The sequence below is a fragment of the Dromiciops gliroides genome, chromosome 3, assembly GCF_019393635.1.
Source record: "Dromiciops gliroides isolate mDroGli1 chromosome 3, mDroGli1.pri, whole genome shotgun sequence".
Taxonomy (NCBI): Eukaryota; Metazoa; Chordata; class Mammalia; order Microbiotheria; family Microbiotheriidae; genus Dromiciops; species Dromiciops gliroides.
This window is the reverse complement of record NC_057863.1, coordinates 574045834-574117922: the sequence shown is the minus strand read 5'-3', so window position 1 is coordinate 574117922 and position 72089 is coordinate 574045834. Positions and strand designations below refer to the sequence as shown.

Genomic DNA, 72089 nt, shown 5'->3' with positions numbered 1-72089 from the left:
CAGAGTTCTGAGGGTAACCCTGAAGGTGAATTTCCTCCTAAACACTAGCTCATGAGCCTCTTCTGAGAGGCTCCTCCTTAACCGACCAAGCAGACATTGTTCTTTAGCAAAGGCATATGTTCAAATGTCATAACAAGGGAAATAAAGCATTTTTTCCGGGCACCAGGGCCAAGCTCTCCCACAAATACACCCACAGTCCATGACAGGGGGAAGAACAAGTACAAACTTAAAAATATAACGGTAGTGAGGCACATGTGTAAGGACCCCATGCGGCCAAAGAAATTCACAACACTGGAACCCCAGGGTGTTCTAGAGAAGGGGAGTTCTCTATGATCTGCTCTGCTTTTCAGCAGGACTACTTTACAGGGCACAGTGTCTGTACTGAATGGGAAGTTTGGTCAGTTCTTTGGCCTCCTGAAATTCAATCTTCTGACCTGTTGAAATTTCAAAAAGCTGAAAAAAAATAGAGGGAGAAAACAATTATGACATGCTCCCAAGAGGTGTGTCTGCTTGGGAATTGGGGGAGGGGAAGAAGGTTTATAATAATAGTAGCTGACATATATAGAGCACCTACTATGTGTCAGGCACTGGGCTAAGCCCTTTTCAAACACAATCTCATCTGATCCTCACAACAACCCTGAGAGGTAGGTGATATTTTATCCCATTTTACCAATGAGGAAGCTGAGGCAAATGGAGGTTGAGTGACTGGCCAAGGGTCACACAGCCAAATCTGAACTCAGGTCTTCCTGACTCCAGGTCTAGCACTGTCTCTCTCACTCTCCAGAGGCTTGCAGTGGTTTTTGCTTCAGTGACTCAAGAGGTCAATATGATTGATTAATGCCTTTTGTATGCACACTCAATTCTGTCTCATGCCCCAACCAAAAGGCCTTTTCTTTACCATGTAGTAAGTGGATAAGAAACAGCCAGAAGGGGGCTAAGTGTCACAGTGGATAAAGCACCGGCCCTGGAGTCAGGAGGACCTGAGTTCAGATCCAGCCTCAGACACTTGACACTTACTAGCTGTGTGACTCTGGGCAAGTCACTTAACCTTCACTGCCCTGCAAAATAAATAAATAAGTTAATTAATTAATTAAAAAAAGAAAAGAAAAGAAAGTCAGAAAATACAGGCACACTCTCAGAAGTGGAGAGGTGGACTCCTCTATTCCACATCCTCACAAACTTCCAGAGGCCAGCTAGTTACATGCACAAGCCCGTAGGATCAGGTCCTCACTGGCCAGTCCCTTGTCATGCCTACATAAAGCACAAGTGCAATACTCTTCATCTGACAATCTAAGTCTGAAAAGGAAACAATACACTGGAATAGGAACTGCATTCATTACAAAAGGTGAAGAAGATCCTTGGAGGAGAATGATAAATAGCAGATAATGTCTTTTAGAGTTACAACCTTAGTAACTGAGGACTCAGGAAAGACTGGGCCTCACTAAGCCATGGACCCACAGACAGGACTCAAACGAGATGTCCTGTAGATACCTTAAACTCAAAATGTCCCAAACTGAAATTATTATCTTTCCCCTTCATCATGTCATGCTTAGACAATTGCAATAGCCTGTTGGTGGGTTTGCCTGCCCTAAGTCTCTCCCTACCCTAATTCATCCTCCAGCTCTCAGTAGTCTCCCTCAAGAACAGATCAGACCATGTCACCCCTCTATTCAAAAAACTCCTCTTCAATAGAGAATTCTTGGTCTTCAAAGCTATTCACAACCTGCTGACCCTACCTGTCTAGTCTTCTTCCAACTTACGACCACCCCACATCTCCCAAAGACTCTTTGGCCTCCTTGCTGTTCATCAAACAAGGCCTTTTCACCATCTCTCAGCCATATGCCTGGGATTCTCTCCTTCCTCATTCTCATCATCACCCCCTAGCTTCCTTCAAATCCCAACTAAAAGACCACCTTGTACAAAAGTCTTTCCTGATCCCTTTGAATTCTAATACCTTGCAATTTACCTGTATGGAATGCTGTTGGACACTGCAGGTTGCTTTCCCATTAGACCGTGAGCTCCTTAAGACCACGGACTGTCTTTTGCCTTTCTTTGTATCCCCAGCACTTAATGTGGCATCTGGTACCTAGCAGGTGCTTAATAAATGTGGGAGTTTTGGGGGGGGGGTGAGGCAATTGGGGTTAAGTGACTTGCCCAGGGTCACACAGCTAGTAAGTGTTAAGTGTCTGAGGCTGAATTTGAACTCAGGTCCTCATGAATCCAGAGCCGGTGCTCTATCCACTGTGCCACTTAGCTGCCCTTTAATAAATGTTTATTGCCTGAATGACAGAGTCCCCTTCTGCTACCTAGGCAAGTGACTTCCCCTGAGTGTCAGTTTTCTCATCAGTAAAATAGTTACAACATTTGCATTGCCAAGCTCACAATGTTGCTATGACAAAAGCGCTTTGTAAATCACCTAGAAAGGTGAGCCCTTGTTACATTGTTATTAGACAGAAATCACTCATCAAGCAATTTAACTCAGTTTCAAGAAATAAGAGAAAAGGGCTGCCCAAGTAGATGCATGACATTTGTAAGTTAGATTCAAGAAAAAGCAACTAGACAGCTCATGAGACTCTCTAGCCCTCCATGTGCAGCCTAGGGCTAGGCTCTATGGAGCCCATTACCAGGAGGGTCACTCAAGCTGGATCAGGCAAGGAGTGATAAATAAAGGTCAAGAGTACAGGTCTGACTCAGATGTTGGGTGTAGCTGGTAGAGGTAGGGATCATAACAAAGGCGGCAGATCAAAAAGCAAGAGATGAGCTCCCTGCCCTGGGCAGGGTCCAGGGCACCACCACCAGCTTTCTCTGGCAAAAATGGCAGAATGTCTAGGTTAGAGGGAAGCATCAAAGATAAATCCAAGATAAATAGGTTGCCTCTTTGGCAAATGTGTCATGGCTAATTCTGCCCCAAAGTTACTGCACTTCTTGGTCCTGAAATGCTAGAGATATCTAGCACTGACTCAGTGAGATATGTTCTCCCAGGATAAGGGTATTAGGGCAAAGTGGGGGTGAGGGGATGGCTGTCTCCACCCTTAGACCTTTATTTCTCACTTATCTTCCTTCATGTGCTTTTGGGTTTTTGTTGTTGCTGCTGTTTGTTTGTTTATTTGTTTTTCAGGGCAGTGAGGGTTAAGTGACTTGCCCAAGGTCACAAAGCTAGTACCTGTCAAGTGTCTGAGGTAGGATTTGAACTTAGGTCTTCCTGAATCCAGGGCCGGTGTTTTATCCACTGTGCCACCTAGCTGCACCCCCTAGCTACACCCCCCCCCCTTCGTGTGCTTTTGTAGCTTTGCCTTCTTTTAGCTTAGTTTTTAAAAAATAAATAAATACTACTTTTAAACCTACAAACAACCTGTGTATTTGCAAAGGGAAGGATTTCCCCCCCTATGGTTAAAGATAAAAAAGGGGGTTAATATATCTCTAATGGCCAGGGATTGGTGGTGACAAAAAAATATATTAAAATAAGAGATTGGCCATCTTGTACCCAAGAGTGAAAATATACGCAACTGCCTCTAAACATGGGGATCCACATTGGTTCCCATCCTTTTGTGTTCTATCACACCAAGATCAAGATTGTATATTCCGCTCTACCTACTGTCACCCCATCCCCCAATCTTGAGGCAGTTCTAACTACTACTATCTAGTCACATATGCCTCAGGTCAAAGCAATTTATTTAATGTCTCTATGCCTTTTTTAACTTTCCTGTCAAATGGATATCAGAGAGCTTCACTCTTACCCTAGAAACTCCCTCAGAGACTGGAATATCCATTCACTGGCTTCCTTCTCCCATTGGGGAGTTCCTCCTGGGGCCATCATTTCGGAAAGCCCAGGGTTGCTAACCTTCACTCCCCTTCTGTCTGTACTTCTGACTTTTTCAACACCACGAGTCATCTTCCTTCACTATTTTTCAGCTCACTTTTATGTATTGTGTTCATTAGAATGTGAGCTCTTTGAGACCTTGAGAGTAAAGACACACTCTCTTCCTCCCTCCCTCCCTCCCCCCCTCCCTCTCTCCTATTTGTATCCCCAGGTTTTGGGTCAGTGCTGGGCACATAGTAAATCTTTCATAAATTCTTCTTACCATGTCTTATCTAACCCATATATCTCATATTTGCTGTGAAAAAACAAGAGAGATGATGTTTGCAAACACTGAAAAATTATGTAATGTACAAAATAAACCCAAGGAAACTAACGTTAACATGGCATCACCTAAACTAATCTGTAAAAATTCCCCAATGATGGTTTTACTGTTTGCTTTGCTAAATATTTGCCTGCTATCCATGTGTCATAAGCATGTTGTAGGAAAGGAACTAAAATGGCTGAGACTAAGCTGTTACCCTCCAGATTTGGGATGGGACTATTTCCCACTCACCAAAAAGTATGCTATTCCCCAAAAGAGAACTGTATCCCTAGGCTGAAAATATCTATGATGTCATAGATAGATACAATTCTAGTCTACTATCCCTTTTGAAGATAGATAGTGGAGTGAAGAAATGATAACCCAATCATAGCTAGGCTCCCACCCTCCGCAAAGTTGGACTATACATCTCCCAGAGACATGGGATGGGGCATTCCAGATCTCCCCATAAATTCTTGTTACTTGTAGGCCTCCTGAGACTTTATTATTCAGTCCCTGTGTTATACAGATTACTGCTATGTAGGAAATATCAGAATGTACTACTTAATTGCCTCAGAATTTAGAATGAAAATTAGTAAGTTAATGAGTGAAGTTGAGGGTTATGGTAAGGGGTATGGATGTGCACACATCTTCCAGCAGAACTTACCTAAGTGACACATGGGGTCTCCATCCTAAACCTTATTTCACATGCCTGTTGTAAACCCATAGGAAAATGGAGGCTTTTCAAAGGAGGGTCCCTTTGAATATCCCCAGTGCCTCACACAAAGTTAGCCCTTTATATATGCATGTATGCACGCATGTATATTTATATGAATACATATATACACACATATTTTTATATGTATATCCTTTATATTTATCATTTGAATGCACTGACAACCAGGAGGGGATAAAAGGCTAACTAACCACAAAGCTGAAAATGTATTGACTAGACCTGAGGCATGTTGACTTAGGTGCTCTCACACTAAAGGAGATATAACACATTGCAGAGGAAGCGGTGTTGGCAGGAAGTGAATGACAAGCTTCAGAATTGGCCCTGGAGTATAATAGCAAGAAAGTGACAGACTGGGTGATGCTAAGCCAGATGAAGATGAAAGAAAGACCAACACCGTGCAGAACTGGAAGACTAAGAAGGCCTCTATGCAGTGACAGCAGAACCGAGAACACAAAGAGTGGAATCAAAAAACAATCAAGCAGGCCCAGACCAGGACAAGGAGGGACAAAGCCAGCACTGGCTTCTCACTGGTACTAGGAGTCGGTAATCTGAAAAGCGTAGGTCTAGAAGATCTACACAGAATTTATTTTCTTATTAATTTTTACTAGAATCCAAGGTTCCATTCAATCTTTCTGCATTCCTACCATCCAAAAAATTCTTTGCTTAGCCCCAGAGCTGAAGGCCAATCTGAATCCATTGCAACCATGAGTTATTTTGCCTTCTAAGGGGGAGCCCTTTGTCTCAAGCTCCCAACTGAAAGTCAGCTGGACAGAGGGACGTGGTACAATGGCCTAACTCCTCAAAATTCCTTCTTCTGACAATGAAAAAGACAGGGATCCAGGACACAAACACTTTCCCCAACTTTTCCCCACCTCTGCCTCTGCAAAGTTAAAACCTCTGGATTTAGACAACAGAAACATTAGGAAGAGAGGCTTTTATTAAAAGATGCATAGGGGGCATCTAGATGGTGCAGTAGTAAAGCACCGGCCCTGGATTCAGGAGTACCTGAGTTCGAATGCGGCCTCAGACACTTGATACTTACTAGCTGTGTGACCCTGGGCAAGTCACTTAACCCTCACTGCCCTGCAAAAAAAAAAAAAAGATGCATAGCAAGGTTGTTTCCTCCTCTGCACCTTAATGGGGCAGCTAGATGGCGCAGTGGATAAAGCACCAACCCTGGATTCAGGAGGACCTGAGTTCAAATCCAGCCTCAGACACTTAATACTTACTAGCTGTATGACCCTGGAACTGCTTCTTTCAGTGTATTTGCATTTTGAGGAAAACATCTTTGAGAGGTGGGGGTGAAGATAAGGGGAAGCTACCTCTCTTCCCCATAAGGCATGGGAATTCCTTCAGTGTGAGGGAAGACAAAGATAGAAGCTGGTTCACAGATGCCATGTGACTGGCATTTCTTGCCCACTGGAAAATTAGTTCTACAACCTTTCCTCCAGCATTGGTACCTTTGTCCCCCAAAAGAGTCAATTCTTCAAGACCTCTATATACACATACATATACCACAACATATTACTATGATTTTTTTTCAGTTAGAAGCCAATAAACAACCCCTGAGGATTAAAAATTTCCTTCCAAGAGATTTCCAACAAGGAAGAGAAGAGTGGTGGACAAGGAGGCAGCAGTGCCAGGCTTCAGAATCAGTCAGATCCCTATTTGAAGTTCAGTCTTTGACACGCACGAGCTGAATGACCCTAATCAAGTCATTCGCTGCTCAGGGCCCCTGGTAACTCTCTAAGACCTTAAGTTGCAGAACAGTTGTCCAAATGCAATGGTAAAGGAAATTTTCTTCCCAAGAGATCCACACACCAATGAAGTAATAAGGCAGAAAAAAAATGGATTTCCAAGTTTCACTGACCCCAACTCTTATCCTTAAAGACTGGGATTATCACTGCTTTCTAACTGTGAATCATCCATTTGCTGAAGGACCTAGCTAAGAGAGATCTGTGGACTATGGCACTTTGAAAAGGATGAGAGTGTGGGTAGGAGTAGGCTCGGGGTGGAGGAGCCAGGAAGAAAACCCCAGGCTGGAACATTATGTTCATGTCTGATTCTTGAGCCCAAATGTTCAAAGCCAAGGCTGACTAAACTCCTGAACTTCGAACTTTCCTGAACTTGTGACATTTCCTAAGTTGTCATACCTTCCACTGATGTGCCAGCCTGTGGCAAACCATGTCGATTTTTCAAGGGAGAGGGCAAAATAAAGCTGAGAGGCAGCCTGGAGGTCTTTGAGCATAAGAGAGATGATTGTTTAGGAGAGTGAGCTGCCTGCCTGCTGTCCAGCACAGGGGTGAATTTCTGCTTCCTCCAACTCCCCCTCCTTCAGTTAAGCGGCTTCTCCCCCCAATGAGTCCTCACCTTCCCCCATCTAATCTGCCTTTTTCATATTCCATTCCACAATTAAACTCAAGGTACCCTGGTCACTCTCACATAAGTGACAGATAAAACATTTATTAAACACTTATGTGTGTCAAGCACTGGGGTACAAATTCAAGTGAGCAAGGTAGTCTCTATCCTCAAAAAGCTGGGAATCTGGGGCTGAGGGGGGAAGAAAGCAGTGCTTGAGATGACCTCATGTAACAACGGTCAGGAAATGGCTTGGATCGGGACAAGATGAGTCAAAATCTCACCTATCAGAGCCCACTTTCCCAGAGGACAGAGTCCAGGGGGTTGGTAAGATGGGGATAGTGGCTGGTGCTTTCCTTTGAGTTAGGAGTATCAAGCTGACCAGTTTAGGAGTTCTGAGTGTCTTGGGGCCTCAAGAGTCTGCTACAGGTAGTATTTCCTACAGATAGTATTTGGATTCCTGGCATCCCTCACCTCCACCCTCTACTACCAACCTGGTCATTCAATAAGTCTCCATCCAAGGGAAGCATCGGTGAAATGACAGCTCCTCCCCTACCCTCTGCTCCTATCCAGCAACAGAAAGTATTACAAAGAAAGTGTTTTAATGAGGCATCTGAGGGCACCGTGGGTTAGAATGCTGGACTTGGAGTCAAGAGAACTAAGTTCAAATCCTGCCTCAAACGTTAATTAGCTGAGTGACCCTAGACAAATGACTTAATTTCTCACAGCCTTTTTCCTTAGGTATAAAATGGGGATGAGAATAACAGCAGTTTCCCCCACAGGGTTATTGTGACAGTCAAATAAAATAGCATATGTAAAGTGCTTTGCAAACTTTGAAGTACCATACAAATGCTAGCTATTATTATGACTGCAAGCTGCTCCTTGGTGAAAAACAACAACAACAACAACTTTCCAGCACAAATGCTCTCCCAGGGATGCTGTAAGTTTTCAAATCTTGGAACCCCACAATCTCAGAGGAATTAAGTTGTAGATGATCCAAAGAACAATGGAAAGTTGGCTGTAGCCAACTAAGCTACAGCATTTTTCCAGTGATGTGACCTGCACTGATGAAATGGCATAAGGGACACCACTGAGGAAATAAACATACATCCAGTTGTGTAGTAAGACTAAAAGATCAGTGGAGGAAAGGGATGCCGCCACAGGCCTGCAATGCTGGCTACCAGAGAGGCTGGGATTGCTGGGTCTCTGGCACTCAGGACTCCCAAACTTCAGTGGGTTATGCACACCAAACACCTGCACTGCTTGGCACCAGTATGATCTTCTCCCCAGGGGCAGGAGCCACCAGGTTACCAAGGGTGGGGAACCAGCCCAGTTCAATAACAGAGAAGGTTGAAGTTGCCACTCTGATTAGTAGAGAATATCTGGTTGTGAGTAATCTGTGCTTTCAGCCAAGGAGAGGTGGGGAGATCCAGTCTTTAAAAAAAAAAAAAAAAGAGGAAAAGATCATACAGGTAGAGGTGGAAGGGACTTTTGAGCTCATGGATCCAACCCCCTCATTTTACAGTTAAACTTGAGATTCATAGAGAATAAATTACTCGCCCAAGGTCACAAAAAGTGGCAGGGTCATAATTTGAACCCAAGTTCTCTGACTTCAAACCCAGCCTTCTTTTCATTGGGCCACAAGGCCTCTTCAGAACAGCTGGAATGGTGGGGTGCTCTATTGCTATGGTGTCAAACTCAAACAGAAATGGGACTATACCTAAAGATCTTTGCTACTGCATATTGACTTAGAAAATCGGATGTTAACATTATCTATGTTCCATTGTATTTTTAAGTAATTAGGTGGCACAGTGGATAGCACACCTGGCCTGCAGTAAGGAAGACCTGAATTCAAATCTGTCTTCAGACACTTACTAGATGGGTGATCCTCAACAAGTCACTTAATCCAGCTTGCCTCAGTTTCCTCATCTGTCAAATGAGCTGGAGAAGGAAATGGCAAACCACTCCAATATCTTTGCCAAGAAAACCACAAATGGGGTCATGAAGAGTCGACTGAGCAACAAATTGTATTTTTATTTATTTTGTTAAATATTTCCCAGTTACATGTTAATCTGATTCTGGAAGCACACTGAAGTGTTGTGGGCTGCAGTGTAACAAGTGGGTGTGTGTGTTTGACACATCTGCTGGTTCCAACAAAATATAAAAAGACAAAAAAGTGGGCCTCCAACATATTCAGTGGATTCTCTGTGGCAGAGCCATGAAAGAACATGAATAAGAATGACAAAAAATGAAAAGCCCTGAGGGAGCCGAGATCTTCATTCACGGAGGGAAAAGACTAATTAATAAAAATCACAAACCATTGAATTACTAAAGTGTTGAACCATAAGAAATGGTGATAGAACCAATGTCTTTACCTGTGTTCTTTTCCTATTCTTTGAAGTTGGCAGAGATTTTATATTTTTTTTATTTATTTATTTTTTTTTTTGCGGGGCAATGGGGGTTAAGTGACTTGCCCAGGGTCACACAGCTAGTAAGTGTTAAGTGTCTGAGGCTGGATTTGAACTCAGGTACTCCTGAATCCAGGGCCAGCGCTTTAACCACTGCGCCATCTAGCTGCCCGGTTGGCAGAGATTTTAAACAGGTCAAGCTAAGGTTACTGAAATTGCAGGCAAAGGGTCCTCATCTTGATATATATATTTCAAATTGAGTGTTGATTTCTGTTGTTCAGTTGTTTTCTGTCATGTCCATGTCTTCATGACCCCATTTGGGGTTTTCTTTTCTTTTTTTAATAAAAGTATTTTAGGGGCAGCTAGATGGCGCAGTGGATAAAGCACTAGTCTTGGATTCAGGAGGACCTGAGTTCAAATCCAGCCTCAGACACTTGACACTTAACTAGCTGTGTGACCCTCGGCAAGTCATTTAACCCTCATTGCCCTGCAAAAAAAAAAAAAAAGTATTTTATTATTTTCCGGTTACATATAAGGATAGTTTTCAACATTTGTTTTCATAGGATTTTTAATTCCATATTTTTCTCTCACTCTTCCTTCCCTCCCTCCTCCCCAAGACAGAAAGCAATCTGATATAGGTTATATATGTGCAATCACATTAAACATATTTCTGCATTAGTGAAAGAAGAATCAGAGCACAAGGGAAAAAACTCGAAAAAGAAGGGGAAAAAAACAGCCTCAAAGTAGAAACAGTATGGTTCAATCTGCATTCATAATCAACAGTTCTTTTTTCTGGATGTTGAGAACATTTTCTATCATGAGTTCTTTGAAATTATTTTAGATCGTTGCACTGCTGAGAGAAGCCAAGTCTATCACCATTGTTCATCACACAGTGTTGCTGTTACTGTGTCCAATGTTGCTGTTACTGTGTACAATGTTCTCCTGGTTCTGCTCCTCTCAGTCAGCATCAGTTCATGTAAGTCCTTCAGGTTTCGCTGAACTCCTCCTGCTCATAATTTCTTACAGCACAATAATATTCCATTACATTCATATACCATAACTTGTTTAGCCATTTGGGGTTTTCTTGACAAAGATACTGGAGTGGTTTGCCATCTCCTTCTCTAGCTCATTTTACAGAGGAGGAACTGAGGCAAACATGGTTAAGTGACTGGCCCAGGGTCACATAAATAAGTGTCTGAGGCTGGATGAAGATGAGTCTTCCTGATGTTATTCCATCATCCACTGTGCCACTTAGTTGCTTTTTACCTTTGCTATAACCAGATGATGATCTAAGCTGAAATGACTGCCTCATACAGAGAGAAGTAGCATAACTAGAACAAAACTTTACAAATTTCACCTCACTTTGATCCTCACAACAGCCTAGTGAGGTAGGTACAATTATGATTTCCATTTTTACAGTAGAGGAAACTGTGGCAAACAGGTTAAGTGACTTGAGCAGGATCACAAAGCTAGTAATTGTCTTAGACCAGATTTGAAGTCAGTTCCTCCTTACTCCAAGCCTAGCACTATATCCACTGTGCCACCAACTGAGATAATATACAACTTTAAAGAACTATGTAAATATCAACAATGTTAATTATGTCTACCATGCATCTATCTGTCCACTGCCCATTATATTATTTATCATTTTAATGATTTTGAGGTCATATGTACAATGACTGACAGGCATATTACATTACTGCTCTATGGATGTAAAAAATTTGTGCTTTTAGACCAATGAACAGAACAGCTGGGAATCATTGAAAGCAATGTACAATTTCCCAAACTGCCTCCAGCACAATCATTTTCTCCTGCTCCATTCTCAGTCCAGTTCATTATCCATCAGTAGAACTTGTCTCAGATGTGATATTAACCAACTATTTCAATGTACTTCTCCTTTTCAGGTCTATATCATAATATAAGCGTTTTCATCTACTTTGTTTTTCCATTCTGAATAGTTAGACTGGTGTCTTTTACTATGAATTTCAGAGATGGGGGCTTTGCAGTGCCCTGGATTCAGTCAGGTAATTTGTGAACAAAGAGGGGGAAAAAAACCATGTCACAAAGATTATACACCAGTTTTCATCTAAACCAAGGACTGGCTTAATATTGGGAAACCATAAACATAATCATATTTATAATAAAAATCACATTGATTGATATCAATGGAGAAAATACTTCATAAAATCATATCCATTTCTATTAAAAACACTAGAAAACATAAGAATACATGAACCTTTATTCAAAATGATAAATAGCATCTATATTAAACCAAGGATGATCACTAAATATAATTTTATTTATAAATTTATTATGTTATATATTTATATATTAGTATATGTTTGATATTATATAAACATATAAGTATACTATATATTGAATACATAATATATTTATCTATGCATTTTTCATTATGTATAATGGAAACAAACTAGAATTCTTTCCAAAAAATCAGGGGTGAAAGTAGAATGTCCATTGTTCCTAATTCCATTTGACACAGTATTAGAAATACTGGCTATGACAATCAGACAAGAAAAAGAAATTAAGGACATAACCATACATAAAGAAGAAACAAATGATTACTTTTCACAGATGATATGTATAATGTTTTATACACACAAACACACACATTTATTTATTTAGTTAGTTGGGTGGGGGCAGGGCAATGAGGGTTAAGTGACTTGCCCAGCGTCACACAGCTAGTAAGTGTCAAGTGTCTGAAGTCGTATTTGAACTCAGGTCCTCCTGAATCCAGGGCTGGTACTTTAACTACTACGCCACCGAGCTGCCCCTGTATGATGTTATATTTAAGAAACCTTTAAGAGTTCACTAAAAATTAATTAAAACAATAACTTCAGCAAACTTGTAAGATGTAAAATAAATCCACACAAATCATTAACATTTCCATATGATACAGTAGGAAGAACAAAATGTAAATTCCATTAAAAAGAACTGCAGAATGTAATTAATATTTTTCTAATTATTTAGGTCTGTTTTATTTCTGTAGACAGCTATTTATAGTTGCATTTGTAGAGTTCTTGTTCATATCTTAGAAAGTGAATTCCCAAGTACTTGTAATTAGAAAAATATTAATTGCTCATGGATAGGACAAGTCAATGTAACAAAATGGCACTACTACCTAAATGAATTTATTTATTTAATGCCATGCCAATCAAACCACAAAAGGATTACATCATAGAAGTAGAAAAAATAATAATGAAATTCACATGGAAGAAAATAAGGTTAAAAAAACTCAAAGGAAATAACCAAAAGAAATGGGGGAAAAGGAAGCCCAAATCTCAAACTACACTATAAAGCAGTAATTATAAAACAAATATGGTACTGATTAAAAATAAAGAGATCAATCAGTGGAACTGATTAGGTTCATAACACAGAGAAGCAAATGTATCTAGTACCCAATTATTCAAGAAATAGAAAGACCTTAGCTACTGTTTTAAAGACTCACTATTTGACAAAAATTGCTTAGAACATCGGACAGCAATGTGGAAAAAATTAAATTTAAACTAACACCTCACACTTTACAAAAATAAGTTCCAAATGGGTTCATGATCTAGACATAAAAGGTCACATCATAAACAAATTAGAGAAACAAGGGAAAAAATATCTATTAGATCTATGGATAGGAGAAAGTTCATTATTAAGCAAAAGATTTTACAAAAAATAAATCCAATAAAGCAAAGATTTAAAAGATAACAATTAGCTGGGGGAAAATCTCTGTAATATGTTTCTCTGATAAAGGTCTCATTCCTGGCCTCAGATACTTACTAGCCATGCAACCCTAGGCAAGTTACTTAACCCTCTTTTTGCTTCAATTTCCCATCTGTAAAATGGGGATAATAATATCACCTACCTCCCGAGGCTGTCATGAAGGTCAAATGAGATAATAATTGTAAAGCACTTAGCACAGAGCCAGGCACATAAAAGTGCTATATAAATGTTAGCTATTATTATTGTCACTATTATTTCTAAGACACATAAGGAATAAGACTATTTATAAGAGCCATTTCCCGATTGATAAATCATCTTAAGTTATGAATATGAATGAAGAGGCAGGTCTTAGGGGAAGAAATTTAGGCTATCTACAGTCACATGAACTAATGTTCCAAATCTAATTCTAATAAGATTAAATGTCTCTAATCTTAATTAGAGAAATAAAAATTAAAGCAATTCTGAGATTCTACCTCACACTTAAAGAAGCATTATGAATTAATTTTAACAAAAGGGTAAACTGAGACATATCGCTAGGCAAGATAACATTTTTTTTTTTTTTTTTGGTGAGGCAATTGGGGTTAAGTGACTTGCCCAGGGTCACACAGCTAGTAAGTGTTAAGTGTCTGAGGCTGGATTTGAACTCAGGTACTCCTGAATCCAGGGCCGGTGCTCTATCCACTGCGCCATGCTACCTGTCGCTAAATGGGTCAGTGGCTTGCCTCTATTACTGCCAAAGACCCCAAGCAAAAGGACAATCTCCCATTTATAGGAGTTTGAGGAGTATGGAGCAAAGAACATAGCACAGTGGATGACATCATGGGATTAAGGGCAACATTAGTGGTTACAGAGCTGAGGCACAGGGAACAATATGAGTGGTTGGATGTTTGATAATTGGGGCTAGCAATGACCCTCCCCACTTCTCTTATGAGACTAAAAAGTACTCATTGTCTAAGTTCAGGTGTGAGATAGTGGCCTCGTCTTTTAGATAGCAAACCAGACATCCTTGAAGGATAGTTTGGTAGTGTAAAGATATTGGGATCGAGCTCTCTTTCTGTTCACATACATTCTCCAAGGTCAGCTAAATTCCTTAAGACAGGAGAGCTGGATTTTTAGAATTAACCCATTATAGTCTAAGAACCATGACTTATACAGTTACAGGACAAAAGCAGTTACAGGATAAAATCAATTACCTGTAAGTAGGATCAATAAGAAAATGATTCAGGATTAATCTTAACGTTCTCAGAAGCAAGGATGTCAAAAAAAAAATTAAAATGGTAAATGTTGGAGGGGATGTGGGAAATAGGGACATTGATGAACTATTGATGAACCTGCAAATGGGTACAACCATTCTGAAGAGTAATTAGGAATTATACATAAAATCTTACTAAATAGTGCATACACTTTTACTTAGCTATACCACTGGTAGGCCTAACCTCAAGAGAGATCAAAGAAAGAGGAAAAGGTCATTTATGTACAAATATTTATAGCATCTCTCTTTGTGACAGTAAAAACCTGGAAGTTAAGGGGATGTCTATCAACTGAAGAATGGCCAAATAAGCTATGACATGTGGTGATTTAAAATTTTGTGGGGGTGCCTTTCTATGTCCCAAGTTTTAGGGAACTTAGCTGGGGTTTCTAATTTATTGCTACTTGTAAATTAGAGGCTATAGCACCATTTGGGGGCATTAAGCATTTATTAAAGCATATTAAATATTAGTAAAGAGATAGCACATGGCTCAGAAGGTTCAGAAAGGAGCAAGAGCCCAGCATGGCCACCTCCTCCTAGTTCCAGGACAAGAAAGTGGGCCATGTGGCTGCTTCTTCTGTGTCCCAGGGCCAAGAGAGAGAGAGACTGTGCAAGGGTAAGCTCTCTGATGTCAGGAGGAGCGCCAGCCCTTCCACACTGTTCAAAGCTAATTGGCTACAATCCTTCAAATCTATTCTATTGGTTTACTGGATTTGAGGGTGGTCCAGCACAGTAGGTGCTGATGTCAGAGTATGGAGGGCAGACCTTCTGAGGGGTAAAAGCTTTCAGGTAGGTGTGGTTTTGAATAAGGTAACTTCCCGTAGGTAGTCAGCAAGGTCATTCTATATTTCCCTAGGAATTCTCCTGACTCTGGGCTGGCCTTAAGAAAGGTCAGGTGGGCAGCTAGGTGGTACAGTGGATAGAGCACTGGCCCTGGATTCAGGAGGACCTGAGTTCAAATCCAGCCATAGACACTTGATACTTACTAGCTGTTTGACCCTTGGCAAGTCACTTAACCCCAATTGCCTCACCAAAAAAGAAAGGAAAAGAGAGGAAAAGAGAAGAAAAAAGAAGGAAAGAAAGAAAGAAAGAAAGGTAGGTCAGGCAAGGCTCTCTGGTTTAGGCCTTCGAGCAGGGGCATCTGGGAGTCCCAAAACCCCATTATTTTCTCACAGACATATGGTTGTGATGAAGTACTGTGATGCAAGCACTATTACTTTTTCATTTCTTACAGCAATACTGTGCTATAAGAAAACAGGAAATTGATGCTATCCAAAAGACAAGGAAAGACTTATATGAACGGATGCAGGGTGGACCAACTAGAACCATAAGAAGGATGCATACTATAACATTATAATTATAGTATAACATAATATTATAAAAGTTAACAATTTAAAGAGTTTTCATAAACTGAGGAAGAATGAAATGAGTAGAACCAGGAGAACAATTTAGGCAACAATATTGTTAAAAAAAACCTTGAGAGCTATAAGAACTATGATCAGTACAATGATCATGTGAGTCCAGTGGACCAATGATGAAATATGCTATCCATGAGAGAAGTGATAGATTTAAGGTGCAGAATAAGACATATTTTTATATACCGACAATTAGGGACTTTGTTTTGCTTGACTATGTATATGTGTTCCAGGAATTTGCTTTTCACTTCTTTTTTTTTCCCCAATGGAACAGGGGTGGGAGGGAGAAAAAATAGGTTTCTGTTAATTTTATTTTTTAAGTAGAGAGATAGAAGTGGGTGTTACAAATGTGGAATGTTGCTTGTACTTTCAGATAAAATCACTGTACTGTTAGTTTTATTTAAGTGTTTTTACTTTGTCATGAAATCTCACAGAATGTGGACAATCTGTAATGTTTGTAATATAAAAACAAAACACATTAATAAAACTTTTTTTTTAAAGCAACATTATCAGCTGAGTATAAAGGCATTGTGGGAGCCTCATCATCATGAGGGAATCCTTCCAGCTGAATGTAAGAAGGCTCTCTTCCATGACACAGGTGATCTCCTTGGCTGAACATATCTTTGTTTTCTCATTTTGCATCTTGATGTCAATACACAGAAAATAACTGAACAAATCTATCTTCATGTCCCATTTGTCAATCTTATGTGATTTTAAAGTAGAAATGGGACATATCTTGCTTTAGGCGAGATTTTAAAGCTGCATTTTTTTTCTTTGCACCAACCAATAAGCAATAGATACAATAGGGTTTCATATTATTCATACTCCTTAAGAGCCAAGCCAGCTGTGTAAATTTAGATTTACAGAAATCTTTTATGAATCCCTAACTTCCCCATTATTTTCATCAAACCCTACATACATGGATTATATTGTTATTATGGGTAATGATATATTATTCTCGTCAAGACTTTATAGAAATGAGACTGCATATATCTAGGTTAACACTCTTTTCAGCTTTCTCCCCCCACACCACTTTTTTTTTATGAGATATTTTATTTTTTCTGTTACATGTAAAGATAGTTCTCAACTTTTGTTTATACATGCCCCACACCACTTTTTAAAAAGCATCATCTATACTTTTTTCTATTCTCCTCCATGACATACCTTGAAAATGTATATCTAAATACTTTAAAAATTGAGCTGCCTTCAGCATGAGTTTCTCCTGTATTGATTTGGTATGGTCCACATCCTCATCCTGATTTTATCTTCCTAATTGTCATTAACATTTTTTTTTTCAGAATGTATTAGGTACTGAGGTAACAGGGCACAGATGTAGTAACTACACCATTACTGCTGACAAAAATGTATTACTTTGAAAGATCTGTTCCATTTTATGTCTTTTTGTTGTCCTCCTGTTTTCATCTACATATCCTTCACAAGATGATCTGGCATAGCTTTATCTCACTCTAAGCTCCTTTTTGGTTTGTGGGGTTTCCCTCCCAGTTGCATTTCTTCATTTTGTAAGGCAATGCTTCTTCTAAACATATGTCATTCTCTTCCATAATGTACTGTGAATTAGTTTTCATTTTAAAACTGCCTTGCCATTGGTTGCTTTGTCTTTCTGCTTGGCAAGGAAATTGCGTCACTAAATAACAGTAGGAAAAGCAAATATTTATTTTAAAACCTACTAGTTTCAAAACACTATACCAGATGCTAAGGAAAATATAAAAGTAATGATATATATCTCTGTCCTCAAACTAACAGAGGAAATAGTCTATCTGCTTAATTCAGTATCTCAAGTATATATAATTTAGATTTAATGATTACAAGTACTTTATAGACAAAGACTAAAACTTTGATATTTCTTAATATAGTAGGTGACTAATGTTATACTTATATACTTATACAGTTATACATGGAAGGTGATTAATGTCCAGTGAATCAAATTGAATTAGCAGAAAATTAGAACTGATGACCAGCCCACTGGTGATGCGTCTCTCTTTACTTAGGTTGTTTCTCAGGCAACAGATCTACAGTTCATTGCTAGGCACATCCTCAGCATCCTTCTGGTGCTGTACAATGTGTCAAGGTTGGTGCTCTGTTGTTCTAAGTGTTTGAGAACCTATAACTACCATGATATCAGATGCATGCAAATAGATGTAATATGAATTTGACCATAAGTGCATAGGAGAGAGTCAGTATAGATTGGCCTTGGATCATGAAGACCTGGGCTCAAGTATTACCTCTGACACATACTAGTTGTGTGACACTGGGCAAGTGTAACCTGCTCAGGTCTCAATGCTCAATGCTTAGGTATAGCTTAAGGCTGTTAAGTTACAGACAAGTAGTTCATCCGCAAAAATAGAAAGGGGTATCTATAATGGGAGAACCCCATGCCAATGAAATCATAGATCTAGATGGAAAGAAAGGATGAAAAGAGAGAGAGAGAAAGAAAGAAGGAAGGAAGGAAGGAAGGAAGGAAGGAAGGAAGGAAGGAAGGAAGGAAGGAAGGAAGGGAGGAAGGAAGGAAGGAAGGAAGGGAGGAAGGGAGGAAGGAAGGAAGGAAGGAAACAGCTCTTAGAAAGATATAAACAAAGTGATATTTTTGTGTATGTGTAGTGGGGGTTAAGAGAGAGGGGTAAATTGGATCCAGAATTAAACAAGAAAAGGAGAATGGATGGAATTGCATTTGCAAAACTGCATAGTTCCCTGTGAATGGAGTCTCTTTCACATCAAGACTTTCCCCATCATAATTTTGATATATCATGGGTCAACATAAGAAATTAAATGGGAATTGAGGGCAGGGGGAGTTTTGTGAAAGCCACAAATGACAAGTAAAGGCCAGAAGACAACACAGAAAAAGTTTAAAAACTCAGAAATTTGTAAAATATATGAATCATATTGTCTAATATTAACATATTTTATCTTTTCATACAATAATAATTCAGACTTCTCTGGTACAAAGGGAGAGTCAAAAAATTTTATGCAGATCACAGGGTGTCATACCCCAACACACACACACACACACACACACACACACACACACACACACACACACACACACCTGCCATGTGGAAGGGATAACTGTAATAGCATTATTATAAGCATCTAATTTCTAAAAGTTAAACAAATTTTCAAAAAATTGATGGTAACACATAATTTGAGAAGAGAGAAGAATAATAGCCCTCTTTTAAAGACAGGCAAATCTAATATAAATAAATAGGAAAAAAAGAGAAGTGAAAGAACTGCTAGAAAAATAATTTATTGAAAATAAATGATAAAGGGAAAAGGACTCACATGTACAAAAATATTTATAGCTGCTCTTTTTATGGTGGCAAAGAATTGGAAATTGAGGGGATGCCCATCAATTGGGGAATGGCTGAACAAGTTGTGGTATATGAATGCAATGGAATTCTATTGTGCTGTAAGAAACAATGAGCAGGAGTTCAGGGAAACCTGGAAGGACTTGCATGAACTAATAATGATGAGTGAGATGAGCAGAACCAGAAGAACATTGTACATAGTAACACCAAAACTGTGTGTTGCTCAACTGCAATAGACTAGATTCTTCTCACCAGTCCAATGGTACAAGAGAATTCCAAGGGACTCATGATGGAAAGGGCTCTCCAAATCCAGAAAAAAAAAAAAAGAAGGAGCTGTGGAATATGGATGCTCATTGGACCATACTATTTCTTTTGTTTTTGGTGCTGTTGTTTTTCTTTTTTGAGGTTTTTCCTTTTTGCTCTGATTCTTCTCTTATAACATGACTAATGCAGAAATATGTTTGATGTTATTGTATATATATATATATATATATATATATATATATATATATATATAAAACACTATATCAGATTGCCTGCTATCTAGGGGAGGGGGGAGGGAGGGGAGGGAAGGAGAAAAATTTGAAATTTGAAATATTATGTAAACAAATGTAAACTAAAATAAAGCAATTGTGTTAGCACATAATTATATAAGGCAGTTAGGTGGTATAATGGTTAGAGCACTGATCCTGGAGTCAGAAAGAAAAAAATTGAATAAGTCATAAATGAACTAGCTAAGAAAAGCACATTTGGCTAAAAAAATTTATGAGTGAACTCTCTTTAATCATATTATCATGGACCTTATATGTCATATTATCTAACCCTCTCATTTTTCATATAATAAAATTGAAGATCAGAGAGGTTGAGTGGCTTGCACAAGGATATACAGGTAATAAGTGAAAGTCCCAGAATTCAAATTCAGGTCTTCTGACACTAGATCTAGAATTCTTACAACAATTCCATACCGATGGTCATGATTAAAGAGGAATAATCCCTCTATTACATAAAAATGCTCTTAGTAACTGAGAAATATGGTCCTATACCCAATTTTTATGAAATAAATATAGATCTAATACATTTAAAACAAGAAGGAATAAAGCAGAGAAAGACAACTATTGACCAATTTCCAAAAGTAATACTGATATAAAATTTTGGTAAAAAGAATATAGCAACAAATTTTAAAATACTCATTATAACCAAGGTAGGAGGATATAAGAATGACTCAATATTAGCAAAATAATGAACATAACCATATAACAAAATCCACCAAAAACCACATAAGTATATAAATAGGGAGGCAAAAGTCTTAACGTATAACATTCTTTTATGTTAAAAACCCTAAAAAGCATAGGCATGAAAAGTTTCTTCTTTGTTATGCTAAAAGGAATATATCTATAATAAATTTAGCATTATTTTTAACAAAAGAACCCTAGAAGTATTCCCAGTAAGTGTGGGATTTTTATTAAATTAAACTTAAAAGTTTTTGCACTGTACCTGAGTTCAAATCCGGCCTCAGTCACTTAACCCCAATTGCCTCACTAAAAAAAAAAAAAAAAGTTTTTGCACTAACAAAACCAATGAATGCACCCAAAATTAGAAAGAAAGAAGAATACTGGGGGAAATTTTTTTTACAGCAAATGTCTCTGATAAAGACCCCATTTCTCAAATACATAGAGAACTGAGTCAGATTTATAAGAATACAAATCATTCCACAATTGCTAAATGTTCAAAGGCTATAAACAAGCAGTTTTTAATTAAAGATGTCCATAGTTCTAAATAACTATCAATTAAAGAAATGCAAATTAAAACAACTCTGAAGTACCACCTTACACCTATCAGATTGGCTATTATGACAGAAAAGGAAAATGACAAATGTTGGAGGGAATGTGGAAAAATTGAGACACTAATGCACTGTTGGTGCAGTTGGGAACTGATGCAACCATTCAGGAGAGCAATTTGGAACTATGCCCAAAATACTATAAGGGTACATACCCTTATATATACCCAGCAATGTTACTACTAGGTCTGTAAACCAGAGTTCAAAGAAAAGGGAAAAGGACTAATTTGTATAAAAATATTTATAGCAGTTCCATTTGTTATATCAAAGAATCAAAAACTGAGGGGATACCTAATAAGTTGTGGTATTATGATTTTGATGGAATAATATTGTGGCATAAGAAACAATGAGCAGGATGCTTTCAGAAAAATCTGGAAAGTTTATATGAAGTGATGCAAAGTGAAGTGAGTAGAACCAAGAGAACATTGTACATAGTAACAACAACATTGTATAATGTTCAACTGTGAATGACTTAGCTGTTCTCTGTTATACAATGATGCAAGACAATTCCAAATGACTCATGATGAAAAATGCCATCCACCTCCAGAGAAAGAACCAATGGGGTCTAAATGCAGATTAAAGTATAATTTTCTAAAATTTCGTTTTCTAGGGGGTTTCGTGGAGGGGAGTAGAAGGTCTGGGTTTTCTTTCTCAACATGGCTAATATGGATATTTGTTCTTCATGACTACACATGTATATTTTATATCTAATTGTTTGCCTTCTCAAGGAAGAATGAGGGGAAGGATAGAGGGAAAGATTTTAAATTCAAAATTTTTAAATATGAAAGTTTAAAATTGTTTTACATATAATTTTTTAAAATAAAATATAAAAATTTTCACATAAAAACCACATTATTTCTTTTTAAATATAGGAGAATGAAAGAGGTCAGCCTTTTATAACTATGGTTATTGGGAGAATTCAATTACTTCAATTCAAAAAGCATTTATTAAATGTCTACTATATTTGAGATATTGTCCTATGCAGTGGGGATGCAAAGATAAAAAGAATAAGTTTCTATTCTAAAAGATCCCATTCAAGGCGAACCTTGATGGAAGCTAAGGATTATAAGAAATAGAAGAATAGTCCATGCCAAGTACATGGGAAAATATTAAATCGAAGCCAGACTGAAGGGTTTACTTGCTAAGGTGAAGACTTTGTATTTTGTCCCACAGGCAATTGAAAGCCAGAAGATATTCTGGGGGCAGTAGAGTGACCTGGCCAGAGCTAAACTTGAAGAAGATGGTTTTGGCAGTTGTATGGAGGATGATTGAAATATTTCTCAATAGATAAGCAAATAATAACGTGAGCAAACAATTTTTTAAAAGATGCAAACTGCTGACAGCCTATGAAAAAGCCTCTAAATCACTAATTAAATGAAATGCAAATTAAAGCAGCTCTATGGATTTACTTCCCAGCCATTAAATTGTCAAAGATGATATGAGACAAAAAGAGTAAATATGAGAGGTTCTATGGGAAGATAGGCATGCAAATACAATTTTGTTGGAATTTTGCACTGGTTCAGCCACTCTGGAAAACATTTTGGAATTGTGTGAAAAAAAATTACTAAACTGTTCAAGCCCTTTGATCCTATAATCCCACTCTGGGTCATGAACCTGGAGTGAGGGAAAGTTCTCAATTAAACAAAAATATTAATAGAAGTTTTTTGTGGAAGGAAAAAATTAGAAACAAACTGAATGTCCATTGATTGTGGAATGGCAGAACAGATAGCAATATATAAATGTAATGTTATATTGTTGTGCCACAAAAAAATGACAAGTATGAAAAATTTATAGGAAAACTTTTATATACACACAAAGGAAAGAAAGCAAAAGCAAAAGAACATTATATTGATTGCAATAATATAAATGTTATAAAAACCACTAAAAGGCATCTGAATTCAGATTGAATTCACCGACCAAGCTAAGTTCAAAACACTAGAAAATGAAACTTCCCTCTTTTTCATAGGAAGGCGAGGTATGTACAACTACTGAATATTACACATATTACACATCAACACTCAGTTATTGGGTTGGTTTTCAAAGATATTTTACTTTGTTAAAAAGAAGAGCTACTTTCCTCATTTCCCAATATATGCCTCCTTTGTCTCCCTCCCCAAAAGTCATCTCATATAATAAAGATTGAAAAAAGATAATGAAAAAATTGTTCATCAAAACAAATCAACACATCTACCAAAATGGGCATTATATCCGGTGTTCCACATCCATAGTCTCCCACCTTTGCAAATAAAGAAAAGAGGTTTGGGGCAACTAGGTGGCACAGTGGATAAAGCACTGGCCCTGGATTCAGGAGGACCTGAGTTCAAGTCCGGCCTCAGACACTTGACACCTACTAGCTGTGTAACCCTGGACAAGTCGAAGAAGAAGAAAGAAGAAAGAAGAAAGAAGAAAGAAGAAAGAAGAAAGAAGAAAGAAGAAAGAAGAAAGAAGAAGGAGAAGGAGAAGGAGAAGGAGAAGGAGAAGGAGAAGGAGAAGGAGAAGGAGGAGAAGGAGAAGGAGAAGGAGAAGGAGAAGGAGAAGGAGAAGGAGAAGGAGAAGGAGAAGGAGAAGGAGAAGGAGAAGGAGAAGGAGAAGGAGAAGGAGAAGGAGAAGGAGAAGGAGAAGGAGAAGGAGAAGGAGAAGGAGAAGGAGAAGGAGGAGAAGGAGGAGAAGGAGGAGAAGGAGAAGAAGGAGAAGAAGGAGAAGAAGGAGAAGAAGGAGAAGAAGGAGAAGAAGGAGAAGAAGGAGAAGAAGAGTTCATTTTTATTACTCTTGAGATTTATTTCATAGTATTCATTTTCAATTACAAGGGACGGTTCTTGAGGGTTGGGTTTATGAGGAAATAACTGTTTCAAAAAACAAAATATCAATAGATATTTTTAATCTTTAAATTAAATTGAGGTATCAGGCTTATAAAATGTCTCCTTCTTGTAATAAATTATTTCTATTATACTTCATTTCAGGAGTACTTCAGGAAAACTCAACTTCATAAAAAAGAAAGTGCTGATTTTATCAATCTGCTCAAGTTTTTGAAATTTTCAACTAAAAGGCCTTCTAAAAATATAATTTATCCATAATTAATTATCATTGTGTGCACGTCACCTTGGTCTACAAGAAAAAAGAAAGAAGAGTCGAAAGAATTGACTTAGATGTCTGCCATTCAGCAAGTCCCTGGCTTGATGTGTAGCTTGAGACCAGTCATTTACCTTGCCCATGCCTCTTCTTCCCTTCCCTTAATAAAATGCATAGGATATTATCTACTCCCATACCTGTGGAAAGATTCTGTAAGAGGACTGATAACATAACTCCCATAAATTTGAACTATTCAGAGAAAGGTGTTCCATACAGTCAGCTCTATTATTATGTTAATTTTTTAAAAACATAATTATATAAGGATGATTTTCAACTCAGGGCATCCTAACTCTAGGCCCAGTGCTCTATCTATTGTGTCATTTGGCTTATGTGTTTATATAGGGCAGCTAGGTGGTACAGTGGATAAAGCACCAGCCCTGGATTCAGGAGGACCTGAGTTCAAATCTGGCCTTATACACTTGACACTTACTAGCTGTGTGACCTTGGGCAAGTCACTTAACCCTCATTGCCCTGCCCAAAAAACAAAACAAAAAAACATAATTATATAACAAAGAGTCCTCCCTTTAGCCAAAAGGAAAAATTTTCAACATCAAAATTCATTGTCTATATTAAGATCTAGAACAGGGGCTCTTAAAATATATATATTTTTAATGGCATAGACTCTTTTGGAAGTCTGGTGAAACCTAAGAACTTCTCAGAATAATATTTTAAATGTATAAAATAAAATACATAGGATTACAAAGTAAACCAATTATACTGAAAGTTATTCCAATTTTTTTTTTAGTTCACATACTCCAGATTAAGAATCCCTAGCCTGGAATTCATTATTTGTAGAAAAGAGTTGGGGGGCAGCTACATGGCACAGTGGATAAAGCACTGAACTTGGATTCAGGAGGACCTGAGTTCAAATCCAGCCTCAGACACTTGACACTTAACTAGCTGTGTGACCCTGGGCAAGTCACTTAACCCTCATTGCCCTGCAAAAAAAAAAAAAAAAAGAGTTTCATCTTATTCCCAAATGGTACTCTAACTTCACCTTCCTATCTCTACCAGACTAGCACATACTCTGCTGTGGGTAGACAGTTAAGGGGGAGAGAGAGTGGCAATGAAAGCCAGAAAACAGGTGGAGAGGGGTAGTATGAGTGACCGTGAGTTAGGAGACAGTGGCAGCAATAATGGGTAACATCAAGGTTGACAGGGACGATCCCAATTGTCTTCAGTAACTCCTTTCAAACTAAATCTGTCCAAAAGATGCTTTCTGTGGATTGACTATGGTAACTACCAGAGAGATGCATATACCCTTTGCCTCAGCACACATTACAAGGCCTCTTGCAAACAACTGGAAGGTCACTAAGGAAGCCAAAAGCTAGCTACTGAAAGCTGAGTTTGCTCACAGTAAGAGATGTGCACCAGCTTCAGCCTTGGGTAAACAGATGTTACCAAAAAGAGGACTGTTGGGGGGTGGGGGCATGTCCCAAGAGGGAAAGGAACAGAATGGAGAAAGGTCTCTTGTTTCCAATTTCTCCCCATTCAGAGAAACAGGAGGATAAAACGCCTTTGCCACAGATGAGATCACAGGAAGCAGGAAGCAGCCAAATGACACAATAGATAGAGCACTGGGCCTAGAGTTAGGATACCCTGAGTTGAAATCCATCCTTAGCCGCTTACTAGATGTGTTGTTGTTGGTGGTGGTGAGTCACTTCAGTCATGTCTAACTCTTTGTGACCCCATTTGGTATTTTCTTGGCAAAGATACAGGAATGATTTGCCATTTCCTTCTCTAGTTCATTTTACAGATGAGGAATTGAGGCAAACAGGGTTAAGTGACATACCTAGGATCACATAGCTAGTAAGTGTCGGAGACTAGATTTGAGCTCAGGTCCTCCTGACTCCAGAGCCAGCACTTGATTCACTGAGCTACCTAGCTGTTCAGGAGTACCAAGTATGTATGCCTGAGCAAGTCACTTAACTGCTGTCTGTCTCAGTTTCCTCAACTGTAAAATAAAAATAATAATAGCACCAACTTCATAGGGTTTTTGTGAGGATCAACTGAGATATTTGGAAAATGCTTATTAGCATACTATCTGAATCATAACTGGCATTTAATAAATGTTTCTTCTCTTCCCTATGCCCTAGGAAGAAGAAACACTGGCTATGGCCTGAACATCTACAAGGAACCTCTCTAGACCTCCAACATCCCAAACCAGCAAGCAATAAATCAGAAACAGATTGCAAAGTGTTGCCTTGGCTACAAGACACTAAGTAGAATCTTATGATGCTTTGACCTAAATAGTCTCTCTGTTCCTACCCCAAATACAACACAGGCTTGTCCATCATTCAGTAAGATGATCATTGATAATCTGAATTTTTTTTGCAGGGCAATGTGGGTTAAGCGACTTGCCCAGGGTCACACAGCTAGTAAATGTCAAGTGTCTGAGGCCAGATTTGAACTCAGGTACTCCTGAATCCAGGGCTGGTGCTTTATCACCGTGCCATCTAGCTGCCCCAATAATCTGATTTTTAAAATCTACTTTGGGGTTGTTCTGTTTTTCTTAAGAAGCCCCAACATGGTTTGTTCAATGTGGTTTAGTCTTGTTAGTTAAAATTCATGGCAGCTGGACATGACTCACTTGACTATAACTTCTTTTCAGTTTCATCAACAACTGTCTGTAATCCTGGTTATCTTTGAACAGTTGATACTATAGAAGAAAGGTAAGATAAGGAAAAATTACAGACTGAACACATTATTTAATACCTACCTTCCTGGCCTTGGGTATAAAGTGCCATATATTTGCTCCTTGCTCTCACATATATCCTGGAAAATCTTCTCAAAAGCCATCCTCCTTCCAATCTCTTCCTTCTCCAATCTCATGATAAATATCAAGAATCAGGTAGGGTATGAACCAGGTTATGTCTCCCCTGAGAAGGAGGCCTGATACTGCCTTCTGCAGTTCACATCATAACTCAGATTCTACCTGTGTGACCTCAGATCAATCACTTAACCTCCTTGAGCATCCTCGGTTTCCTCATCTGACAAATAAGGGGATTGTACTAGGTGGTCTCTGTGGTCCCTTCTAATTCTATATCCACCATCCTTCTATAACATCTATATTTCAAGTGCAAAGTACTAATTAAGCAGCTTTTAAAGCTAAGGCATCCCAGTGTTTTTTTGTTTTATTTTTTAAGACTAGAGATTCAAGTGATCAGAAATCCATATGTATGGGTGCTGAATGAATGTTTTCCAATAATACTAATTAATTGATCCATGCCTGCTAGTATGGCACCTGGAAGGAGTTACACAATGGTTACATTGGGAAAGGGCCCAGGCCCTACTGACCTACTAATTCATGTACTACCTAATTAGGCAAAAATGTTGTTTTGCTAAAATCTCAGGTAGTGTGTGAGGTCAGGACAAAGTGAAACTTCAGGGTCAAGAGAGTTCAATTTGGCCCACAGGCCATGTGTTGGACACTCCAAAGTTAAGGCCTGTTTTCTAAATGACCTCATCTCTCACTAGATCTCAGTTCCGAGGCCTCCAGCCCCCAAGTCACTGACTGTTCTGGGTACATTACTTAGAACACTGTCTTCCCACGACAATCTATTTTGGGAAATATAGTACAATAATGCTACTTTAAAGCAAATAGTCATGCCATAGAATTTATAACATGATTCCGGGAGGATGAAGAGCAGAGAGAGAAAACAAAATCCAACAGTGTTCCATCAAAATTTCTAATCAATTCTGATAGTAACCAGCTATGAACAGTTGGGCTTATTTTTCTAGCTCTCACATGACAGAATCAATATAAGAGAATCTCATGGTTGAAAGGGACTCAAAAGGTCATTGAATTTTCTTCCCTGAGCAGGAATTCCCTCTACATCACTCCCAACAAATGTAGGGTTTGCTTAAAGAAATGCAGAGATAAAGAACCCACTGATAAAGACTATGACATTTTCTGTAAGATCCATCCCGATCACTTAGCACGTGCCTGGCACATAGCAAGAGCTTATCAAATATTTTGACATTTCATTCATTCATTCATTCATTTCTAGAGTGACCTATTTCACTTTTGAGCAGCTTTATTTGTTAGGAAATTTATTCTCACCAGCCTAAATCTGCTTCTCTAAAACTATTTCTCCTGGTTGTGCCCTTTAGAGACAAGCAGAACCAATCTAACCCATATTCTATAAAACAATCATCCACATTCTCAGAGGTAGAAATCATGCAGACCCCCACCCCAGTCTTCTCTCCAAAAGGTCAAACAGTCCCTAACCTTCAGTTAATCTTCATATTCATGTTATCCAATCCTCTTCCCACAATGGTCCTCCAGATAAACCTCCTAAAACATGATGCCCAGAACTGATGCCCACAGTACTCCAAGTGTGATCTTACCAGGACAGAGTACATCAGGAAAATCACTGCTTTTGTTCTGGATGATATATTGCTGTCCATCCTTTGTCTTCAAAGAAGACGAAGATCACAGTGTTGTTGTTCAGTTGTGCCTGACTCTCTGTGACCCTATTTGGGGTTTTCTTGGCAAAGGTACTGGAGTGTTTTGCCATTTCCTTCTCCAGCTCATTTTACAGATGAGGAAACTGAGACCAAAAAAGGTTAAGTGACTTGCTCAAGGTCACACAGCTATTAAGTATTTTGAGGCTAAATTTGAACTCAGATCTTCCCGATTCCTGTGCCACCTAATGATGACATCAAAGTCCAGTGGCAAGACAAAAATCAGGATGACTGTTGAGGGTCCAGGATGTAGTGGATGACCTTGGCATCTCTGACATCTGACCAAGCTCTAAGAACTCTACGACACTTGCTTCTGCCACCTTTGTGGCCATTGGATCAAATTGTTCTCCTCCGGGCATTCTACCAGGAAAAGCCTTCATATGCTTGCAGTAGGCATCTCCCTGACTCACCAACAGATTTGAAGCTTGTTAGCTACCTTCATCTCAGTTTACTGGGGTATAGTCTCAGCACATGCCACAACTATTTGGAGCCATAGATGAGAGTTGGGTGACAGGTGGACACCAAGAGTGGATGAGTAGCCCTAAAAAGATCTCTGCATATCCTCTCACCAGAGGTCCCAATCTGAACACACAATACACCCCAAGAACAGTATGCTACTCTGGTTCTTATTGCTGCCTAGGCTAAAAAGTCATTTGATAATCATTTGTTAAGCACCTACAATATGCCAGGCACTGCGCTATGAACTTCCAAAACGTTGTCTCATTTGACTCTCATAAGAACCCTATATATACAGAACTAGTGGAAGGTGGTATTAGAGGGGAAGGCAGTCTCCTCCCTCACTTCTATCTCATGCCCTCAAAGTACTCCTCAGGGGACACTCCTAGCTCCCTTTTCTTGCTCCTTCACTCTCCTTACCTCCTACCAAAAGAAGAGAAAAATCTATGACTCGCCTAGTGGTTCTACTCTAAAACAATGGGAAGATACACAAGGCCTGATGAAGGAGATGCAGGCCAGGGAGCACCGAACTATGACCACCCACCCCAGTTCATTACATTCAAGCTTACATCCTCCAACCTCTGGATTTTAAAAGTCAAGCAAGAGAAATCCATATTTCCTCTTAGTGATGGATTTTTGTGAAGAATATTTATATAGATATTGAAGTCGGTATTTTAGTCTATTGAAATAAATTTTCCATGGAAACCAGATAATGAGAGGAAAAAACCTCAATCATAAGTCCTCCATCAAAACCTGCTTCTATTCATGTCTTACGCATGCACATCCCCCATATAGATGGAAGGACTGGTGCTCCCACTGAGCCACCTACTTACATTTTTATTAGCTGGCAAGACAATCAATGAGCCTGGTCCTTTGGCTAAGAGAGCTTGGCAGAGTGTACAGAGGCTGCAGTATGACTGTGAATCCAGCAGCTGAATGAGAAGTGAAGATGCTGAGTGCTTGCTTTGTTGCCCAACGGTGTCACAATCTGAAGAAAGTCTATCCAAAAAAAAAAAAAAAAGCTATAGAAGAATGCACAGCCCAATTTCATAGCCTTGACCAGGCCATTTGAATCATTAGAAAAGTTAAGCTGGGGTCTGTGAACTTAATTTTTTTCTATTTTTTTTATTTCTATCTGAAAATGATAGGTTTCCTTTGTATTTCATTAATTTAATTTAAAAACACAATTCTGAGAAGGGGTCCATAGTGTAATGTTTAAAATCTAAATTGTGGTCGCCTTAAATTAGAATCTTTAGCACCAGTCTTTGGGCATTAAACATTTATTAAAGCATAGAAGTATTCACAAGGAGTTCAGAAAGTTAAGAAAAAGAAGTCCTACCTAGCCTAGAGTTCCAGCCTGGTTGGGTTCTTCCTGAAGTCCTCCTCCATGAGCCTGCTTTAATCAGGAACTCTCCAGCAAGCTGGTTGTGGAAGCTTTTTATAGGTCTGGAACAGAGGCGGTCCTTACACACTGCTTCAAGCTGATTGGTTGGCGTCATCCAAATCCATTGGCTTTGAAGGTGTTCTCAAGTTGAGTTCACAGTCTAGCTTCTGAGAATAATACCTTCTTAAGGGCTAGCCAGGTGTGATTACGATCCAGTTAACTTGAAGTAGGCTTAATCAGCAGTCAATCACTCTCACTTGATTCAATCAGTCTAGATTAATCTCCAGGTGGGTCTTTGAGTATCTGCTAAATCCCATTATTTCATCACAATAGGTTTCATTAAACTGACAGACAAAGGGGTCCATGACCTGCCCAAAAGGCCAAGGGCCCCTGGGTTAGACCAATTAAGTTCAATTCAACCAAGCTTTACTAAGTACCTTTATGCCAAGCATTGTGCTCTGGGCAGAGAACACAGAGAAAAACAAAATATATGCTGACCTTAAGGAACCTAAATTCCTTGGGAGGATCCAAATGGACACAGATATCTAAGTACAAACAGATGAAAAGAAGTATCAAAAAAGAAATATAATCTTTGCCCCAAGAGGCTAGGGGGATGAGGAAGGATTGAGCCCATACAAAAAATAATCATGATACAAGAAAAAATGTTTACAATTTTAGGGAGATAGCAAAATGATATGAGAAATTTGAGGAAGAGATAAGGAGAGACCTCACATGGGGGAGGTAGAGAGTAGGCCGTCATGTAAACATTAGCACTATTAAACACCAACAGGCAAATGACATGGAGGGCCTCACAGGACCACATTTTGAGAAGCAGTGGACCAGAGTAAACAAGGATCCTTTTTGTATCAACTAACTATTTCATTAACTGGATAAGAAGACAATGCAGATAAAAATTTAGAGATTAGATGTATCAAATTGCCCCAAAGTGTGTTGCAAAAATCTGGAAATACTGTGGATGTAGTGAAAATGGAACTACAGATGAAAAAAAAAACTTGTAACAATATGTATATGTTATTTCTTCTCCATTTCCCTTCATTTTCTGAAAAGTATGCTGCTTCTATTTTAAAAGTCTAGCCAAGGAGGCAGCTAGGGGGCCCAGTGGATAAAGCACTGGCCCTGGATTCAGGAGGACCTGAATTCAAATCTGGCCTCAGACACTTGACACTAGCTATGTGACCTTGGCCAAGTCACTTAACCCTCATTGCTCCATCCCCCCCCAAAAAAATGAGGGGGGGGGACATGCTTCTGATGTGTCCCTAATCCCATATTTAGTGTTAAATTATGCATCAAAGAAATGTTTCAGGGCAAAAAGTTAGACTCCCAAAATAGGAGGTTTTAAGGTCTATTAAGGGGCCCCCACAACTTGTCTTTTTGGGGTTGCCAAATATGTAGCAACAAGTACAAATGAGAATGTCTAGATGGCAGCTAGTACTCATGGAGAGTCAAGAAACCACCATTTTTTTTGTCTTTAGTTCTTTCTAAACACAACCAAACTTCCTCCTCTGACCTCGCAACACCACATATTTATATCTGGAAAGGATCCAAGAGTCATATAGCCCAACCCCTTCATTTTGCCAATGAAAAAATTGAGGTCCAGAGATACTCAGTGACTTACCCAAAATCAAACAGGTAGTAAGTAGGTGACATGCAATTTGAACTCAGGCCTGCTTCCTCCAAACTCAGTGGTCACTCCACAATACTGAAGAAAACTTCTATGGAAATAGAGGCAGTTCTGGGGGCAGATAGGTGGTGCAGGGGATAAAGCACCAGCCCTGGATTCAAGAGGACCTGAGTTCAAATCCAACCTCAGACACTTGACACTTACTAGCTGTGTGACCCTGGGCAAGTCACTTAATCCTCATTGCCCCTCAAAGAAAGAAAGAAAGAAAGAAAGAAAGAAAGAAAGAAAGAAAGAAAGAAAGAAAGAAAGAAAGAAAGAAAGAAAGAAAGAAAGAAAGAAAGAAAGAAAGAAAGAAAGGAAGAAAGGAAGAAAGGAAGAAAGGAAGAAAGGAAGAAAGAAAGAAAGAAAATAGAGGCAGTTCTGTGGGGAAAGATAATAAATAAATACTATTTTTTAAAATGTTCCATCATATTTACAAGTCACCTTCCCCCCCCCCTCCAAATCACTTGATAAATCTCTTTATCCATAGCATTAACAGGTTACCCAGTTATCATTCGAACAGGGAGTAAAAAACCTGCCCCACTCTAGAATCAAGGTTTTTATTCTCTCTCTCTCTCTCTCTCTCAGTTTCAAGCAGTCTTCAGGTATATAACAGAACTCCACTTCCATTTCTTTTCCTTTCCATTTTCTATCTTTGGTTGGCACAGCAAGTTGAAGCATTCACAATACTGAAAAAGGTGCTTTTACAAATTTCTGAAGAGGCCCAGAGGGCTGGGAGGGGTTTCTTTCCTTATCAACTCACCCCTTGACCCCTCAAAGCTAGAGTTTTATCCAACTACAGTCAGGTAATGAAGTGGATAAAGTGCTGGATCTGGAGTCAGGAAGCACTTGGTTCAAGTCTAGACTCAGATACTTACTAGCTGTGTGATCCTGGGCAAATCACTTGATAAGTGTTTGCCTCAGTTTCCTCATCTGTAAAATGAGGAAAAGAATAGCACTTCTCTTCCTGAGTTGTAAGGATCAAATGGGACCATATTGGTAAAGCCCTTTACAAAACCTGAAGTACTATACGAATGATAGCTACTTTAATTCCATATTGGTAAATCACTACTTCTTGGTTCAGAGAGAAAATGCATAGTTCATTTTGCTTCCTTGAAGTCTCTTGGGGTAGAATGTGGATCAAGTATAAGTGAACAAGAAGCACGGCAACTTTATTTTTCTTGGAATGCACCTGAACTTATAACAAAGGAGAAAGGGGCCTGGCAAGAAAGTGCTCTGATTACTGCCAGTACCCCCACTCCCTGCCCTTCCTATCCGAGAAAATGACTGAAAAAAAAAATCCACATTTTGCCTAATCCAACCAACAAGGAAAGTCTCCAGAATGAGGAAATATCAAAACTGACATAAGAAAACTTGAAGTGAAACTTCCACCTCAGCAACTCCTGCAAAGTGGATTCCAAGGTCAAATAAGTGTGAAAAGGAACCTTTCTTAGAGTCACCCACTGCAATATTACTTCCCTGTTTGAGTCAGGAGAGATCCAGGATTTACCTCTGCCCAGCACTGACCTCCATTAAAGGAAAAGCCGCCGCTTTGATTGTGTCCACACAGATATGTTTTACAGTATTTATCTTTGAAGAATACATTTTAAAAGTTGTGAGAGCAAAATGCTGATATGGCCGAGGAAAGAAAAATACAGGAAATCTGAGGTTCTCTCTTTTTTCCCCCAACTTCTTGTTTGTTTCCATTCCCCTCCCTTCTGAATTAATTTGATGTCCTCCTGTGCCAGCTCTTTAAATGAATAAAGACTAGTTAATGACTCATTTAAAATATATATGTGTGTACATATACCTATGTATGTGTGCACATTCTTTCATCTTGAATGCTGATTACCCAGTAATGAGAAATATGGCCCTGTTCAAATAAAATGTTATCAGGGTTTGGAAAGATTTGCAAACATACAATATAAAAAGGAAATAGACTGCTTTCCCAAAGACATCAAGTTCTTTTTTTGAAACAATAGATGGAATCTACACTCAACTACTTACAGATAATTTTGGCAATAGCAGATGGCCATGGACCATTTTATCTCTTACTTTCATTCCTTGCATATTATTGGGCTGGCTGAACCGGAAGTTGTCCCCCAGTAACCTCATCTCCTTGGACATTGTTTCTACATGAGTCCATGGCCTGGGGCACTCTGGACAGGAACCCTTTCCACCCACTCTGACATTGCTTAAGTCTAAGGGTTTACCAGGCTGAAAATCTACCGTCTTTCCCACCCACGTGGAGGAGAAGAAACTAATTTTCTAGGAGCTCCCTTTCCTAGGCTGATTTACCTTCTGATGAACTTATATTTGCTACACTGAGATGTACCACAAATTTAACAGTGCTTGATCTAAGGGCAGTGTTAGGCATTTTGTGTGACACCAATTAAAAACTATGCCAGCAGGATCCCAATGAACTGAAAAGGTTATCCACAGACTCCAGAGACTTTTAATGCCTGCAGAAAGACACTTCTAGGATACTTTCCACTTATGTGGTACTGCTGCAGGGCAGAGAGCAAGATGGAACAGATGAAGTCACAGAAAGAGATGCTACTCTTCTCCCTTCCAGCCCTTTTCTTCTCCCTTATAAAGATAATCTATTAGCTGCTAAGTTTGTGGGTTTTGCTACATTTTCAAGTTTGTGGCTTCACAACCAATCCTGCCATGTGTTACTGATTGGGGAAGATTCTTTTCCATGTCAAATAAGGAAGTGTGAGGATATCCCAAAAGGAGCTGAGGAAGCCATACTGCTTAATGAATGATAGAACACTAGAGCCAGAAGGTATGTAAGAAATCAATTAGTTCATTTTTCTTTTTTCTTTTTTTTTTTTTTGGTGAGGCAATTGGGGTTAAGTGACTTGCCTAGGGTCACACAGCTAGTGTCAAGGGTCTGAGGCCAGATTTGAACTCAGGTCCTCCTGAATCCAGGGTCCGTACTCTATCCACTGCGCCACCTAGCTGCCCCTAGTTCATTTTTCTATGTGAACCATGAATTCCCTCTACCGGAGATTGTCACCTCTCATGAGCAGAAAACCATCCTTTCCCCTCCCCTCAACACAAACCTGCTCCTCGGCCTGACTTTGCTGTTTCTTTTGGTGGTCCTACCCTTCAACCTACCATATTCAAAACCTTGGGATTTCATTTGATTCTTCCCTCTTCCTCACTTCTCACCTTCAATCAGTTACCACGTATTGTAGATGCCACCTCCACAATTTCTTTCACATATGTATGGGCTCTCCTTACTTCCCACCTCCATCCTTTGCCTCTTTCAAGTAATCCTTTCTACAACTGCTTTATGCATAGATCATGTATAAGCTCAAAAATCTTTAGGAGCTTCCTATTAACCACTAAGTAAAAGGCATCCTTCAGGAAAAATGGCATGGTACCACACTGCAGAAAGCTTTGCATTTGAGTCAGCATTAATTCACATTAGTCCCCTGCTTGTGTATGTTCTATGTACATCAGCCAAACTAACTGCTCTCCATTTCCCAAACACAGCCCATGTCTTTGTCTATATTGTCCCATATGTGTAAAATGTCCTCCCTCACCAAATTTATTTAGGAGAATGCTAGCTAGCTTTTAAAACACAACTTGAGGGGGCAGCTAGGTGGTGCAGTGGATAGAGCACTGGCCCTGGATTCAGGAGGACCTGAGTTCAAATCCAGCCTCAGACACTTAACACTTACTAGCTGTGTGACCCTGGGCAAGTCACTTAACCCCAATTCCCTCACCAAAAAAACAAACAAACAAAAAAACCCCACAACTTGAAAGTTGCATTATCCATTAAGCCTTCCTTGATCCCCACTTACTGGGAACAGCTTTCCCAGGGCCTTCATATTGTACTTGCCTTATACCTTTCTGATGTACTTATTATTTATTATTGTGTATAATGCTTATCTTTGGGTGTGTGACTTAGCTTACTAAACTGTAAGGCCCATGAGGGCAGGGACTGTGTCTCTAAACTTTCCACATCACCCAAAGCTTAGCACTATGCTCTACACGAAGTAGGAATTTAATACATGCTTACTGGATTTGTTAAATTCATGTCTCCGATTAGGAAGGGCTGGCTTCCAGCTGTGACTGCTGTGTTCTGCATGCCTAGTTTCCAAGCCAGAATTCTCAAGCTCTGAATTTGTATAGACACACTATAAGAGTGGAAAAGGCCTGGGGGACAAGAACCAGACTTGACTAAATATGTCTAGGAAGACATTACAAAGACTTATTAGCTTCCAGAATTTTATAGGGGGATGGGGCATCTTGCAAAATGTCAAACCTAGGTCTTCTCTTCACTGGAGAGTCACATGTGGGTCAACTCTAATATTAAAAGGCAGGAAAAGATCAACAAAGACATGAGAACAGAGACAGGAGAAGAAAGAGCCATGATGTGGCCTAACTGTGAACTACAGGGAAACCACAGCTACAAGACAGAGCGCTCTGCTGCTGCTCAATTAACAGAAGGAGGTAGCGCTTTTCAGTGTGGGGTCCTGGAACAAGGAACCTGGATACTTGGGACCCCAAGTTCTGATTCTATAATTTTCTAGCTGGGCAAGGCACTTAATCTTGAACCTCCATTTTTCTCTTTGTTAAGTAGAAAGAACAATAATTGCACCACTTACTTCAGAGGATAGTTCGGAAGCTTAAATGAAATCACATATGTAAAGTGATTTTATAACTTTGAAGGGCTACAGAAATTTAAGGCAATAAAATAATAATAATAACAACAACAATATCTATATAGCATTTTAGGCTTTGCAAAAATCTTTATATAAGTTATCCCATTCGAGTCTTACAACCTTGGGAGGCAGGTAGTATTATTATCCTCATTTTACAGATGAGGAAACTAAAGCTGAGAGAGCTTAAGTGACTTGCTAGGATCACAGATAGCTAGTGTCTGAGGTAGAATTTGAACTCAGGATTTCCTGATTCTAATTCTAATGATTCTACCTCTTGTGTTACCTGGGTGCCTGCAGTTATTATCATCATTGTCATCATTATTATTCTCAAAAAATGGTAGAAGCTGACTATGGTAGAAGTCAAGAGAGCCAAGGACAGAACTATGTAAATAGGGGCTATAACCCCAAACTAGAGCCCAATCTCAGTACATCTACCATTTGGCCCACACCTCCAAACAGATAGAGACCATCATTTTTATCATACAAAGGGCAATCATATTTATCTTAACACATACCTGTGGATGGATGTAAACAAATAACCTGCTGAAGACTCCATCCAGCTTTAGAGATCAGTAAATGACCAGTTTCTTTGGACAAAGTAAGAAATCTGAAAAGTACTTTGCATAATTCATCATTATCAAAGATCATTTATTCAAAGACTACAATGTGTACTTTGTGTCTTGCTGTCTTCTTGACTCTAGAATATCAAAAACAAAATTCATGAACTCTTCCCCCAGACTACCTCCACTTTCAAACTTTCAGACTTTTGTCAATGGAACGATCATTGCCCCTTGTCACTGAGGATCAAACCATTGGAGTCAGCCTTGATTCCTACCTATCTTTCTTCCCAAAACTATAATTGAGTAACTTCTGTTAATTCTTCTGTAAAAGTGCAAGCTCATTGAAAATAGGGCCTTTTAATTTTGGCTTTATATCCCTAGCACTTAGTACCAGGCCTTGCACATAGTAGGTGCTCAATAAGTATTTGCTGAAGAAGAGACCTCAGAGGTCATAAAATTCAATATTACTCCCAACTCACTTGATACTTAGCATATCCTAGCTGGTAGGCAGCTAGGTTGGATAAAGTTCCAGGCCTGGAGTCAAGAAGACCTGAGTTTAAATCCAGCCTCAGATACTTACTAGCTATATAATCCTAGACAAGTCACTTAACCTCATTTGCCTCAGTTTCCTCATCTATAAAATGAGCTGGAAAAGGAAATGACAAACCACTCCAGCATCTTTGCCAAGAAAACCCCAAATGGGGTTGCAAAGAGTTGGACACAACTGAACAGTAGCACCTGATATTGTTCCCTTTTTAAAAAAAAATGTATGTTATCCATCTTCCCAGCTAGTTTGCAAACTCTTCTAAGAGGCAGGAAGAGAATAACTACTTATTAAGTTCCAGGCACTATACTAAGTGCTTTACAAATATTATCTCATTTGGTCCCATAAAATAAGGCCCAAGTCTTGTTCACCTTATATGGCCTGGTTTCAGGCCCACTATGATACTTCATAACCTTCCCTATGTCAAGCCATCTGTTCTGCAGTCTCCACTTCCAACCACCTTCCAACCCTAGCTCTGGGAATAGTATTCAAATCAACGCTATCCTTCCTGGGAATAAATTGCCCTTTCATTCTAGTAACCATTCGCTCTGACTTTTCTGTCCCAAACATTCCTCCTTGGCTACCCTTCTCCTCCCTCTATGTCTTGTCTTGCCCTTTTAGAATATAAGCTCCAGGAAATCAGGGACCAACTTGATTATGTGTTATCTCCAGGGCTAATGCCTATGTGCCTAGAACACAGTAAGTGCTTAATAAACAATTTTTCATTCATTATGCCTCTAGCCCTTCAGCACAAACACACTGCATGCTTCACAAAATGTTTGCTGTGATAAAATGAGCAAATTTTTCAAATATTCCTATGATGTGCACATTAGTATATGTGATTTTTCTTGATGGTAGAGAGTAAAAGATGTAGTGTGTGAGACAGGAGAAAGTTATCACCATACTTCCCACCTAGACAAGAAAATATTCAAGAAGGTGGGTAGCATAGCCGATATTTAGTGAGTTTTGTGGGAAAAGACACAACGGGCCAAAAACATGAATCTATACACATGGCAAAGGGCCAAGTACACAACATTTTCTGGTAACAAATATTATTAACCTTCTATTACGGAGAGACAGAATCAAAGAAATTAGTCCAGTTAAACTCCTTTCAGCAAACATACTACAAGGCACAATTCAATTCCACAAACATTATTAAGCACTTTTATTGCTTAGCACTATGCTGAGCACTGGGCAATACAGAGACAAAAATGGATCAAGATTCTGCCTTCAAGGAAATTATATTCTGGAAGGGAGGAAGGAAAATAGCATGTACATACAGGAGTTTATACGAAGTAATACAAAGTAATTTCAAGAGAAAGAACACTAACAAAAGGAGATTAGATAAGGTGCACTAGGGGAGATGGCTTAAATTTGGAAGGAAGATCCAGGAATTTCAAGGAGCAGAAGTAAGGAGGTACTAGATTTGATACACGGGGAACAGCTTATTTAAGTAATTTATTATTTTATTTAATTTATTAATTTATTTAAGTAAGGAAATATCTTAAACTCAACAGAGCTGAAACAGAACTTACTATCCCTCTCCCTCCAGACTTTTCCTTCTTCCTAACTACCCTATTACTGTTAAGGATACTACCATCCTCCAGGTCACTCTGGCTTGCAACCTAAGTATTATCTTTGCTCACTCTCCCTCATCCCTCACATTTGGTCTGTTCCTGATGCTGCCTTCCTAGCATTTCTCTCAAGTCCTTTCTTCTTGCCACTGACACTTCTACCACCCTGGTGCAGATCTTTATCATTTCATATCTAGACTATTACAATAGCATTTTCACTGGCTGACCCTGTGTCTAGAATACTCTTCCTCCAGGCATTTCTGGATTCCTTCAAGTTCCAGCTAAAATCCCAACTCCAACAAGAAGCTGTTCTTGATCCCCCTTAATTCTACCCCCTACCCTCTCATATTATCTCCAGTTTATCTCACTGGTACACAGCTGTTCGAGTGTTGTCTCCCCCATTAGACCATGAGGTCCTTGAGAGCAGGGGCTGTCTTGTGCTTTTCTTTGTGTCCCCTATGCATAGGACAGTTGCCTGACATAGAGTTGTTTAATAAATCCTTGTTGACTGCCCGACTAACATCAGGAAGAGGAAAAAGATAGTCACCCAGTTTGTCTTAAATGGAGAATGCCTGAAGCTTCCTTCAAAGAGCTCACGATCTATGACACATACACAGATAACTTTGATACAAAATAAAAAGCAAAATGGAAATAGCACTGACTCTGAAGCTGGAGTGTTTAGGTTCAAATCTCATCTCTGACTTTCACTACCTGTATAACCTTCTCTGCGCCTCAATTTCTTCATCTGTAAAATGAGGGGCCTAGGCAAAATCATCACTAAGGTCATTTATAGCTCTCCCTCTGTGACCCTAAGACCACGTCCATTTCTATACCCATGACTCCATGAAATATTAAGTCTGCAAGAGACGTACCAAGAGATCTGTGTGTGGTTCAAGGAAGTGACTCTTTACAGCCTTGAGGACCCTGGAAAGTTTGAGGGAAAAGATGTCATTTGATCTGAAGGATGAGTGGGATTTTAGCCAGCAGACATGAAAGAAAGGGTATTCCAGGTACAAGGTATAAGCAATGGCACAGAGGTGAGAAAGTAAGGCCTATATAAAAAAAACATTTAGTAGTGTAATTTGTAGGGGTTTAAAAGTATAGAGGAAGAAAAGGAGTTGCACAACTTACATGTAACTGATTCAGGATCATAAATTAAGGCCAAGTAAAGCACTGTCCCTGTCTCCATAATTCCCCCAGGTCAAATCCCTGGTTACTCTGCATTTCTTTGGAGCCACAACCACTGCTATGAATCTTGATGGACGACCTCATCCAGCAGGATGGTTTGAAAGAGGGTGGAGAAGAAATAACAGAACTGATCATGGCTTTCAATGGGCCAGTAGATGCATGACTATTTATGAGAGGAAGCCCTTTTCCTATCATCACCGCAGCTGTAAATTCTATGGGATTGCTTTTTCCCAATGCAGCCTTTCGTGGATAGACTTGGCACACTTTTAAGAAGCAAGAAGAAAATGGTGTCACAAAGGCCTTGACTCACCCCATCCCCCCACGCCCCATGCCAGCTGCCCCTGTACACATCATTTCCTCCTTCTCTGAAGTAAAAGGTCAGCCTGTGATGCTTCTGCCAATTTTTTAAAACCAAAAAAAAAAAAAAGTGCCCTTCAGCGAGAGGGGGTGGAGATATTTTTTAATGAAAGAAATAGCAGCAAAAGAACACATGGGAAAGATACCCTGAAGTTGGCTTCAGGATTTTAGACCATGTGTGCTTTTTCTGTAATTTTTCTTTAATTAAGGCAAAATGAGAGGACCTGTTTTGTGCCAATGTAGTGTGGCTCTTTAGAAAATGACACATTCCTCCCAAAGGAAATTCTTATGCTGTAAATTAATATGATGATGGCGGCGATGGTGATGATAATAGCTCACATTGATAGGATGTTTAAGTCAGTCAAGTCAACAAAAATTTTTTCAAGGCCTACTTATGTAAGATGCCTTGTTAGTCACTGGGGATACAAAGGCAAAAATGAAATAGTCTCTGTCATCAATGAACTGCTGGGAGACCCAACAGACATACAATGAGGTCAAGAAAAATGAATTTAAGGAGGGAGAGAGAAATAACAATTGAGGGGATCAAGAAAGTAGCAGCAAGGCCATAGCAATGTGACAACGCTCTGGGCTACAATACAGCTCAGTCTGATAGCTGAGGAAAGAGTCAGTGTGTGTGTGTGTGTGTGTGTGTGTGTGTGTGTGTGTGTGTGTGTGTGTGTACGCACGCGCATGTGCACACGTAGTTGTGTAGCACTTGATGGACTCATCCACCAAGCCTAAGGGAAAGGAACCAGTTTCTAGGCCAGGAAAGGTTTCACACAAAGAGTTGGCACCTAAATGTAGTCTTGAAAGAAGTCGAGGTTCCAAGAAGCAGATAGGAGGAGGGTCTGTACTCCAGACACAGTAAGCACTAAGAAGCACTAAGACTGAGACACAACTGAATTCTGGGAATATCTAGGAAGCCTAGCTGGCCAGAACAGAGAGTATGAAGGGAAGCAATATTAGCAACAAAGTCCAGCAGCAAGAGATAGATGGAGAAATCCCATTTAAGATAACTGCAGACACAGCAAAATAAATAAATGAATGAATGAATAAATAAATAAATGAGTGAATGAATGAATGAATAAATAAATGAATGAATGAATACATAAATAAATAAATAGATAATTAATTAATAGATAAAATGACTGCAGACAATATAAAGTACTGCAACGACAATCCCAGGAACTATATGAACACAATTACAAAGCACTTTTCATACAAAATAAAATCAGATCTAAACAACTGGAAAGATATTAATTGCTAATGGGTAGGCCAAGCCAATGTAATAAAAATGACAATTCTACCTATAGTAATTTACTTATTTAGTGATATACCAATCAAATTACCAACAAATTATTTTATAAAGCCATAAAAAATAATAACAAAATTCATCTGGAAGAACACAAGATCAAGAATATCAAGGGAATCAAGGGGGGGGGGCGGCAAAATGTGAAGAAAGGTGGTATAGCCATACCAGATCTCTAACTGTATTACAAAGCAGTGATCATCAAAACAATCTGGTACTGGATAAGAAATAAAAGTGATACATCAGTGGAACAGATTAGACATACAATTTATTCAGTAATTTTTCAGTCATGTCCTACTTTGGGGGTTTTCTTGGCAAAAATACTGCAGTGGTTTGCCATTTTCTTCTTCAGCTCACCTTATAGATGAGGAAACTGAGGCAAACAGGGGGACTTGCCCAGGGTCACACAACTAGTAAGTGTCTGAAGCCAGATTTGAAGTGAGGAAGATAAGCTGGGGTTTCATGACCTTCTTTTAAAAAACATTTTGATAATCATATTTCAAAAGAATTGATTTCTTTTGTAAACATACACACAAATATATGTGTGTACACTATTGTATGCATTGAAAAACATTCTAAGAATGGGTTCTTAGGCTTCAGCAAACTTCTAAAGGGGTCCATGACACCAAAAAGCTTCAGAATCCCTGAACTAGATGACCTCCAAGGTATTTTCTTGTTCTAACCTACACGCCTATGATCTATGAGCTTGGGAAATGTGCAGATGGGGAGAAGAGCCACCACTAGTCTACACCACATACTAGAACATACTTGCCACCCACCCTTGGCAGCTTTTTTCCCTCCCATAAAATGATCTCCTACCCACAAGAAGAGTACTTTCTGATGATCCCACTCTATCTCCTCCACACCCAAAATGGTGGTTAGTCTATTCATTTCTCAAAGGGCTCATTTGCCATCCTACACTACAGGAACTTAAAACCAAGACAGTTCTCATCAATTGCTGTTGCAGCCGCAAGTGCTGCCAAAGAGACTTTCTATCAGCATCCATACTCACTCCCACCACCCAGCCCTCACAATACCCCAATTTTCTGAGTGCAGATGAGTCAGGGATGGGAATCTGGGTAGGCAAATGGGGTCAGGTAGGCAAGAAGAGGTCAAGATGCAAGAAGAGAAACCAGAGCAGCAAAGATCCAGCAGATACCACAGGTCTAGCCACAGGCAGATGAGACTCAAGATCTGGCACATTAGAAACAGCAGTGTTTAAAGGAAGGAAGCATCAGGGCAGCTAGATGGCGCAGTGGATGGAGCACTGGCCCTGGAGTCAGGAGTACCTGAGTTCAAATCTGGCCTCAGACACTTAACACTTACTAGCTGTGTGACCCTGGGCAAGTCACTTAACCCCAATTCCCTCACTTTAAAAAAAAATTAAAATAAACCAAACACTTAAAAAAAAAAAGGAAGGAAACTTCAAGGAAAATTCTGATCTTGAGACCAGTTTTATACTCTGTTTTAGGTGTGAGAAGGTTAGATAACCATAATCAAAAATAGGCAAGAGGATTCCATGTGAACTCTGCCCCTGAATAAGACAGGAGCAGAAGTGTTAGCATCAAGGGGTGGGCCTTGAAAGATGGGTCAAATTTGGATAATTAATCAACTGAAGGAAGACACAGCATCTTTGCCTGAGATTATCTTATGGCAGACAAGTACTTCTAGTATTCCTTGGTTTCGAAACTCAACAACAACTTTTTTGGATGGCACTTGTTCTTGTCTGAATGATGGTCTCCCATTGGGAAATTTGTATGATAGAACTGTCAGCTGATAGAACATTAAGTTATTGAGATACTTCAAGTCAAAACTTGGCCACTCTAAATTTTCTCTTTTTCGAAGGTAACATTGTACCTAGTTTTATTCTTGTTTTTTACCTTTTAAAATGTAATTCCCTTTGGTTTTGTCTTAAATGGCAGAATAGAATTATTTATAGTGTGACTGGGGACTGGCCTATGAGGACCAGTCTGTGGAGCTCGTGTAGTAGACTGTGCCTACAGAAAATCTGAGTGGAAGCTTGGTGTGTTGGGTTCAGGAAATGCTTGATGATGCATAAGGGAGAGGCTCTGCCTGGATTCAGAACATATGAAGGTATCTTTTGACTATTTCTTAAACTTCCAGGTAGAGAGAAAGGTAGCAGGTGCTGCCACTGGCAGCTAATTAGCACAGTGGATAGAGCACTGGGTCTGGGGTCAGGAAGCATTGATTTCAAATCCAGCCCCAGACACTTAGGAGCTGTGTGACCCTGGACAAGTCACTTGATCTGCCTCAGTTTCTTCAACTGTAAAATGGGGGTGATAAAATTATCTACTTCCCACGGTAGTTGTGAAGATCAAATATTATCTGTAAAATGCTTAGCACAGTGCCTGACACATAGTAGGCACCTGATAAATGCATATTCCTTTCCTTCCTTCTACTCTTTGCCTTATCTCCTCATTTAGGCAACCATCTGGCTGTGAACACATGGTGCCACTGTTTCATCTGTCTTTTTCATGTTTCCTCTTTCTTGATATCAGGCAAATGAGTATTGGAGACAGAATCAACCAGTCCACAACCTTATTATGAGCTTTGAAAATCAGAAGAACTATCTGAGGCCCAGAAACTAGAGTCCATGGAAATGCCTGACAGTATTAGCAGGCGATCTGGAGGAGGAGCCAGCCCTGAGGAGCAACTCTGTTTGACCCAGCACAGGAGTGAATTGACCTAGGAGCTAAGACACCATGTTCTGCAAGAGAGGAAGCAACTAACTATGCATTGGCTATGGAGGACCCAAAAGTGAACCTGAGGAGGGGGATGTTTAGAAGCAATCACTTCCAATCTGAGTTCCTTCTCAGAGACAGAGGCAATAGAAATTTGGCAGCTTTTTGTACTTTAGGACAAACTATATCTCCTCCGTCAATATCCTTATATACAAACTAATTTGAATTTAGTGAGGATCAGTGATATGGAGAAGGTGGGAGATTGAGGGAATCCATCAGATGGTGACTCATGAGAAAAGATATTCCCAATTCTTCCAGGTACCTTAGAACACTAGAGGAATGATAGCCTTTCTCTGGGGACCTGACCTGCTAAGCTGAGTGTATGTTGGGAGAGTGAATCCGCAGCCTGCATGTGCTTTGCGTTGGGCCTCATCAGAGTTACATTTGTGGGAACCCCGTAAAGAGATTCTCCACCTAGGACCCTCTTCTTGGATTCTCTAGTTTGGAGGATCAATTAAGGGAAAATTGTCCATTTTTTCCTCTCTTAGTTCATGATGTAATTATACAGTGAATTTTCTCAGTGATTCCCTTTACAAATCACTCCAGTTCCTTTTGAAATTATTTTTGCATAGTCAGATGTTTAACTCCTGAAATCTTTTGTATCGCTGTGCCCAGTATAAAAATTATAGCTAATATAAGAAGTATGGGTTTTCCATCCCTAAATACTGGTACCTAGCTCATAAATGTGCAATTATTTTCTTTCTTCCTTTAAACAGATCTAGACCTTTTGTCTTATTGGGTTTTGGGGGTTTTTTATTTTGGTGAGACAATTGGGGTTAAGTGACTTGTACAGGGTCACACAGCTATTAAGTGTCAAGTGTCTGAGGCCAGATTTGAACTCAGGTCCTCTTGAATCCAGGGCCAGTGCTTTATCCACTGCTTCACCTAGTTGACCCTAGGTCAGAATATTTTAATGGTATTTGGGATGGAGAAGGTAAAAGTTTAGGGGACTGTTAAGGTTGTGTTTATTCACACAAAATAAAGAACCAAGTCAATTAATCACCTGGGAAATATAAGCCAAAGACAACCCAAACAAATCCATTTTTACATGAAATATTCACAAAAAATTGAGACCCGTGTCTTTTTTTTTCTTGAATTATATGAATAATTGCCTTAGTTCTCCATTATGTTTATGTAAACACAGCTTCATAGCTATCTAAAGATGTTTGGGGATAATAATGGAAAATGATGACTTTTTTTCATGAAGTAACTTGCTTGGTACCTCTCTGCTTCCCTTATCTGATCACTTTTTTTCATGGCTAAGGTTAGACAAGTTACTTTTCCAACCTACCACCTTTATCACTAATAAGCTCAGTTAAGTTAACCAGTAGCCAACAGAATACTGTGATCACCAGTTATAGAGCTAAAAGGGACCTTATAAATCATGTAGTCACTTATTTTATAAGTTAGAAAACTGATTCCCAGAGAGGTAAAAGAACTCACCTAATATCACACAGCCAGTAAGTGGCAAACTTGAACCCAGTTCCTCTAACTTCAAATCTTCCTGCTGGACCACATCAACCAAGTATATTTTTCAACATGGTACCAGTACCATGAGTGCCTGGCATTCAGGCAGGCAGAGAACCTGCCATTGTTTAATCAGCCTTACACATCTGTCTTCCAATTCAGATCCTCCTGATGTAATTCTAAAATTAGCTGTCAAAAAAAATACTATTCCCTTTTCAGATTTGTTTGTTTTCCTGACTCATAGGTCAAGGGGACATCCTCTGTTTCTGCCTCCTGTCTCCCCCAACACTACTTGAAGAAAAAAAAAACATACACATGTGCATGTATGTGTGTGTACATATATATATACACACACATACACACACACACACACACACACATATATACATATATAATGCCTCCTCTTCTTTATCAGTAGCCATGTTTCCTCATTTGTTACTGAGACCCCCTCATGTGACCAAGGGGAAAACCGAAAACAGATGCTGTGGTTTGGGCGGAGCAAAAAGCAGTTTCAGAAGATGGTCAATAAGTCCCTAAGACCCAGAGAATTTCTTTCCAAAATATGATTGAGTGGCTGCTGAGCTACAGTTTCACATCTCATTCTTGATGACTCAAAAAGCTTTTCAGTGTCTTCCAACAAAACCTCAGTTAGCTGCTCCCACCTAATTTATCAGTTTTTTGAGGGCAGAGAACACATATTACACTTCTTTCATATTCCCCTACAATATATGCCTACCACTTTGTAGATATCACAACAATCCTGTAAGGTGGGCATTACATATAACCATTTTATAGTAAACACAAGGACAGGTAAGGTTGTGTGTGTGTGTGTGTTTTTATCTGAGTAGTATAATAGTAAAGAAGATATCCTGACTCACAACCCCAGAGCTGAAAGATCTGACCTTAGTATCCATTAAGAATGTGATTGAGGTCTTCATTGAGGTATCTCTCATTGTACTGTGTCTCTTCAGTTTCACTCCAGCCTTCTCAACCTGTCTAATTACCCTACATAATTTAACAAGTCCCTGTCAACAATAGAACTTGGGCATTTAATGTTATTCAGTATCTATACCATCCGTGTCATTTATTAGTTTTTCCGTCCAATACCCTATTGTACTATTCCCAGCTTTGACCTGGGGAAGCTTTATCTGAGACCACACCCAGACTCATTCTCAGGTGATAAGGATGGTTTCCATGTAACTCTTATTTCCTTCCACAGGGTTACACTTCTTCTCTGAAGCCAAGAAGTGAAGCAAATTATTCAATGGCTTGACTCCACATTGAAGTCAATGACCAACAGACTATGGGAATCTTGACCAATCAAGTGTTGCTTCCTATATGTGTCTTGTCCTGAATCTTCTAATTATTCACATTTTCCTGTCCTGATATCATCTTATGTTTATTGTGTATTTATTTTCAAGTGTATGTGCTGTTTTTCCCCTGACAAAATTCAAGTTCCTTGAGGGAAGGGACTTTCTTTATCTTTGTTTCTCTGACACTTAAAAAATAGTATTTGATAACTGCTTATTGAATTGAATTGACCCTGTACCTTGGTTTTCTCTATATGACCAAGGGACTACAAGAATTCAAGATCCCATTCCAATAATCCAAAGAATAAAGAACTAAGATCTATGGAAAGGATCACAGGATTGGGCTCTGGAAGGGACTATAGAGTTCATCTAGTACAGGAATTTTTAAAAATGTTTATGTGTCATTGGCCCCTTGGGCAGTTTGGTAAAGGTTATAGTAGTCTTCTCAAAATTATGTTTTTAAATGATTAAATTATATTCATAAAATTACAAAGGAAACCAAATATATTGAAACAAAAATGTATTTTTTTCTCATTTGAGTTCATTCACCTCCTGAAATTTCTCCATGGATCCCATCTGTGGATGTCAGGTGAAGAACAGTTGATTTAGTGCAAATATTTCATTTTATATATTAGGAACCTGAGGCACAGAGAGAAAAACTGAGTTGCCAAGATTGTATGGGTAATAAGTAGCAGAGTTTGAATTGGAACCCAGGCTGTCTGATTCCAAATCTAATGTACTTTGCCCTATACCATGTTTCTTTCCATCAACTTAGCTTTTTGCCTTTCCAGTGCCATATGTGTGCTTAGCTTTTTACAGAATTACAGGACTAAATGGAATTAGAAGTCATCTCACCCATTTTCACTACATTCTCCCTAGACCACCCCTTAGATACTATTACCTATTTAGATGTTATAGAAAGAATTGACTAAATCAGATGTGCATTAATGAACATTCAACATTTGGTAAATATGCCCATCGGGTATTATAAAATGGTTCATTAGACTGATAGGCTCCTCTTGGCAGGGCAATGAGCAATGAGGTGAAGCAATAATTTTGAAATAAGTTATTTATACTCTGTATCCAGTGATTTATTAGGCTTTAGGTACATTCTATCAGTGTCATTGCATTTTTTTGTCTCTTTTTACCATGTGTGTTGACCCATGCCTTTAATCCCGCTACTAAAGAAGCTGAGGCAGGTGGATGGCTTGAGTTCAGAAGTTTTGAGATACAGTAGGGTTAAAGCCAATCAAGTGTCCACACTAACTTATATACCAATATGGTAAGACTCTTGTAGCAGAGGGCCACCAGACTGTCAAAGGAAGAGCAGCCTAGGTCAGAAACAAATCAGCATCAAGATCTGGCCCATGAGAGACCACTGTACTTCCACACTGTGAGATAAGTAAACTCAGTCTCAAAAAAAAAAAATCTCTTTAAGTGTGCTATTTGGGTTCTGTTGGATTTTTTTTTACATTGGACATTAGATGAGTCAGAATACATTATGTTCTCATCTCCTCAAAAGGGAAGGCAGCTAGGTAGCACAGTGACTAAAAAACTGAGTCTAAAGTCAGGAAGACTCATCTTCCTGAATTCAAATTTAGCCTCAGACACTGACTACCTTTGTGACCCTGGGCAAGTCTCTTAACCCAGTTTACCTCAATTTCCTCACCTATAAAATGAGCTGGAGAAGAAAATAGCAAACTACTCCAGTATCTTTGCTAAGAAAACCCAAGATGGGGGTCACAAAGAGTCAGAAACAATTAAACAACCATAACACTCAAAAGAAACAGTACATCCTTGTAGTATGAAATGGAGTTTCTAAATGGAAAAAAAACTGACCTAGTTTAACCCTTAGATACAGTTTGATACTTACCTGGGCTCCCTGTGACATTTTAACCAGTCCATTTACACAATCCCATGTGTTTCAGGGCCATTGTATAACAGAATCACAGAACTTCTGAAGTTCTGAGTACTCCAGTAGCCATCTGGTCCAAATAATACCTGAAAAAGTCTCCCCTTTACCCCCCCCCCAAAGTGGCAATCCAGACTTTGCTCAAAGAACTCCAATAAAAAGGGTCCTGATGCCTCTGAACACAGCCTATTTAATTTTGGGACAGTTCTCATTGTTTTTTGTTTTGTTTTGTTTTGTTTTGTTTTGGTGAGGCAATTGGGGTTAAATGACTTGCCTAGGGTCACACAGCTAGTAAGTGTTAAGTGTCTGAGGCCGGATTTGAACTCAGGTCCTCCTGACTCCCTGGATTCAGGAGGACCTGAGTTCAAATCCGGCCTCAGACACTTAACACTTACTAGCTGTGTGACCCTAGGCAAGTCACTTACCCCCAATTGCCTCACCAAAAAAAAAAAAAAATGTCTGAGGCTGGATTTGAACTTAGGTCCTCCTGACTTCGGGGCCAGTGCTCTATCCACTGCACCACCTAGATGCCCCAATTCTCGTTGTTAAGATGCTTTTTCTCATTGAACCAAAATTTTCCTTCTCTTCAAATACTTCTAGCTTCTCCTCTCTCTGGAGTCACCCAAAATAAGGTTAATCCCTCTTCCAAATAACATCCTTTTCAATACTTAAAAAAAATTGTCATATCCACATCTATATCTCTCTTCTCCAGGTTAAACAGCTCTTTATTCTTCAAATGATGCTCATAAGGCCTAATCTAGAGGCCCTTCACCATTCTGGGAGCATCCAGAAGATGCCTGATTGTCAATGTCCTTCCTAAAACGTAGAATTAGAAGGAAAATTATTTTAATTTGGTGTTCTAGACAGTTAAGAGCTTGGATGAAGTAGGTGTACCCCATTATGGGGTTTATATGTTGTAGGGAACTGAAGGAGAACAGAGACATAACCAGGGCAAGACAAATAGACCTTTGACCCTGTCAAGAGACTTGACCATGAGTGAAAAAAGTTTCCCAGTGAAGAAATCTTAAGGGATCCTAGAAAGTAATTTTATGTCTCTAGGGAAGAAGGCAGAGGAATGGCCAAGGTAATCAGGTGACCTGAACATGAGAGGGTAGGCAGGACCACAGTCCTGCTGGTGGATTAGCTGACATGTTTCTCTCAATGCAGGCATCAGATGACTCTCTAAGGACTGCCTCACAGATCTCTTACTGCAAAAAGAAGAAAAAAAGCCATAGTCAATGAGTGCCTCTCTCTTCCACACAACCCGCCCCGGCCCCACTACTGCCTGGAGTACAGAGAGGGTGGCAAGACAGGGAGAGTAAACAGTAGCAAACTGTGTCTTCCCTACTCCCCATCCTGCACAACCTTTTCTTTCCCTTAAATTTTACCTCTGCTCACTTCTCAAATTTTGTCAAGACCTAGAACACAAGAGTTAGCAGGAGGACCAGGATGACAAGGAGAATCAAGAGCAGGAACATGCCCAGTAAAGGGAAAGACATTTCATAACTGCTCCCTAAATTTAGGTGGACAGAGTAAAAATCTTTTAGGCAGATCAATTAATAATTGATCTTTCCAAAAGAGTTTTGCCTACAAAGTGCAGACAAATGGGGAGGCAGCATGAAAGGAGCTATGGATTTAAATCCAGATTCAGGGGACCTGGGTTTAAATCCTGGATCCATCTTTTCTTCCATTTTCCCTTAATGAACTTGTTAAGACATATAATTGGGGGGGGGGGGGCAGCTAGATGGTGCAGTGGATAGAGCACCGGCCCTGAATTCAGGAGTACCTGAGTTCAAATCCGACCTGAGACACTTAACACTTACTAGCTGTGTGACCCTGGGCAAGTCACTTAACCCCAATTGCCCTGCCAAAAAAAAAAAAAAAGACATATAATTGGGTTGTGAAAATAGAACCTCTGCAAACATGGAAGGAGCAAGCATCATTTGAACTTTACTTCCATGAAAGTGGGGGTTTTAATACACACATACATACACATGGAATTTGGTACAGAAATACACTTAAATCAACAAGGACAGGAAAAGGAAGGGGGAAAAGGAACATGAGAAGGAAAATAGATATAGGGAGGGAGTTTGGAAAGGATAATGAAAAGAAAGTTAAACTCCCCCAAAAATAATAATTTAAATAGGAAGAATATAGAGAAGAAAAAGGTATAAGAGAAACGAATGAAGTAAACAATTATCATAACTATGAATGGGATGAACTCACCTATAAAATAGACAAAGTTAGGAAAATATATTACAAAATAAAAGCCAAGAATATGTTGTTTACAGGAAAGACACTTGAAACCTAGAGACACACAGGGTTAAAGTAAGGGATTGCAGTAAATCTATTATGCCTCAGCTAAACACTAAAAACCAGGAGTAACAATTATGATTTCAGACAATTAAACAGCAAATACAGACTTTATTTAAAAGATGAAGAGGGAAACAACATTTTGCTGAAAGATAACATAGACAATGAATTAATTTCAATACTTAACATATAAGTACCCGATGGCATAGCTTCCAAATACTTAAAGGAAAAATTAAATTAATTACAAGGAGAAATAGATAATAAAACTATAATAATGGGGGACTTCAATTTACCTCTATTAGCCCAAAACAAATCCAACCAAAAAGAATGAAGAAATTAAGGGCTTGAGTAGAATTTTTAAAAAATTAAATATGATAGACCTTTGGCAATTATTGAATGGAAAAAATATATGTGTATGTGCATGTATGTGTCTTTTTTTTCAGCTATGTATGGCACCTTTGAAAAAGTTGATCTTGTCTTAAGACAAAAAAGAGAAACAAATGCTTAAAAGAACTATTATATATATGCTTTACTGATAAAAATACAATCAAAATTATTTTAAACAAAAGGCCACTGAAGAAATATTAAAAATCAAATGGAGGGGCAGCTGGGTAGCACAGTAGATAAAGCAGCAGCCCTGGATTCAGAAAGACCTGAGTTCAAATCCAGCCTCAGACACTTGACACTTACTAGCTATGCGACCCTGGGCAAGTCACTTAACCCTCATTGCCCCATTCCCCCCCAAAAAATCAAATGGCGACTAAATAACTTAATCATAAGGAATTGGTGAATCAACAAACAAAACATAGAAACCACGGATACTTTCATTCACGATAATCAAAATAATGAGACAACATTCCAATTTTTTGAATGCAGCCAAAATAGTCATTAAGAGAAATGTATATTTTTAAATTTTTATTGAGATAAAAGAGTAAGACCAGATGAATAAACAGGGAAAGCAACTAAAAATATCAGAAAACCAACATAAACCCCCACTTCAACATCAAAATAGAAATCATGAAAGGTAAAGAAGAAATTAACAAAATTAGAAACAAAAAGACCCATTGAATTAATAAAAAATTAGGAGCTGGCTTTTTGGAAAAATAAATAGAAAAATATTAAAAGGGATAAAGAAAAAATGAAATAATGAGTATGAAAAAGGAAAAGAAGAATTTGCAACAAACTTAGATATAAAAGATATTATCAGAAATTATTTCGCCTAACAATATGCAAACAAAATCAACAACTTAAATGAAACAAAAGAATATTTATAAAAATACGAGAAAGCTAAATTAACAGAACAAGAAATAAATAATTTAAACAACTGAATTTCAGTGGAAGAATTTGGATGTCATAAAAGAACTTCCAAAGAAAGAAACTGTCAGGACCAGATGCAATCACAAATGAATTCTATCAAACATTCAAAACTCAATTAATTCCAATGTTATAGAAATTGTTTGAAAAAACAGCAAGAGAAGGGACCTACCAAATTTCTTCTATGACACAAATGTGGTCAAGGAAAATCAAAAAAGAAAAAGAAAACTATAGACCAATATACATAATGAACATAGATGCAAAAATTAAAAAAAAAACTCTTAGCAAGTAGGTTAAAACAACTTTCCCAGGGAGAGGGAACGTGGGGGTGGAGGCGGAGGGGGGGTGGGGGGGGTGGGGAGACAGGCGGTCCGGGACAGCGCTCGGTTGCCGCTACCGCTGCCACAGCTGCCATCGTGCCAGCCTGTAGGGTGAGGAAACTGAGGCTCAGAGAGGGAGGCTTGACCCAAGGTCACATAGTTTCTGCTGCTAGGTGAGGATCCAGAATGGGAGACAAGCCGATTTGGGAGCAAATTAGATCCAGCTTTGTGCAACATTACTACCAGTTATTTGATAATGACAGAACCCAATTAGGAGCAATATATATTGATGCCTCTTGCCTTACATGGGAAGGGCAGCAATTCCAAGGCAAAGCAGCCATTGTGGAGAAATTGTCTAGCCTTCCGTTTCGGAAAATCCAGCACAGTATCACAGCTCAGGACCACCAGCCCACCCCTGACAGCTGTATACTCAGCATGGTGGTGGGGCAGCTAAAGACTGATGAAGACCCCATCATAGGATTCCACCAGATATTTCTATTAAAGAACATCAATGATGCTTGGGTGTGCACCAATGACATGTTCAGGCTAGCGCTGCACAACTTCGGCTGAACTTCGTCTTCCCAAGGCACCCACACTGTTTCCTTCTCTCTCCTCTTCCTATTATTCACACTTCCTCTCCCCCCAGCCCCTCAGAACACTCCAAATATCATACACAAGCCCACAAGTCCACGGTGGGTGGACATCACCATGGTGTGGTGGCAGTGGCATCACTGTTTGAGTGTGTTGTGCATGATGTTTGGACGTTAGACTAGCCGCATCTGACAGGAGAAGTTTGTGTTGTACCAGCGCATGCCTTAGAAAGACTAAGTAATGCAAAAGGTTGTCATTCTTTTTTAATGTGCTGACAAGTTGCTCTAGTAACCCAAAGAAAGAAAGGAGAAAGCAGCAGCTTCGTGTGCAGCCCAGATCTTGATTTGTTCAGATGTTCCAATGCCTCATTATTAAAAAAAAAAAAAACATGAAAATTTTCTTAACAAAAAACAAACAAAAAAACCCTTTCCCCAAAGATTATACACTATGATCAGGTTGGATTTATGCCAGAAATGCAGCATTGGTTTAATATTAGGAAAACTATAAATTTAATCATATAAATAACAAAATCAGTTTACAAAAAGATCATAAGATTGTATCAATAGATGCAACAACCAAAAACCCTTTTGACAAAATACAATACTCATTTCTGTTAAAAAAACAACAACACTAGAAAACACAGGAACAAATGAACCTTTCCTTAAAATTATGTATATATCTAATACCAAGTGCTACCATTATATTTAACAGAGATAAAGTAAAAATCTTTCCAATAAATTAAGGAGTAAAAAAAAAAAGGATGTTGTCTTCACTTCTATTTGACAGAGTAACTACTAGAAATGCTATCTATAACAAGAAAAAGAAGTTGAGGGAATAACCATAGGTAAAAAAGAAACGAAATAATAATTTTTTTGCAGATAATATGATTGTACAGGCAAATCTCAGAGAAACTATAGGTTTGGTTCCAGACCATTGCAATAAAGGTGATATCACAATAAAGCAAGTCACATGAATTTATTGGTTTCCCACTGTATATAAAAGCTATCTTTATACTATACTATAGTCTATTAAGTGCAATACTATTATGTCTAAAAAGGCAAAGTACATACTTTAATTTAAAACATACTTTATTGCTAAAAAATGCTAACTATCATCTGTGCCTTCAGCAAGTCATATTCTTTTTGCTGGTAGAGGGTCTTTCCTCACAGTTGATGGCTCCTGACTGATCAGGATGGTGATTGCTGAAGGTTGGGGTGGCTGTGGCAATTTTGTAAAATAAGACAACAATGAAGTTTCCTACATTAATTGACTCTGCCTTTCACTTGTACAGAGGCCATTGTAGGGGTACTAATTGGCCTAATTTCAATATTGTTGTGTCCTAGGGAATAGGGAGGCCTGAGGAGAGGGAAATAGACAGAGAACAACCAGTTGGTGCATCAGTCTGAATACACATTTATCCATTAAGTTTGCCATCTTATAGGGGTGTAGTTCATGGCGCCCCAAAACAATTACAATAGTAGCATTAAAGATGACTGATCACAAATCACCATAACAGATATGATAATAATGAAAAAGTTTTAAATAATACAGGAATTACCAAAATGTGACAAAGAGACATGACATGAATACATGCTGTGGGAAAAATGGCGCCAACAGACTTGCTCAATGTAGGGATGCTACACACTTTCAATTTGTAAAAAAACACAATATCTGCAAAACTCAGTAAAGTCAAGCACAATAAAATAAACACCCTTGAGCGTTAATTAAAAATTTATTTTAAAAAAAAACTTCAAGAGACTTGCAAAATATAAAATAAATCCACAGAAGTCATCATCATTTAATTGTTGTTGTTTGTCCTCCATTTTGGGGGGGGGGCAGGCAATGGGGGTTAAGTGACTTGCCCAGGGTCACACAGCTAGTAAGTGTCAAGTGTCTGAGGCCAGATTTGAACTCAGGTACTCTTGAATCCAGGGCCAGTGCTTTAACCATTGTGCCATCTAGCTGCCCCTGTCCTCCATTTTCAAAGAGGACCACTGACAGCACAGGGTAATGTCTTCACTCATGCATGAATTGAATTTAAGTGAGGCAGCACACAAAATCATCAGCCTCACTCTCTTTTCTAGTAGCAAGATAAAAGTCAAGATGACTGGCGATAGTTCATAATATAGTGGGTGACTTGGTATCTTCCATGTCTGACCAAACTCTAAATGCTATCTTCATGGCTATTGAAACAAACTGTTCTCATCTGCCCATTCTACTAGGGGAAGATTTCACATGCTTGGGGTAAACATCCTGGTAACTCACCAATAGGTTTGAGGCCTGTTGGTTTCACCCTCAACATGATTTAGCCTGTCTGCCAAGACAGTTATGGGGTGTGGCCACTGAACATGCTATAGCTTCTTGGAGCCACCAGTGAGAATTGAGTGCCAGGTAGACACCAAAGGTAGACGAGCAGTCCTGAAAAGAGCTCACCAAACCCTCCCATCAGAGGTGCTAGTCCTCCTTGAATACCCCATCATTTTATTTAATAACAACAAAACCCAGCAGGAAGAGATAAAAAGAGAATTTCCATTTAAAATTATTATAGAATATATAAAATACTGGGCATTCTCTCAAGATACACATAAGAACTATATAAATACAGCTACAAAAAACCATTTATTTTATAGATTGGGGGGGGCGAGTACTTTTGGAGGGGCTGGGGCAATGAGGGTTAAGTGACAGCTAGTAAGTGTCAAGTGTCTGAGGTCAAATTTGAAGTCAGGCCCTCCTGAATCCAGGGCCAATGTTTTATCCACTGCACCATCTAGCAGCCCCCTACAAACAGCCATTTAAAGAAATACAAAACTAAATAAATGAAAAAAAAATTCATTCTCATGCATAGGATCAGCCAATATAATAAAATTAACAATACTTACTAAATTAATTTACTTATTCAATGATATACCAATCAAATTACCAAAAGACTACCTTATAAAACTAGAAAAAATAATAAAAAATCCATACAGAAGAAAAAAGGGTCAAGAGTTTCAAAAGAAATAATGCACTCCGTTCTAGACCCTCTTCATGCACTAATTCTAGTTCTCTGCTTTCTCTTCTGTAAAATGAGGGGGCTGGATAAGGTGGTCTCTCAGTTTCCAGTCTGTGAGCCTATGAGCTTTGGCTTCCATATGACTCTACATCAGCTCAGTCTCAATTTCAGTAAAAGGTGAATGAGCCTCCTTCCTCTGTGACCTCGGTCAACTTACTTTCACTCTCTGAAGTTTCAGTATCTTCCTCTGTAAAAATCAAGGAGTTGATTCCTAAGGTCTCTTCAGTCTCTACTATATCACTTTAAGGTTTTGAGGGGGTTAACTTCAAGTCCTCTTTTAGCCCTTTCCCCAAAAGCAACTGTTTGCTCCACCCTCCACCCTATCCCCTTCCCCAATAAGGTTTCTTGTATGCTAAATGTGAAGAAAGAACTACTTTTTAAAAATAAATCTTTTTACATACATTTATAATCTATCCTTCCCTCATTTAACAATAAATAAGTAAATGAATGAATGGAAATTAATCATAAATATGCATAGTCCAGAAAAATCGATACCCACATTGACCATGCCTAAAAGTGTATAAGTCACTTTGATTTTTAAGGTCATTCTTCTCTAGCAGAAGGTGAGTCATATGCTTCATCCTGTCTTTTGGACTCATGGTTTATCATTGCACTGATGAGAGTTCTTTTGTTGTTGTTTTCTAGTTGCTTTCAGTTGTGTCCAACTCTTTGTGACTCCATTTGGAGTTTTCTTTGTAAAGATACTAGAGTGGTTTTGCCATTTCCTTTTCGAGCTCATCTTGTAGGTGAGGAAACTGAGGCAAACAGGATTAAGTGATTTGTCCAGGGTCACATAGCTTGTAAGTGTCCGAGGCCAGAATTGAACCTAGGTTTTCCTGATTCCAGTCCCAGTACTCTACTGTGCCACAGAGTTTTAGTGTCTTTCAAAGGTGTGCTTTTCTCTATAATGATGTCATTAAATATATCGTTCTCCTACTTTGACTAACTTTACTCTGCATCAGTTATTAGAAGTCTTCCCAGTTTCCTATGAAATTGTCCATTTCATCATTCTTATAGTAATATAATTTTCCATAGCATTCATACAATATCATTTGTTTAGCCATTTCCCCAAAAAGAAATCTGTTAGTTTCCTACTTGAGGCTACCACAAAAAGAGTTACTATAAATGTCTTTGTACATATAGATCCTTTTCTTCTTTTTTAAAATCCTCTTTGGGGTATAGACCTGGAAGTGATATAGCTGGGTCTTAGTAGGCCTCCACCAGTCGCAGACGACCATGGATCAGCGCCTTGAAGAGCCACAGGCCACAGTGTGGCTGTGCAGTCCGATGTGGGAGCCACAGCTTCTGAGTGACTTATAACCGGTAACTGCCGCATCCCATGTTGTATCTACCCCATAAGGAGTAGCTGGAGTATCCTCTCCAGGGCACTAGCCTGGGCAGATCAATATGGAAAACAAGCTGTTGCCCATGCAGCAGGTTTTCCCTCTCCACAACATTGGTGGATCCTAAGGAGAGGCAGAGCCAATACAGTTTGGCACCATGGGTAATGTAATAGTAATATAATATATGTACAGTTTAGTAACTTTTGGGGCATAGTTCTAAATTGCTTTCTAGATGGCTGGACCAATTCATAGCTCTACTATAAATTTACAACTGAACCTATCTGCCAATCTGATTAGAGTGAGGTAGGACTTCAAAATTGCTTTCATTTGCATTTCTCTAATTATTAGTTTGAACACTTTTTCATATGGTCATTAATAGCTTGCATTTCTTTCTTTGAGAACTGTCTGTTCCTTTCCTTTGTCCATTTTTCTATTGGGGAAAGGGTCTTAGTCTTATAAATTTGAATCAGTTCTTTATATATCTTGGATTTGAAAATTTTATCAGAGAAACTTGCTGCAAAGATTTTTTTTCTCCCATGTGTCTGTTTCTCTTCTAACTTTAACTACATTAGATCTGTTCACTAATTATTCTAATTAAATGCTAAGGTAAGGTTTCTTCCTCTAGTGGGGAAGAGAGTGGGTATGGCCTCCTCAGTAGTAACCTTGTGCTGTTCTGTTGGCCTCTATCTCGATGAAGTGGTATCTCCCCCTCCCTCCGTCAGATGAACATGCCCTTCCTGACATTTGCTCTGGGCATGTGCCCTGGTCCTTGCTCCAGGGGCAAACTTCCTAGTTACTCTGGAATGGGGGGGGGGGGGTGGAGAGAGAAATATGGGAATATAGCTGGAGTTACAGATAAACTAACAGACTTAGAGCCGGGAGGCAGAAGAGCTAGGTGCAAATCCCTGGTTTTGATCTCACAGGCTATGTAATTTCAGACAAGATATTTAACCTTTTTTGAGCCTCAATTCTATTATCTTTAAAATGGGGATAATAACATTTGTCATGCTACCTACTCCACAGAATTGTGGTTGCAAAGAAAGTGCTTTCTACTATTTTTCTTGGCTTGCTTCTCTCCTTTTCTCCTTTCCTTTCTTATTTCTGTTGTCTCCTTGTTCTCCAATACCAAAACAGCAGAGAGATGGGAGGTTTTTAAACACCCATGCTGTGCCATACCCTGAATTAAGTACTAGTGAAATAAAACAAAAACGATACCATCCCTTCCCTCTAGGAACCTACTTTTTGCTTGTCAGGGAAAATTTGTATTTGCCATACATAAGAATATACAAAATAAATGCAAGGTAGCAGAGGTCAGGGAGGCTAGGGACCATCAGTAGTACCCTGTCAAAGATAACTGTCAAATCTAATGCCTTGAACTCCTTGAGAACCACCCAGTGTTCTCTCCCTATCCCCTCCTTGGGTCTCAGTACCCTGTGCAACATTCCTTCTTTCTGCTTCTGCCATCTGCTTATTTCTCACCCAGGTGATGCGCCTGAAATGCTGGAATCCTGTCAGTTTCTCATTTGCATCTCCCACCACTTAGATCATTAAATGTTTTGTAAGAGTTTGGTTTTTTATATGTCTTTCAAGTTCATTTCAGAGTTCTCTTTAGTCTTTTGTGATAGGTGACTGTACTGTCACTTCCCATATGTAATTTTCAAAGTCAAACTCTGACAGAAATATACCTTTGGAAGACAATTGACTATACCATTTGTATAAAGGCAGTAAACCCACTTTTTTCTGGTTATAGCCACACAATCACACCAATGACCTTCAAGGTAAGATCTCAGGATGAAAAAACTCCTTTTCTTCTTACATGAGCAACACAAAGACACATTCTGAAAACTACTGGACTCTGGACTCTGGACTCTGCCTGAGAATAGCTTCATTTTCAAGTTTTCTATTTGGTGATGTGAAACTTTAGCCTAAAAATTCTTAATGTATAATAGAAATGAACAAAGATATTTGGTTAAATTTAGTGGAGAAAAAGAAACAACTTGAGAAGAATTAATAATTCCATACTTGGGTTCCACATTGCCAATAGGACTCAAAGTATTCTCCCTCAATGTCTTTTCTCATTCTCCTTCATCATTTATACCATAAATTATACTTGTTCTGCTTACTCATCCAACTGTATCAAAAAGATCCTGTGGAGAGGTACTGGATAAGGTTAATTGTCTCATGTTTCAATGCAAATTAAAGCCTTTTCACTCCTGCAACAAGATCTCTGTAATGTCCAAATATTATGCTAATGGAACAACAGAGCATGCAAAAAACCCTTCTAGTCCAAACAAACAAACAAACAAAAAACAAACCATCCATTTTCTTTCCAATTTCTCTAACATCTGCTGCAGGTGCATATTTTTACTGAGCACAGCACACAGTACAAGTCCTTTCCCACCCCCTCGCCATTGCTACCTTCAAATTCTGAGTCATTTGTATTTTAGTTTCACAGGAAAGGGTTTCATCAGCCAAGTCTGTGAACTCAACAGTCATTCTCTTTAACAACTGAAAATGAACTTCATTAACCAAAACTCAGCTGGGACAGCTTTCCTTCTTTCAAAGAAATTTTGCTCTCTTTTTTTATAGAAAGCTCCTAGATCACCATCTGGAATATCTAGAGAACTTTTTCCAACTCAACAAGCTACAAGCACCATCAGAAATAAAAATCTTCCAGGAACGAGTAATGCAGACAACTGTTGTTGAGACATAGACAGGATACTCGATGGATCACAAACTACTGTGCAGGACAAATATAGTTCTGATAAACACCCACTGAGCATTAACCAAGGTGGAACAAGCAGGACTTTGCCCTATGTTGTTGGTATTTATAAGATACTGACAACACTTGTTAGAAAGCATCTGGTTAGCAAGAATAATATTAAAATAAAGTTATCAAATGGCGTTTCCTCTACAGTGCAGCCTCCAGACTGAATTCCCCTGAATAGTTCCTCCCTGCTCCCTTACCTAGCAGCAGTCTCCCTAGCAGAAGCCTCTAGCTAACAGTACTGTCCACCTTGGGGGAGCTAGTGTCCTGGGGTCTCAGTTTCCCTACTACAGGAAGGAAAAAGACATTGAGGGAGAATACTTTGAGTCCTACTGACAGTGTGGAACCCAAGTATGGAATAATTAATTCTTATCAAGTTGTTGGACCTTTTGTCCACTAAATTTAAACAAATATCTTTATTTATTTCTATTATACATTAAGAATTTTAGGCTAAACTATCACATCACCAAGTATGCTCTTATACAAATGGCATAGTCTATTCTCCATAAATTAGAATCTTTTTTCCCCAAGATCTAAGGAGTGTGTCTGAAATTTCCCCCCCACTCGACTGAATTTGTCTTACAAAGCTGACTTGAGGACACCTTTCATAATGTTTGACCTGGGAACCAGAATTGCTATTTATGGCTCAAAGCACCCAAAGGCCAAGATTTTTATTAAAAACATAGAATTGGAACCTTCTACTAAATGTTGCTATAAAAAACAACAAGGTATTTGGTGATGGTCTGGCCAAGAAACAAAGATACTAACTCTAATTTCTTTCACTATGGAAGTGGGGCTAGGATCCATCCTAACTGTTGGGAGTCAGGAAGGGGAACACCATTACCAACAGGGAAGTCATAAAACAGAGTTATCTGGTCAGTTAACTCTGAAAGAATGTTCACCAAAACTTGATGTGATCCCAAATATGGAGAACAGGCAGCACTTAGACAGTGAGCTGAGGTTAAGTGATCATAGGATCATAGAATTAGAAGGGCTCCAAGGACCATATGGTGCAATCCCTTCATTTTACAAATGAGAAATTTAAAGCCCAGGGAGGTCGTGACTTGCCCAAGGTCCTGCTGGTCACAAGTGTAACAAGTAGAGAGGAGAGAAGAAACATTTAAACAGGGACAGTCATAGGCACAGCTGCAGTTCATGAAGAAAGAATGGTATAATGAAAGAATGCTAAACTTAGAGTTAGATAACCTGGGTTCAAATCCCAGCTCACCTCTCTAGACTTCCCTTTCCTCTTCTGTAAAATAAGAGGGGTTGAGGGGCAGCTAGGTGGCGCAGTGGATAGAGCACCGGCCCTAGATTCAGGAGGACCTGAGTTTAAATCTGGCCTCAGACCCTTGACATGTACTAGCTGTGTGACCCTGGGCAAGTCACTTGACCCCAATTGCCTCACCAAAAAATAAAAAAATAAGAGGGGTTGGACTAGTCTCCAAGGTCTCATTCAGCACTAACAAGCTGTAATTCTGGGAAATTCACATTTAGGGCTTCTTGTCCCTTTTCTTATTCCCCCATACATATATACACACCCCGCAAATATTCACGCATTCTCCAGTTCTCTAGTGCTTCCTGACTGTCCAGGACCCACATAAGCCTGAAATTCCTAGTAGCACACCCAGGTTCAACACCTTTCCTCATCATTTCATAATAACAAGGGTCTTAGAGAAATCCAAATCCAAGACATTCAAATTTCTATCACTTTATAGGGGTTGCAAACACCACGGCAATTTGGCAGGGGAGATACAAAAAGGACCAGTCCTTGTATTGTTGTTGTTGTTGTTGTTCTTGTCGTTTTCCCGGTCCTTGTATTAAAGGTAACTGGCATCCTCATGGCTTTGCCCAATGCAGAAGATGGGGGTGGCTAGGAGCAATCACAGCAGCCAAATCAGCCTTCAGTTCAGTTACTGACAGTAAAATAGCTGGTTTTGAGCTTCAGGTCCTCTCTAAGTTGAGGAAGCAGTCACAAATAGCAACAGGTCATTCGGATTGTGGCTCCAGCTGCTGCTCATATTACTCATGTGACAAATTTCAAGCATGCATGATGCGGAAAGGATAGACAATCTCATGTTGAGCTTTTCAGTCACACCTACAATCAATTAGCAGGTCAATTTCTACAACAAAGTCCACAGATATGCATAGATGAAATATTTATATATACATGCATACAATACATACGTGTGTGTGTGTGTGTGTGTGTTTTGAAGGAGAACTATAAAGTACCTCTACTAAAATCTTCCTCCTGGACATCAGTATATAGAAGTAATCTTGGGTTCTTGAGGGCTGTGCCCTTAGAGAGTAAACTCTTGAAGGCCCGACAAAGATAGAGAAAACACTAATGCAGGATATGTCAGCTGGCCAGGGACCAGTGAATTCTTTGGCCAATGCAACTCTCAAAAACTATCTACTAAGAAAGCCACAGAATGTCAAATTGTAAATTTCAATTGGTGTAGGGAGCAGTCACACAAAATTAAAAGATACAATGGAAGGTACACTGAACTTAAATCAAAAGGTCTAGGTTTGAATCAAAGCTCTACCACCTAGTACCTATGACACCTTGGGAAAATCACTTCATCTCTGAGTGCCACAGTTTAAAAATACTGACAAACTAGAAAGTATCCAGGGGAGGGCCACTAAAGGTTGTGAAGAGCCTTGAGTCTATGTCACATGAAGATCACTTGAAGAAAATGGGACTTTTATAATTTGGAGAAGAAAAGACTAAGGGACGACCTGATCGCTGCCTTCACGTATATGAAAAGCTGTTGTGAGGAAGGGGCTCCAAAGGGTCGAACCAGAGAAAATGAAGGGAAGCTTTTAAAAAAAAAAAAAGGAAAAATAACCTTGATGTCAGAAAAAACCTCCTAACAGAGCCGCTTGTCGGATGGAGATCTCTTTTCAGGAATGAGTTGGACTGGATGGTCAAACAAGTCCCTTCCAACTCTAAACTTCTGGGTTTTGGTTTCCTCATAACAAACTGAGGAGAGAGATTTGAACTCTAAGTTCTCTTCTAGCCCCAAATCTGATTATGTTGGAGAACCTATAAAGTAATCAGGTTGAATCCATAAGCCATATGGGGAAATCGACTTTATTATTTAAATATCATACTTGGTGGGGTGGGGGTAGAGGCATACAGGTGCATAGAAAAGAAACTCTGACTCACAGCTGAAAAGGGATCTCCACCTGACAAAAGGCTCTGCTTAGAAATGTGACATGAAAACATGACCTTTCGCTATTTTAACTTAGCTTGCAATGTACTATTCATGGAGAGAAAGCGAATCCTGAGAACTATGGTCACCTTTCTCAAAACCTCCAAAGGGCACTTGCGTGCGGCCTCGGCGTACATTGGAATCAGCTTCTCTTGTGCTTCAGAAAAGCAGGCTTAGCAGGGATCGCCCTTCTTCCTACAGCCAGCTAAGCCTCTAAAGGAGGAGGACTCTCAGTGGAGTGGGAGGGAGAGGGGGAGGGAAACAGGATCCCTTCAGAAAGAGATGAGCATGGATTGGAGTTCACCTGTAATGATAGCCTCTTCCTGGGACAAATGATCTGCTCGTTTTTCACTTGGGACACGATGATACAGCATTCCCAATGCTGTGCTTCTTCTAAGGATTTAATCTGCACCCTCGCTTACTTGCTTTGGTGACTCATTTCTACCATTTCAGACTTATGAAACTCACATTCAAATGGAGCTCTGTTAGGTCATATCAGTATTGAGATTCTACACCTTTATCAGTCAAAAATGATACTTCTACTCCAGCTACCTACCTACTTCTACCTACAGCTTAACCAATGGGTTTTCCATCACCTGTGACATAGCTCCCATAGAGAAGTAATTAAATAGTAATGTTAACATGGGCTTTGGTAGCATCAAGGGAGAACTTCACCAAGTAACACTGAAGATGGAACCAAAATAAAAGTGCAAAGAACACTGAAAACTGTCCAGATTTCCTGATCACAAAAGCACTCAAATATCCAATGAAAAATGGTCTCCAGTCACTCCTCTCTGATTCATCCTCCAAAATGAGATTCCTAAAGCACAGGCCTGACCACATCACTCCTTCCTCAAGAACCTTCAGTGTCTCCCTATGACCCCTGGGATAATATGCAAACTGGTCTGCCTGGCATTTAAAACCTTTCACAGTCAGGACCCAAGTTATCTCTCTAAAGTTATTTCACACTATTTCCAATCACACACACTACAGTCTGGCCAAATGGGTCTACTTAATGTTCTCCATACACTACAACTCATCTCCCATCTCCATGCATTTACACAGGTCATTTCCCATCTTTAGAATACTTTCTTGGGGCAGCTAGGTGGCACAGTGGATAGATCACCGGCCCTGGAGTCAGGAGGACCTGGGTTCAAATCCGACCTCAGACACTTAACACTTACTAGCTGTGTGACCCTAGGCAAGTCACTTAACCCCAACTGCCTCACCAAAAAAAAAAAAAAAAGAAAGAATCCTTTCTTTTCTCACTTCTGCCTCTTGGAATCCCTGGCTCCCTTCAAAGCTTGACTCAACGGCCATCTCCTATAAGAAGCCTTTCTTGATTTCCCCCAGTTATTACAACTTACCATCCTACTCCCAAAATGACTTTGTACTTATTTTCTAAATATTTTGGTTTTACTTATCTGCATGCATGTTATTCTTCTGTGTGAGAATATAAGCATTCTTAGGGTCAAGACCATTTCGTATTTTTCTTTGTATCCCCAGCACTTATTTGGTCCTTAATAAAGGCATATTGAATTAAAATTAAGTGAAATGAAATAAATTGAATTGAAAAATTTCCTTGATATTTTTCAGAGATTCAGCAAACAAATATTTAGCATTACTAGGGAGGCAGCAGGAAAAGAGTTCTGGAAGCAATCAGGAGAGACTTGGGTTCAAATCCTACTTCAAATATTTATTAATGGTGTGACCAAGGACAAGTCACAACATCTCTGAGATTGTTTTCTTATCTGTGAAATGGATCTGCGCAAGACTGATAGCAGCTACTTTATTATGAGGACCAAATGAAATAATGTCTTAAAAGGGGTTTGCAAAACTAAAAGCACTGCAGGGTGTCCCTAAAGTCTTCATGTAGTTTTAAATTAATAATAGGACATCTTTAGTAAATGTTAGCTATTATATTACCATTACTGTCTCTTACTCCATATTCTGAATTTAGGGACAAGTTGGTTCTATAACTCTTTTTTTTTTTTAAGTGAGGCAATTGGGGTTAATTGACTTGCCCAGGGTCACACAGCTAGTAAGTGTTAAGTGTCTGAGGCCAGACTTGAACTCAGGTACTCCTGATTCCAGGGCCGGTGCTCTATCCACTGTGCCACCTATCTGTCCTGGTTCTATAACTCTTAAAGTTTAACAATCTTAGTGAAGTGCCGGATAATTAATTACCCCTTTGAAAAAAATATTCATAGGATTGAGAGTTGGAAGAAACCTTTCTAGTCATCTAATCCAACCCCCCTCATTGTATAGGTAAAGAAATTGAGGACCAAAAATATTAATTAACTTGCTCAAGGTCACACAGATGATAAATATCAAATATGAGATATTTAAACAGGTCATATGACTCCAAATATTGTGATTTTCCTATTATATCATTCTACCTTTGACAAAATAAGCTAGATCTACCAGTCTACTCTCATTCCTACCCAATAATAATACTGATAGTAGCTACCATTTGTATAACACATTAAGGTTTACAAAATGCTTTAAATATATTATTTCATTTGAGCTTAGTAACAACTTGGGCCTATTCTCCCTATTTTACAAATTTGAATACTGAGGCTGAGAGGTACTACTGAGAGCTAAGTGTCAAAATCAGGAAGATCTGGGTTCAAAACCTGCTTCAAAGTCCATTGCTCTATACATTCTGTGGTGAAGCATCCTGTGAACTTTATGCCTGGTATTCACCTATCAGATATTAGACACAGCTGTAAGTCTTGGGCTATAGGCATGTTGGCATTTTGACTAATCTCCTTCTCCAATGAACAACTCTACTATCCATGTTACTTAATTGCTTTGCATGCCAGAAATTCCCAGAATCTTACTATGATCTGAATGTCCTAATAAATATTAGCAAATATTTAATAGTTAATAGCTCAGACTTTCTCTTCTAGGGTATAAGGTATTCTAGATCATATGTCTATTCCAAATGAAAAACCTTCCCCATATTTCTCAGGGGCTTACTTATAGAGCTGGGTCCTTTTCCCAATTCCCATTTTTGCCAATGAGGCAGTTCCCTGAGCAAGGCTATATCTCTCTTTTAGGGTTATAAGGACTCCTTGGGGGGCTGGGGATAACATTCTAATGCTCAATTCCAGCCCCCATTCTGCTGTGTTCTTCCCAATATTAATTGCCGTCTACAGTTAACATTTTCCTTACATTATTATTAATATCCTCCAGAGATGAGCATTGTGACTGGAGAAGATAAGCCCAAATGACAATATGCCTATAGCCCAAGACTTACAGGGGTAATGTGGTATCATTTAGCCAATTAATATCAATTACCTTTTACAAAGAGATTTTATTGAGAAGATAGACTAAAAACAGAAGTTACAATTTCCTCCTCTTCCCACCCCCAAATATCTGTGAACACACACTCCCTGGGAAGTGTGGGTTAGGCCTTAAAGCAGTTACTACAGAACGTTTTCCTACTAAGTTCAATTCCAATGCAGCATAGCCAACAGATGACTTGCTGTTACTTCCCCTCAGCTGCCTTCTGCTCACTACTATATGAATACTCACTAGGCACTGCTGTGCATAAAAGTAGGTGTGGACCCCAGTTCCCAGATCTCTAGTGGTTTCTTCTCCTAACCTTTCCAAGTTCACAAAATTCCACCTAAGTGCAGGAAAGAACTAAGAGACAAAGAAAAGAACTCTATTCACAGGCTACATATTGGCCTAGGTAGAGAAGGCCAGAAGCATCACCCCAGCCAAAAGTTTATAATAAGTCCTCCTTACTCAAGTGAGCCAGACAGGAAAAAGGGGGTAAATTGTTTCTGTGGGTATCTTTTGTCTACCTCTCAGTTTCAGTTCAGGAGTCAATTAAAAAGTTACTTTTTCATCATGAAGCGTATTAGAAACTTTCAGAATACTTGTATGTATGCTAAATAGGGGAGCAAGGCCCCTCTGTTACATGTCATCATGCTTTTCTAGATGCACACTCCTCTTCCACATGGACTGACAATGAGCAGAGCATACTCTGGGAATGGAGATGCCATTGGCCAGTCCCCCAGCTACAAACACAACAAATATTCATTAAGCACTTACTTCTATACAATATGCTGCGGATTCACAGACAAAACAGAAACTTTCCCTACCCTCAAGGAACATGTATACAATTGGTATGACACATAGATACATGAATGCAAGATAATTTGAGGAAAGAACACCAATGATTGGAAGTCAAGAAAGGCTTCAGTTGGTTGACAGCAACTGAACAAGGAAGCTGGGTGGGGGGAGGTCTAGGAGGCATGGAGAAGGAAGGAGTACATCCTAGGCTTACCTGTGCCAAGACTCAAAGATGGTAGATGGAATGTAAAACTTAGGCAACAACTACTGGGCCAACTTGGCCAAAAAGTAAGGTGAATGAAGGGGAGGGTTATGTAGGTAGAAGACAAAAATGCCAAACTGAGTCAATTTATAATTACTGGTGCTTTCAGAGCATGAGAATAACACAGTTAGACCTGTACCCCAGAAATATGATTGAGATATTTGTGTAGAGAAAGGTTTGCAAAGGGAAGAGACCGGAAGCAAAGAGAACAATTAGGGGGATATTGAAATAATATAAGTGAAAGCTGATAAGGCCCTGAACTAGGGTGGTGACTGTGAGAGACAAAAGGGAAAAGCCAAAGTCATGCTGGGAAGGTAACATTTGGAAGAGTTGGCAATTGATTGGCCATGAGGAAATGAGGGAGAAGAAAGAGTCATGGATCACTCTGAGTCTGAGAATCTGACTGACTAGAAGGCTGGTGATGTTCCCTCAGAAGTGGTAAATACAAGGAGGAAGAGAATGAGTTCCATTTTGGACACACCCAGTTTGCCTGCCTCCTGGATTTCTCCTTGGATTCTCAATTATGAAGGTTCTGACATTCAGGAGAGTGATTAAAGCTGCATATATAGGTGAGCAGCTAGGTGCTGCAGTGGACAGAGAGCGCCAGCCCTGGATTCAGGAGGACCTGAGTTCAAATCCGGCCTCAGACACTTGACACTTACTAGCTGTGTGACCCTGGGCAAGTCACTTAGCCCCCATTGCCCCACCCCGACCCAAAAGCTACATATATAGATCTGTGTTCATTTGAATGGAGATAATCACTGAATCATTGGAAGTTTATAGAATATCTAAAAGTATACAAAGAGAAGAGAAGAAGCACAGGACACTTTTAGGGGACACCCACAATTAACAGGTAATGATGGGGGAGGTGATCTAACAAAAGAGACCAAAAAGGAACAATCAAACAGGAACTAGGAGAACCAAGAGAGGTGTCACAGCAGTCAAGAAAAGAGAATGTTCACTTATTAGCTGTGTGACCTTAGGCAAGTCACTTAACCCTCACTGCCCTGCCCCCCCCCAAATTATATATACATATATATATATATATATATATATATATATATAATAAAAGAGAAAGTTTAAGCATAAGGAAATAATCAATAGTATAGATTCAGTGAGGACAAGAAAAATAAGGACTGTGAAATGGTCATTGACTTTAGTCATTAAAAGGTCATTGGCAATCCAGGAAAGAATAGTTTCAGTCAGGTGATGGGGTCAGAATCCAGATTGCAAGAGACTGAGAATTTCAGTGGGAGGTAGGGAAATGGAAGGCATCAGTGTTGGTGACTTTCCAGAATTCTGGCTGTGAAAAGATACAAGATCTTGAGGGGAAGACAAGTTCAAGTGAAGGTTGAATAACAGAAGAGATAAGGGATGACCATGTTGCAATGAAGTCCCAGTTGAAACTAAATAAATTTGTTAGTATTACTGGGTGACTTTCTCTGGAAGTATTCAAGAGTACATGAGCCAGAGTGGAAAAGGGTTAGGGTTTTTGGCAAGATGTAAGCAATTACAGGACAAGGGGGTAAAGCATTTCAGGGCAGAGGATGATGTATAGTTGGTAATAATAATAATTGCTAACATTTATATATCACTTTAATATTTACAAAGTGCTTTACATCTTTTACCTCATTTGATCCTTGCAACAATCCTGTGAGGTAAATGCTAGTATCATCCTCATTTACAGATGAAGAAACTGAGACTAAAAATGGTTAAGTGATTTGCCCAAGGTCACACAGCTATCAAGAGTCTTGAGGTAGAATTTGAACTCAGGTCTTCTTGACTTCAAGTTCAGCACTCTATCCATTATACCACCCAGCTTTCAAGTCAATCTAGATCAAAACTGTAAAGTGAGGAAACAGGCCAGAGTAAGTATGATAGACTAGGAAAACAAGGCAGAACAACAATGCAGAATTAAGTTTAAGAGCAGTGATGCAGAAAAAGACATGGAAGAATAGGAGGTTATGATCAGAGAAAAGAATTTCAGAGTTCAAGGCCATGGAAGGAACATGATTATGGATGATAATTAGCTAAAACATGATCAACCCTTCAAGTGCCTGAGGTTGACTGAAGATGTAGGTCACAAACCTCTCTTCAAAGCCCATAGAAATCTTGAAGAAAAGGCTTCCTTTTCATCACATTTTAAATCACAGACTTGTCTCCATCAAACATTTGAAAAGATCTGAACGTTCACATCTGTGATCCTGCATTTTTTTTGGCAGAGCTCTTACTTGAGCTTTAAAAGAGTAGCATCAATGTATTAATTATGCCATTAAATGTAGAATAAAGCCTATTCTGTTACTGAATGATGCCAACTTAGAAGAAAACCTCTCCAGAGAAGTTCAAATCCTCTAGTTTCAAGGATGCACATCCCTATACCCAGTGAGATCATAATTCATTTAGCATATTCCTGACAAATAAAATTCTGAAGACTTTTTTTGCCCGTTTTCAGTTGTTATGTTGTCTATTGCTCAATCCATTGCTTTTGGTTTCAGTACAGAGATGAGAAATCAAATCAATTTCACAGATGCTGAGCAACAAATGAGGTCTGCACGTTTTTCCACTATGTCCTTCAGAAGTAGATTCAACCTTTCTAGTTTAGAGGCAGAAGCTGAAGGAATTCTAGAGCTATGTACAGAAGAGACAAAGTTAGACTAATAGCCTGAAAAAAAAAAGAGGAGCTAAAACATGCCCTCCATAGACACCCCTAAAAATCTATCAAGATTTCTTAAAAATGAAAGGACTCAGGGCAGCTAGGTGGCACAGTGGATAAAGCACCGGCTCAGGATTCAGGAGAACCTGAGTTCAAATCCGACCTCAGACACTTGACACTTACTGCGTGACCCTGGGCAAGTCACTTAACCCTCACTGCCC

General features: G+C 39.2%; 1 protein-coding gene across 1 annotated transcript; it reads left to right on the top strand.

Annotated features, from left to right (window-relative positions):
- The first annotated feature begins 54085 nt into the window (after nucleotides 1-54085).
- LOC122751130 (nuclear transport factor 2-like) lies at nucleotides 54086-54490 on the top strand. The gene has a single exon (XM_043998071.1). It carries the CDS (start codon nucleotides 54086-54088, stop codon nucleotides 54467-54469), a length of 384 nt encoding a protein of 127 aa, XP_043854006.1. The 3' UTR covers nucleotides 54470-54490.
- The last annotated feature ends 17599 nt before the right edge of the window (nucleotides 54491-72089 follow it).

Coding starts and splice junctions, on each gene's coding strand:
- LOC122751130 (XM_043998071.1), top strand. CDS start 54,086: ATGGGAGACAAGCCGATTTGGGAGCAAATTAGATCCAGCTTTGTGCAA.